At 33.1% G+C, this 72,089-nt stretch overlaps 2 protein-coding genes across 2 annotated transcripts; both read left to right on the top strand.

Moving 5' to 3' along the window:
* Positions 1-23,475: 23,475 nt before the first annotated feature.
* On the top strand, positions 23,476-24,093 carry LOC139870243 (uncharacterized). Its single transcript, XM_071858076.1, has one exon. The coding sequence runs from the start codon at positions 23,476-23,478 to the stop codon at positions 24,091-24,093; it is 618 nt and encodes a 205-aa protein (XP_071714177.1).
* Positions 24,094-26,106: 2,013 nt separating this feature from the next.
* Positions 26,107-27,275, top strand: LOC139870244 (uncharacterized mitochondrial protein AtMg00810-like). The gene is made up of 2 exons (XM_071858077.1): positions 26,107-26,471; positions 26,573-27,275. Exons 1-2 carry the CDS (start codon positions 26,107-26,109, stop codon positions 27,273-27,275), a joined length of 1,068 nt encoding a protein of 355 aa, XP_071714178.1.
* Positions 27,276-72,089: the final 44,814 nt, after the last annotated feature.

A 72,089-nucleotide genomic window follows, 5' to 3' on the forward strand; every position in this document is an offset into this window, starting at 1 on the left:
TTAATTTTGGTGGAGACCAAATATTTTCCATCTTAGAACATTTGGTTGTGCAGTGTATTTTTAATTGAACAACCACAACAAATGGTTCCTCAAAGAAGGATTGAAATATATGTTAGATATGAAACATCTTCAATCATAAGATATATTGAACCCATGACGGGTGATGTTTTTACAGCAAGTTTTGTCGATTGTCACTTTAATGAAACATTGTTCCCTATATTAGGGGGAGAAATGAAATATAAATAAAATGATGTTTCATGGTGTGAACATCAATTAAGGAATATTGATCATCGCACAAAAGAATGCGAAAAGAAAGTTCAAATATAATGCATATGCAAGAACTTGCAAATTAATTACTTTATGCATTTAAAGATACAAAAAATAAGTGACTAAATCATATATACCAGCAGTAAATGCTTCAGCTAGAATTGAAATTACAAAAGCTGGCAATAATGTCACTCATGAGTCTTTGCTACGGCAGAAACGTGGGAGACCAATTGGTTCCAAAGATAAAAATCCTCGAAAAAGAAAATCAGCTGATAATGAGGTAAAAGAAAGTGTTCAACAAGAACCACAAATCAATACTCCTTCTGCAGAGGATATTGATAAATGTAAATGCATAAATTGCAATAAATTATGCAATATTATGAAACTGAAATGAAATGAAAAATCTTGATGAGATATTTTCATATAATGTTACAATGACATCATGAATAAAGATGATGATCTGGAACCAAAATCTGTCATTGAATATCAAAATAGACGTGATTGAACTCAACAGAAAGGAGCAATACGAGCTGAATTAGAATTGCTCAATAAAAGAAAAGTTTTTGGATCAATCGTTATCACTTTTAAAGATGTGAAACAATGGGATACAAATGAATTTTTATCCGAAAAGAAATGTGCAAATGAAGTTACAAGGCAAAACTATACTTGTAACTCAAGATTTCCCACAAAGATCAGAAATGAATTAGGAGAAAAACTTATCCTCCTATAATGAATATAATTACTTATTAGATACTTAATCAACCTGGTAGTTATTTAAATGCATCTCATGGATGTTGTTACTACTTATCTGTATGGATCACTTAATAGTGATATATATATATATATATGAATATACCTGAAGGGTTAATGTATCATAAGCATCTAATGCAAAACCCAAGGGAACATATTCCATTAAATCACAAAGATTTCTAAATGGGTTTATACAATCGGGATGTATGTAGTATAATCGATTAAATTACTACTTGATAAAAAAAGGGTATACATATAAACTTATTTGCACGTGTGTTTTATAAAAACAATGTTCGGATATGTGATCATAGCTGTTTATATCAATTATCTTAAATAAAGAAATCTATGAAGCCATTCAACTTCTAAAGAAAGATTTTAAAATAAAAAAAAAATCAAGTATTACGTTGATTTACAAATTGAACATATGCCTAATGGTTTACTTGTACATCAAACAACATATACTGAAAAGATTTTAAAACGTTTTAATATGGACAATGCAAAACCATTAAGTACTCCTATGGTTATTAGATCACTTAATGTTGACACTGATCCATTTCGTCCGTGTGAAGATCATGAAGATATCCTAGGACCAGAAGTACCATATCTTAGTGCAATTGGAGCTCTTATGTATCTTACAAATTGTACAAGACCTGACATTTCTTTTGCAGTTAATTTGTTGGCAAGGTTCAGCTCAGCTCCTACCAAAAGACACTGGAATGGGATCAAACACATATTTCGATACCTTCGAGGAACTACTGATTTAGGATTATTTTATTCTAACGAATCGAAACAAGATTTGGTTGGTTATGCAGATGCAAGTTATTTATCTGATCCACATAAAGCTAAATCTCAAAATGGATATGTATTCCTAAATGGAGGTACTGCAATATCATGGCGTTCTCAAAAACAAACACTTGTTGCAACATCATCAAATCATGCCGAAGTGATTGCATTACATGAAGCTACTCGGGAATGTTTTTGGTTGAGATCAATGACACAACTCATTACTGATTCTTGTGGACTATAACGCGATAAAAGTCCAACAACTATCTATCAAGATAATGTAGCTTGCATAACACAGATGAAAGAAGGGTATATCAAAAGTGACCGAACAAAACACATACCTCCTAGATTCTTCTCATACACTCAAAATCTCATTAAGGACAACCAGATTGAAATGAGATATGTTCAGTCCAGCAAAAACTCTGCTGACCTTTTTTCACCAAAGCACTTCCAACTGCTATTTTCAGAACACACATTCATAATATTGGCATGAGGCATGTTCAGAAGATGTAACAAATCAGGCGTTGCCTACTTGAGGGGGAGTCAACTCTATGCTGCACTCTTTTTCCCTTAGCTAAAGTTTTATCCCAATGAGTTTTCTTTAGCAAGGTTTTTAACGAGGCAATATTAGTTATTCTCTAATAAAATTGTCATCCAAGGGGGAGTGTTATAAAAGTTAAATTGGATGTTAATTTAATTATTATTATAGATATTGTATAGTAGATTTTTTGAGTATAAATATGTGTGTTATGAGTTTATAAAAGACACACTAAAATATATATTCTCTCATATTCTCTCATATTCTCTCTATATACTTATTAGTCTACAGTCAAGAACTAGGCCACTAAAGGTAGTTATAAGCCTACTGAAATATAACAATATATATATATATATATATATATATATATATATATATATATATATATATATATATATATAGTGAAAGGATCCCTAGAGAACTAGAGTATGTAGAGAACCTATAGAACTCATAGATTGAACTTCAATCTATGTGAAGATTGAGCTTCAATCTATGAAAAAAAATACAATCTGCAAAAAAAAAAAAAAAATTCTGCAAAAAAAAATAGTAAATCTGCACAGAAAAAAAAGTGAATCTGCAAAAAAAAAAAAAAAACTGCAAAAAAAGGTCAATCTGCACAAAAAAAGTCAAATCTACACAGAAAAAAGTCGATCTGCAAAAAAAAAAAACTTAAAAAAAAAAACGCAGATTGACTCAATCTGCATAAAAAAACTAAAAAAAATCGATCTGTAAAAAAAAAAAGCTAGAAAAAATCGTCAATCTGCACGCAGATTGACTGAATCTGCAAAAAAAAAAAAACTGAACAGAAAAAAAAAATCTGCAGAAAAAAATAATATGTGAATCTGCACGCAGATTTAGTAAATCTGTACGAGTTCCATGAGTTCTCTACTACCTTTGGTTCTCCATGGATCCCCACCCTATATATATATATATATATATATATATATATATATATATATATATATATATATATATATATATATATATATAATCAAAAAGTTTTTATGAATTGTGGTTGAAAATTATTTTAGAATGTTTGTATATATATGTATCTATATATATATATATATATATAAATATAAATTTATTAATTAAAATAGCAAAATAAACCCACGTTGCCCTTACCCCCATAAAGCAATATTTGGTTACTTAAAATATTACGCACAATCGTGTAACACTTTCAGTTTCATTTATCATTTAATTATTAAATATTAATATTAATATTATTATTATTTATTTAAATTAATAATTAATATTTATGATACTAAAAAAAATATTCATGGTAAGAACAAACAAAGCATTTTTTAGTGATAAATATGAAAGTAATTTGAATTTACAATTTAAGTCATTAAAATATTTATGAACACGCAAATATAACTATTATAATATTAATTATACATGACGACTCCTCCGAGTACCATTATTTTGCTGAAATTACTAACAACTTTTCTAAAATTAAATTTGTGAGTTACATTTTAATACAAAAAGTATTTATATATAATAATTATAAAATAATATAACTTATACTTTACTAATGTTATGTTCCATAACAAATTTTTATTGTACTCTAAATATTACGTAGTATATAAAAAAATTAATGGTGAGAAAAAAAGTGTAGACATTAAGTTACTAATACCACTCAAAACCACTTTTAAAATTTGTCAACATCACGGGCTCTTAAACTCATAAGAATTTTTAAAATTCGTCAATACCACGGGCTCTTAAACTCAAAAAAAAAAAAAAAAAAATTAAAATTTGTCAACACCACATGCTTTTAAACTCAAAAGAATTTTTTAAAATTTGTCAACAGCACGGGCTCTTAAATACTTATTTTTTTTCTAATATGAATTGCAAATTACATTTTTGCACGGTTTTTTACACACCCGTGCAACGCATGGGCTCAAAAACCTAGTATGTATGTGTGTATATATATATATATATATATATATATATATATATATATATATATATATATATGTATGTATATATATATATATATATATATATATATACAGATATATATAGTGGTAGGATCAAGAGGGAAGTAACCAGTCGGGGGGAAGCAAAAACTTTTTTTTATTCGTTTTTTGAAAAAACCTTGTTCACGAACATTATAGATGGGATGAAAATATGAACATTTAGTAGAGACACTTTGTGATAAATGTTTTTATTTTGGCGGGAAAACGCTCGAAGAAGTAATATATAACAATTATCGTGTTTTTCGAGCGTATGTTGAGGTTTTAGCTATTGGGGTTTAGATATTAGGGTTTAGATATTAGGGTTTATAGGGTTTAGATATTAAGGTTTAGAAATTTAGGGTTTAGGGTTTAGATTTAGGGTTTAGATTTAGGATTTAAATTGAATTTTTAACACGAACGGTTTAGAGTTTAGGGTTTAGGGTTTAGGGTTTGGTGCTTTGGGTTTATGGAATAAACCCAAAACACCAAACCCTAAACCCTAAACTCTAAATCGGGCTAAGTTTTACTTCACAAAACATGAAGAAAAAAAACGTTCATATTCTTCACGAACAATATTATCTTGAATGTTATTTTTGTCGATCGTTTTCCCGCCTAAATAATAACATTCATCACGAAGTGTCTCTTCTAAATGTTCATTTTTCGTGTGATCTTGAAGCCGGAAAAAAAATTCCAAAAAAAACGAAAAAAAAAAATTTGCTTCCCCCCCATTGGTTACTTCCCCATTGATCATGCCCACACACACACACACACACACACACACACACATACACACACACACACACACACACACATATATATATATATATATATATATATATATATATATATATATATATATATATATATATATATATATATATATATATATATATATATATATATATATATATATATATATATATATATATATATATATAGGGGAGGGATCCCCTGAGAACTTTAGTACTGTGAGAACCTGAGAACTCATAGTCGAACAATAAATTGACGCCGCCGAACAAAAAGTAGGGTTAGTCGAACAAAAAAAAACAAGGGCGAACCATTTTGTTGTATTAGAACAAATTTGAGCTACATCTTTATTTTGTAGAACAAATAATTGTAGAACAACAAATTGTAGAACATGTTCGAATTAGCCAAAAATTGCTCGAATTCATCTATTTTTGTTCTGATGCTAGTATTTTTGTTCGAATATCACCATGTTCTACAAGCACAAAATAAAAATTGGTGCTACATTTCTGTTCTACACATCATGTTCTACAAAAATGTAGAACGTAAGTGTTCGATTTTCACCTGTTTTTTTCAAAAATCAACATTTTTTTTTTTGATTTAGCCCGATTTAGAGTTTAGGGTTTAGGGTTTAGAATTTAGGGTAACTGTTCGTGTAAAAAACTCATTCTAAACCCTAAATCTAAACCCTAAACCCTAAAATCTAAACACTAAACCCTGAAATCTAAACCCTAAATCTAAACCCTAACTTAATTTGATGAAAATTGATGTAGAACAAGTTTAGAACAGCATGTTCTACATGCTGTTCTTCATCATGTTCTACATAAAATGTAGAACCAAGCAAACAAATGCATCTAAAGACAAAAAAAAAAAAAAAATTGTTCGACTATGGTAGTTTTTTGTTCGGTCGCGTCCCACTTTTTGCTCGAATAGGAAAGTTCTCAGGGTGCTCATTCTAAAAATGGTTCTCATTTGGTCCCTCTACTATATATATATATATATAGGGCAGTTTTAAACGAGAACCACAAAAAGGGCGAGAACTGCAAGAACTTTTTAATTTCATAGTTTTTATGCATTTAAATGCAACAAATTACATGCATATGTTAATTATTGCTCATATTATTTACAAACATATGTTCATTACCGCAAATTACATGTTAAATTATTAATTATTTGAATTGTTCACATGTTACACAAACAAATATGAACTTATGAACGAGAAACTATATACTTGATTATATAGGTATAACATAAGTTTTTCCAGACTATTTTATTATAATTCTTATTCTTCATTAACATTTATGGGTGATTTAATCTACTCAAATATGAAAATCTTAGTATATTAAAAGTTCTCGCAGTTCTCGCCTTTTTTGAGGTTCTAATTTGAACTTTTGACTATATATATATATATATATATATATATATATATATATATATATATATATATATATATATATATATATATATATATATATATATATATTGTAACATCCTCGATCGGGCCTAGCTGTAAGATTACTAGTTGCCCTTAAGTTAGTATTGTGTTATTATATATGCTTTTATTTTTATTTAATATTTACTATTTAATAATGTTGTGGTTAGGACCAGTTTGTGACAAGGGTCACATAACAAGTTTGTTTATCTAATTTGGACCTCGTTTGGGTTGCCAAATGATGTACGAAAGATATCAGATAACTGATAAATACCTGCGTGTTGCACAATGTAGGATTTAACCCACTTTAGATGAACTAGTGCTTCTAATTTCTTCTTTTGGCTTCCAGATTATTCACACACACAAACTCACACCGTACCTTCATCTTCTCCACCTACACCAAACCCTAATCTCAAATCCTTGTTCTTGAGCTCAAATCTTTCTTACTATCTTGTTCTTTGTAATTTACTGAGTCTATCAAGGTAAGAATCAAAACATTTCATGCTTTAATCTTTGAAAAAATTGGGTTTTTGTGTAGAGGTTTTACAAAGTGAGTAATTTGGGTCAAAGTGGTTAGATTTGATGTTGTTTGAGTCCAAATCTTGTGAGTTTATGTTTCTACATGCTTAGTGTCTTTGATTTGGTCAGTTTTGAGGTCGTAATCGAGCTCTAGAGCAAGAATTGGTCGATTTTGGGTAAAATCTGTCACTTTGTCTTCAGCTTCTCCAGATAAACACAGTCGGCCGAGTGTCTCGAGACACTCGACCGACCGACTAGACCATCGACTGAGTGTGTAAGACCCACGGCCGAGTGTGTATGTGAGAGACCATCGACCGAGTGACTAGACACTCGGCCGAGTGAGTGTAGACAGTCGGCCGACTGTCTCTGACAGTCGACCGAGTGTCTTTGGCAGTGAAATATTTTTATCAAGTGTTGATTTTTAGCCGTTATGCTGCCCGTTTGTATTTTGATGTCCAGGATGTAAACTTTGAAAGTGTGTTAAGCAAAAATTTTTAGCGGACACTTTTTCTGACAAAAATTTATGTATTGTGTTATTTGATGATAATGGACAGTAACTAACTTGATTTGCCTTATGCTCAGGTGATAAAGATAAGGAAGCCGCTCAGTAGTAGATTATCTGAGCTGGTTGCTGATAATTGGTGAGTGGGACTAACTGGAGAATATAGTATAAAGAAGCATGTTATATTATGATTGCCATGCTTGTTAGATATACTTATTATTGTGGTTAGTTAGTACTTTGTGGTGACTGCATGTTAGTTGATGCTTGTCTGCTGGAGCCCAGTGCGTCCCTATTATGTGGTAGCCTCGGTAGGAGAGATCAACCTGCGGGTTGGGTTCCTCTGTGGTAGCCTAGACAATCGTGGTGTATATATATGTGAATGACGCGTCCGTCGCGTGTGGATTATATATATACACACGGTGGTGGAGGAACTTCTGGTAAGCCCCAGTCCAATCAGCTGGTGGTTAATGGTTTGGCCGAGCCGCAGGAGTCTCTTTAGACGGCACTTGGGTGATGTTTGTGTGTTAGACTATATGACATGATTAGTATAACACTTATGTATGTTATGGCCTGTAGTTAGTCGTGCTCACTTAGCTTTGTGCTAATTCCCCTCCATATCCTCCCTTGCATGTTATTAGCTTTTGTAGATAGTGCTTTTTGGGAGAAGACGGGCATGGCGATGTTATGTTTGACTATGAAGAAACTCTGATGTGTCTTTTCCGTTAAAACTGAATTTTGTTATAATGTCACATGACACCAGATGTATTAGTTTAATGCTAACTGTCAGATCATTTGGATATGTAATTATTATACATTTATGTCATTATAATGGTTTAATTAATGTTAATGCTTCCGCCACGTATAAAAAAAAAATAGCGGTGTCACAAGTTGGTATCAGAGCTTGGTTTGGCAGCATGTGCATTGTGATATAAATGTCATGTTCCCAAACTTAGTAAAGTCATGTCAAACATAACATGCTGGGGATGGGTTAAGTGAGTATTAGGACAGGTTATGTGTTAGTTGTTAGTACTAACAGAGTTTATACTAAGCCTTGGTGTGAGTGTTGTGGTAGTGCAGTAATGGCAGATAATGAAGCAAACGCTACTGGCCCTACTGTCCCTGGAACTGGTATCTTCAGAGCTCCTGAGGAAGATGGACATGTGTCATCAGAAGAGGAAACCTCACAAGAAGTAATAAACCTTCAAAGCCGATTATTAGAAGCTCAGGAGAAAATCAAAGAATTAGAACAAGAACGGGCGCAATGGAACCCTAATACCACTGCGTTAAACACAACTTTTCCTTCAAACCTTTATAATCAAGCCGGTGACAGTTCCCAATCACAGTTTCCACAAAATACCTATCAAAACTATCAAATGACATTTCCGTTTAACCAGAATTTTCCTAATCAAATGATGTACCCATTTCAAGTCCCTGAGACAAGAAGGAAGTGTACCTATAAATAGTTTATGGACTGCAAACCTCCTGAGTACATTGGACACACAAACCCTACGATGACTCTCAATTGGCTAAGAGAAGTGGAGAGAGCATTAGAAGCGTGTTTTTGTGAGCCTGAATCCATGGTGCTATTTGCTAGTAGGCTTCTCAAGGGTGAAGCAATGGAATGGTGGGATTCTATTACTGCATATTTACCCAAAGAACAGATCAGCCAGATTACCTGGGAACAATATGCTGCTAAGGTTCGTGAGCAGTATTGTTCTGAGTATGAAATGGAGAGATTGAAAACTGAGTTTCTGAGCATGAAGATGACAGAAAGTATGACGATTAATGAAGTTTTCAGAGATTTTACATCGAAGTTAAGGTTTGTTCAACAATGGGTACCGACTGAAAAGGATAAAATTCAGCATTTCATGCGGGTGACTAAGCCGGAGTACATAACAGTTACGAGATTTGCAACAACCTTGGCACAGGCTCATGAGATAGCTAAGGATACTGAAGGTGATATAATGGCATCGAAAAGAGAAAGTTCAATGGGTGGATCTTTTGGGGGAAAATCAGAAAGTCAATCAGGTGGATAGTCGACTCAGCAGTCGAGTAAGCAATCCGGTTTTCGTGGTAAAAAGTCAGGCGGGTTTAAACAGAAAAGTAAGTCTGGTATTAGTGGATCAGGTTCAAGTCAGTCTGGGTGGTGTAATGTTTGTAAGTCAACCCATACCGGCCCATGTTCTCCAATGACCAGAAGGTGTTTGAAATGTGGAGTGTTAGGTCATGAATCAACAGCTTGTTCTTTTAAGTCTAATGTTTGTTAGAGTTGCCATCAAGAGGGGCATAGATTAGCAAATTGTCCATCTGGTTCAAGATCCGGTTCTGGGGCAGGGTCAGGGGCGAGGTCTGTAACTTCTGGGGGATCTTCTGCTTCTACTGCCGGACAGAAGAGAAAGAATCCTCTAACAGCAGAGGCAGGGGATTTTTAGATGACGGTAGACGCTGCAACTACTACCGATGACTTCATTACCGGTATGTTTTTAGTTAATTCCTTGCCAGCTCGTGTGTTGTTTGATTCTGGAGCGAATCGTTCTTTTATGTCCTTAGGCTTCTGTGATAAGTAGAAGTTGCCTGTTAGGATGTTAGATGAGCCTTTGGGAATAGAAGTAGCTGATGGTAAAATGGTTCCATGCACATCATCTGTGTCTGGAATTACCATCGAAATCGAGGGCCATTCTTTCCCTTTAACCTGTTTGCTGATGCCTATACTTAGCTTTGATGTAGTCATATGCATGAATTGGTTAAGAACTAATAGGGCTAATATTAAGTGTGATAAGAAGATGATTTCTTTCCGTTTGGCCGACGGATCCCGAGTGATAGCTAGGGGAGAGCGCAGTGGATTTAACTTTCCTATGGTTTCCCTAATGAAAGCTCAGAAGGAGATATCGAAAGGGTGTGATTCGTTCTTAGCCTACGTGATCGATGTTAAGAAAGAAAAGAAGCAGGTGACCGATATTCCTGTTGTGTCAGAATTTCCCCAAGTGTTTCCAGATGATTTACCAGGGTTACCTCCAGTACGTGAAGTAGAGTATAAAATTAATTTGGTTCCAGGTGCTACACCAGTTGCAAAAGCTCCTTACAGATTAGCTCCATCAGAAATCTGAGAAATGATGTCTCAGATTCAGGAATTATTAGATAAGGGGTTTATTCGACCAAGTTCTTCACCGTGGGGTGCTCCTGTTTTGTTTGTGAAAAAGAAATATGGGTCGCTTAGAATGTGTATAGATTATCGCGACTTAAATAAGAGAACAATCAAGAATAAGTATCCGTTACCAAGAATAGACGATTTATTCGATCAGTTACAGGGTGCTTCCTACTTTTCAAAGATTGATTTACGTTCAGGGTATCATCAGGTACGTGTTGCAGAGAACGATATACCGAAAACAACATTCAGAACTAGATATGGTCATTATGAATTTTTAGTTATGCCATTCGGGTTAACAAACGCGCCAGCAGTGTTTATGGATTTAATGAACAGAGTGTGTCGTCAGTATCTTGACAAGTTTGTGATTGTCTTTATAGATGATATCTTGATATATTCGAAAACCGAGAAAGATCATGCTAAGCATATGAGGTTGGTGTTAGAACTTCTAAAACAAGAACAGTTGTACGCTAAGTTCTCCAAATGTGAATTTTGGCTGCGGGAGGTACAGTTTCTGGGTCATGTGATTTGTGAACAGGGTATCAAGTGGATCAGTCTAAGATAGAAGCTGTAATGAATTGGAACTCGCTGAAAATGCCGACATAAATTAAAAGTTTTCTGGGTTTAGCAGGTTATTACCGCCGGTTTATCAAAGACTTTTCCAAAATAGCAGGCCCATTAAATAAGCTAACCAGAAAAGATGTAGCCTTTCGATGGAGTGATGAACAAGAAAAGGCTTTTTAGACTCTCAAACAGTTGTTATGTCAAGCGCTGATTTTAGCTTTACCAGAGGGAACAGAATATTTTGTGGTTTACTGAGATGCATCACGCGCAGGTCTTGGTTGTGTTTTGATGAAGAGAAATAAAGTCATAGCGTATGCTTCACGACAGTTGAAGAATCATGAACGAAATTACCCTACTCATGACTTAGAGTTAACTGCAGTTGTGTTTGCTTTGAAGCTTTGGAGACACTATTTGTATGGTACGCATTGCGAAATCTATACAGATCATCAGAGTCTTCAATATATCTTTTCGCAGAAAGAATTAAATATGCGTCAACGTCGATGTTTAGAATTGATTAAAGACTATGATTGTGAGATTAAGTACCATCCGGGTAAAGCAAATGTGGTCGCAGATGCTCTGAGTCGCAAGAAAACAGTTGAAAACGTTAGATTTATGAGAATTGAGATAGTTTCCGACTTGATTCATCGATTGAAAACTGTTCAGTTAGTAGCTTTGAATGATGAGAACCTAAAGACTGAACAAATGACCAAAAGAAAAATTAACCTATGCAATGATTCTAGAGGATTAAAGACCTATAATGACCGTATTTGGGTGCCTATGCTTGGAGATTTGAGGGATTTAATCCTTACAGAAGCGCATAAAGCTAGATTGTCAGTGCATCCGGGTAGTACAAAGATGTATAGAGACTTGAAAACACTGTATTGGTGGCCGACAATGAAAACTGATGTTGCAAGTTTCGTCGAAAAGTGTTATATAGGTGCGCAAGTTAAGGCAAAACATCAGAAACCATATGGATCTCTATGACAGTTAGAAATTGCTCAGTGGAAATGGGATCTTATAACGATGGATTTTGTAACAAAGTTACCCCGAACCCAGAAAGGTCACCGCATGATCTGGGTGATAGTGGATCGTCTGACAAAGAGTGCTCATTTTTTAGCTACTCGTGAAACAGCTTCGTTGAGTGATTTGGCAGAGTTGTACTTGAAAGAAATCGTTAGTCGACATGGTGTACCGTTGTCTATAGTTTCCGACAGAGATACTAGGTTTGTATCGAACTTCTGGAATAGTTTACAACAGAATCTGGGTACACGTGTGAATCTAAGTACATTATATCATCCACAAACAGACGGTCAGAGTGAATGAACGATTCGAACGTTAGAAGACATGTTGAGAGCGTGTGTCTTAGAATATGGTGGTTCTTGGGATACACATCTTCCATTAATAGAGTTTGCTTACAACAATTCATATCATTCGAGTATCGGAATGCCGCCGTATGAAATGTTATATGGTCGCAAGTGCATAACTCCTACGTGTTGGTTAGAAGTAGGTGAGAAACAATTTGCAGGTCCCGAAATTGTTCAGATAACCGCAGAAAAGGTCGAAATTGCACGTGAGAAGTTAAAAGCAGCTAGAGATAGACAAAAGATGTATGCTGATCCGCGCAGACGTCCGGTAACATTTAATGTAGGTGATCGTGTATACTTGAATGTTTTGCCGTGGAAAGGGGTGATCAGGTTTGGTAAACGTGGTAAACTAGCGCCGAGATTTATTGGACCATTTCCGATCAAAGAAATTTTGAATGATCAGACGGCGGTCTTAGATCTTCCTTCAGAGTTAGCAGGAATTCACAACACATTCAATGTGTGTTATTTAAGAAAGTGTAAAGTAGACGATGAAAGTCAAATTCTTCCATTGAAGGATTTAAACGTTGATTTGACTAAGAAACTAGTAGAAGAGCCGATTAGAATAGTAGGCAAGAAAGTCACAAAGCTAAGATAGAAACAGATTCCTATGGTGTTAGTGGAGTGGCGACACAGTTTAGGTTCTAACTTGACGTGGGAAACCGAGGAGTTAATGAGGGCGCAATATCCCCAGTTGTTTGACCTTGACCAGATTCCGAGGACGGAATCTTCTTAAGGGGGTAGATTTGTAACATCCTCGATTGGGCCTAGCTGTAAGATTACTAGTTGCCCTTAAGTTAGTATTGTGTTATTATATATGCTTTTATTTTTATTTAATATTTACTATTAAATAATGATGTGGTTAGGACCAGTTTGTGACAAGGGTCACAGAACATGTTTGTTTATCTAATTTGGACCTCGTTTGGGTTGCCAAATGATGTACGAAAGATATCAGATAACTGATAAATACCCGTGTGTTGCACAGTGTAGGATTTAACCCACTTTAGATGAACTAGTGCTTCTAATTTCTTCTTTTGGCTTCCAGATTATTCACACACACAAACTCACACCGTACCTTCATCTTCTCCACCTACACCAAACCCTAATCTCAAATCCTTGTTCTTGAGCTCAAATCTTTCTTACTATCTTGTTCTTTGTGATTTACTGAGTCTATCAAGGTAAGAATCAAAACATTTCATGCTTTAATCTTTGAGAAAATTGGGTTTTTGTGTAGAGTTTTACAAAGTGAGTAATTTGGGTCAAAGTGGTTAGATTTGATGTTGTTTGAGTCCAAATCTTGTGGGTTTATGTTTCTACATGCTTAGTGTCTTTGATTTGGTCAGTTTTGAGGTCTTAATCGAGCTCTAGAGCAAGAATTGGTCGATTTTGGGTGAAACCCGTCACTTTGTCTTCAGCTTCTGCAGATAAACACAGTCGGCCGAGTGTCTCGAGACACTCGACCGACCGACTAGACCATCGACCGAGTGTGTAAGACCCACAGCCGAGTATGTCTGTGAGAGACCATCGACCGAGTGACTAGACACTCGGCCGAGTGAGTGTAGACAGTCGACCGAGTGTCTTTGGCAGTGAAATATTTTTACCAAGTGTCGATTTTTAGCCGTTATGCTGCCCATTTGTATTTTGATGTTCAGGATGTAAATTTTGAAAGTGCATAAGTGTTAAGCAAATACTTTTAGCGGACACTTTTTCTGACAAAAATTTCTGTATTGTGTTATTTGATGATAATGGAGAGTAACTAACTTGATTTGCCTTATGCTCAGGTGATAAAGATAAGGAAGCCGCTCAGTAGTAGATTATCTGAACTGGTTGCTGGTAATTGGTGAGTGGGACTAACTGGAGAATATAGTATATAGAAGCATGTTATATTATGATTGCCATTCTTGTTAGATATACTTATTATTGTGGTTAGTTAGTACTTTGTGATGACTGCATGTTAGTTGATGCTTATCTGCTGGAGCCCAGTGCGTCCTTATTGTGTGGTAGCCTCGGTAGGAGAGATCAACCTGCGGGTTGGGTTCCTCTGTGGTAGCCTAGACAATCGTGGTGTATATATATGTGAATGACGCGTCCGTCACGTGTGGATTATATATATATACACACGGTGGTGGAGGAACTTCTGGTAAGCCCCAGTCCGATCAGCTGGTGGTTAATGGTTTGGCCAAGCCGCCAGTCTCTGTAGATGACACTTGGGTGATGTTTGTGTGTTAGACTATATGACATGATTAGTATAACACTTATGTATGTTATGGCCTGTAGTTAGTCGTACTCACTTAGCTTTGTGCTAATTCCCCTCCATATCCTCCCTTGCAGGTTATTAACTTTTGTAGATAGTGCTTTTTGGGAGAAGACGGGCATGGCGATGTTATGTTTGACTATGAAGAAACTCTGATGTGTCTTTTCCATTAAAACTGAATTTTGTTATAATGTCATGTGACACCAGATGTATTAGTTTAATGCTAACTTTCAGATCATTTGGATATGTAATTATTATACATTTATGTCATTATAATGGTTTAATTAATGTTAATGCTTCCGCCACGTATAAAAAAAAATAGCGGTGTCACACACACACACACACACACACACACATATATATATATATATACATATATATATACATATATATACATATATATATAGTGGTAGGATCAAGGGGGAAGTAACCAATCGGGGGGAAGCAATTTTTTTTTTGTTTTTTGTTTTTTTGTTTTTTGAAAAAACTTTGTTCACAAACATTATAGATTGGATGAAAATATGAACATTTAATAAAGACACTTTGTGATAAATGTTTTTATTTTGGCGGAAAAACGCTCGAAGAAGTAATATATAACAATTATCGTGTTTTTCGAGTGTATGTTGAGGTTTTAGATATTAGGGTTTAGATATTAGGGTTTATAGGGTTTAGATATCAGAGTTTAGAAATTTAGGGTTTAGGGTTTAGATTTAGAGTTTAGATTTTGGATTTAGATTGAGTTTTTAACACGAACGACATCAAGATCACACGAAAATATGAACATTTAGAAAAGACACTTCGTGATGAATGTTATTATTCAAGCGGGAAAACGATCGACAAAAATAACATTCAAGATAGTATTGTTCGTGAAGAATGTGAACGTTTTTTTTCTTCATGTTTTGTGAAGTAAAATTTTGCCCGATTTAGAGTTTAGGGTTTGGTGTTTTGGGTTTATAGACTCTAAACCGTTCGTGTTAAAAATTTAATCTAAATCCTAAATCTAAACCCTAAATCTAAACCCTAAACCCTAAATTTCTAAACCCTAATATCTAAACCCTAATATCTAACCTAATATCTAAAACCTCAACATACGCTCGAAAAACACAATAATTGTTATATATTACTTCTTCGAGCATTTTGCCGCCAAAATAAAAACATTTATCACAAAGTGTCTTTATTAAATGTTCATATTTTCATCCAATCTATAATGTTCGTGAACAAAGTTTTTTCAAAAAACGAAAAAAAAAACAATTTGCTTCCCCCCCGCTTGGTTACTTCCTCCTTGATCCTACCACTATATATATATATATATATATATATATATATATATATATATATATATATATATATATATATATATATATATATATATTAATTGCACGCAAATTCCTGTTACTAAAGCATGACTACATATTTATTTTTACGAATATTTGCAGCTAAACCAGATGTTAATATATTTTAGGGGAGGTCATGAGTTCGACCCCTGTTGGCTACATATTAAAAACACAATTTCATCACTGCCATTAAGTATTCACCCATGGCACCTTTCCCATATCGTTTGTGTGGGGGGGGGGAGGGGGGGGGGGGGTAAAGGGGAGGGAGTTTTACTTGGCCGTGCCCTGAGATCGGTTTCAAGGTTTCCTCCCGGGCAGCGATGGGGGCGGGGTTATTATCGCTGCATCGACATATTCGAAACGGGTGATGATCGCAACGGGTGGTTTAGTCCCCCTCGGGTGATCCCAATCGCTGTTAAAAAAAAGAATATTTTAGGACCTCAAATTCTTTTCTGGTATGTTTTATAATGACGTACGTCACATATCGAACTATCACGTGTGGCACATGACGTCCCAAACTTGCTAAGGGGTTTAATTTTCTATTCCTAACTCGTAAAACTTGGAGAAGTCATGGGCTCCCCTTTGACCAGTCAACATAACGCCACGCTACCGGAAGTGTGGCGTCCATTCATCATTGACCAAGTTGTGCTGAGCTAGTGCATGTCCGAAATTATAGGAGGACGTGGAGACCATGTAGTAGGTTGTGGGCGATCAGAAGATTCTAGAGTTGGTTATTGAATGGGCAGTTACGAACATGGCGGTTATTGGCAAAACCGCCGATTGTGCGTCTATAAATACTAGCCTTAAGCGTCTTTGCCCAGAGTACCAATATCATTACGTGGATTTTTTATTTTTATTTTTTTTACACATATATTGCTTGAACTTCCGGTTTATCTGTAACATTATATCTCTCCTAGCTGATTAGCATACGATGTTCGAAATTTTACTGCCTTTCGACGACCACTTTCAGTTGGAATTTTTCATTTTGGGGTTTGGTGCAACTTTGAGAGGAAGAAGATGTCATTTTCATGTTCTTCTCTGCTTGTGACGTGTTTAAGAAACCCAAGTTTTAAAATGAAGCCTAAACTTATATACCTTAAAACATGATACATAATCATAAATAAATAAGTAAGAAGTCGTAAAGTCACTTACCCGTAGTCCGTAGATATTACTTGAAGTGTGATATTGAAAAGGTGGATCATCATTTCAACAGTGCGTCTTGTTAGAAATTGGGTATGAATTGACTGCCTGGATTCGTTCTTGAATCGTGTGTTCACTTTCATTGGCGCATTTAGACATTGTAGTCACTGGTGTCACTAGTTAAAATTCAAAAATATTTCTACTAGATGACTTCTTTCAGAAGCGAAGCTAGAAATTAGAGTTGAGGGAGCTTAGTTAATTGTAAAACAAAGAATTCAACATTAGAAAAAGTTAATAGGACAGTATTTATTTTACGGTCAGTTTATATTTCTGGCCTAGTATATAATAGGTAAATATGTTTTTTTTACATTGTTTCAAATTAATAGATAAGTTTCATAAATAGATAAAATTAATGAGGTAAAATTCTTTTATATCGTTGATTAAAGTAGGTAAAATGTAAAGAGTAACTGTAAAATGAATAAAAAGTATAATTTAGTTTTTTTGTCAGTTAATTATTGAATTAAAGACAATATATGTTAGGCTTGTACAAAGTTACAAGATATTGATATACAATTTACATGTTCAATTTTAAATTTCTTTTTTTTTTATATCATTTCCATTGATTTTATGAAACATTTTTACATTGTTTTCGACAATTATATATTTAGTGCCTAAGGGTCAAATGCAAAATTCATTAAGCGTCATGATATATTGATAATTTAAGTCGATAGATTTCATCTTTAATTTTAATTAGTTGGTAAACACAACTATAGAGTTGTCCTCAATATATATATTTAAAAACACTTGTATTATTAGGTAACCAACACCATAAAGTTAAAAACACTTGAATATTTGGCGCCTTTGTAATAGTCATATCTTCAACGATGCAAAGTTCAAGAAATCACACGTTTTTGATAGCATAGTTGTTAACGCTTTTGAATGGATGTATTCTAGATTTCATACGAGCCAAGTTAATTGGACGGCGTGGTAACAAAACCCGTTAAACGCTTTGTAATTTTCTTTCGCTAGCGCCTTGCTAGTCGTTTTATAATAATTTTCCTCTGTTGTTTCAAAAAATAAAGTTAATAATCAACGACTTACGACTATATATAAATGTTTTAAACGTGATAACAACAGCTTTTAAATCAGGTTAGTTTCAAAATTAAGTTAAAATTTTTAGAACATAAATACTTAACTTTAATAAAACAAATGATGCTTTGATAAAAAAAATGAAAAAAAAAACTATTTTTGAAAACTCGACCAATTTACATACATATATGTAAGGCACAAAATGGAATTTCATTCAATAGTAAGGGTTATAATAGAATATTTTGTAAGGAGGAATTGTAAAGTAACGTGCATCTTTTTCAACTACCCCTTTCTCTCACCAGTCACCAGTGTTGTAAAAAACCCGATTACTCGCCGATTAATCCTCGATTAATCATTTTTAGGAGCAATCCGTTTCGATTTTCAAAAATCCGTGTATTTAAACGGTCAACGTCATTTGGTGGATCAAAATCGAATTTGATAATCAAAGTCAGCCAAAGTAAAAAATGGTTAACATTTTAGCATGAATTTAAACTAGAATTTTATAGTTTTGAAGCAAAATGAACAATTTTAGACAATTATGTTGAAATTTATCTTTATATTTATGGTTTTTTCTATAGTTACACATATAATTTTTAAAATTTAATATTTGCCGATTAATCGTTCCAAAGTCCCGACCGATTAATCCCCGAATAGTGAATTTTGCAACCTTGCCAGTCACCTCTTTCAACCCCAGTTTTTCCACCATTAAAATACAAGCAAGATTTTTTCCTTATACACAACATGAACTAAAATTTGGTGCCCTCTGTATATTGATGCTCTGAGCCGTCACCCATGTGGCTCGATACCAAGGCTGGCCTTATTCACTTGTGTCACTAGTTAAAATTCTTAATTTTTTTTTTCACTAGACCGCATATTTGAGTGGTGGCATGTGCTACCGGTCGGCACCATGTAGGTCCGCCCCTGTTCACTTTCTCTATAAAGTATTTCAACCCAACGATTGCCTCAGTTGCACGAAATCTTTACAGGGATAAGACAACAACGCAATCAGTGTTTTTGGCAACGAAATCACTGATCGAATTATCTGAGAGATGTGTGTGTTTTCTGTTGGTTAGAATGAATGTAGAAAATGAGAACTAAAAATGATATAACTTCTCATTTGGCAAAGGATACAACCTTCCAAATCAGGCGGGAAAAACTGTTAAATGACACCTTTTCATTAAAACGTATAGTAACAGATAGTGTCATTTCGGTCAGGGGCGTTGCCCCTCGGACCCCACCAGGGGGCGCAGCCCCTTGACCCCCGCATTTTGCGCGACAGTTAGTAGCCAACTCTTACGGGCGTGTACTCCACACTCTCCGAACCCGTTTTTAAGTATAGCTGTATAGCTTTTTAACACCTGCATTCAATTAAATCGCAATTAACTAAAACGTATGTTGGATGACACTAAAATCACCAACACGCCTAAAACTATCTGTGTGTGCTTACACATATGTATGATGTGTGGATGTGATCACGCATATGTTTGTATGTATGCTATTGCATTCGTACATGCATTCTTCTCATTATATCTGATTATGTCAGCTATGCATCATCATTATAATGTCTTAATTGCTATTCCGTGTTCTCTGTGTTCTTTCTCGTTATCTCTTTATCTTGTTTTCAAATGTTAAAATAACTATGAGCGGTCTGAGTCGGTCAAAGTCAAGGTTGGTCAAAGTTAGTTGAATTTTCTTAATAATTGTTTATACTCAGTGGCGGATCTAGATATTGTAGTCACTGGTGATACTAGTTAAAATTCAAAAATATTTCTACTAGATGACTTCTTTCAGAAGCGAAACTAGAACTTAGAGTTGAGAGGGCTTAGTTTATTGTAAAACAAAGAATTCAACATTAGAAAAAGTTAATAGGCCAATATTTATTTTACGGTCAGTTTATATATCTGACCTAGTATATAATTGGTAAATATTTATTTTTACATTGTTTCAAATTAATAGATAAGTTTCATAAATAGATAAAATTAGTGAGGTAAAATTCTTTTATGTCGTTGATTAAAGTAGGTAAAATGTAATGAGTAAACTATAAAATGAATAAAAAGAATAATGTAGTTTTTTTGTCACTTAATTATTGAATTAAAGACAATATATGTTAGGCTTGTACAAAGTTACAAGATATTGATATACAATTTACATGTTCAATTTTAAATTTCTATTTTCTACTTTTTTTTATTATCATTTCCATTGATTTTATGAAACATTTTTACAATCATTGTTTTAGACAATTATATATTTAGTGCCTAAGGGTCAAATGAAAAATTCATTAAGCGTCATGATATTTTGATAATTTAAGTCTATAGATTTCATCTTTAATTTTAATTAGTTGGTAAACACAACTATAGAGTTGTCCTTAATATATATATATATATATATATATATATATATATATATATATATATATATATATATATATATATATATATATATATATATATATATATATATATATATATATATAAACACTTGTATTATTAGGTAACCAACACCATAAAGTTAATAATCAACGGCTTACGACTATATATAAATGTTTTAAACGTGATAACAACAGCTTTTAAATCAGGTTAGTTTCAAAATTAAGTTAAAAATTTTAGAACATAAATACTTAACTTCAATAAAACAAATGATGCTTTGATAAAAAAAATGAAAAAAAAACTATTTTTGAAAACTCGACCAATTTACATACATATATGTAAGGTACAAAATGGAATTTCAATTAATAGTAAGGGTTATAATAGAATATTTAGTACGAAGGAATTGTAAAGTAACGTGCATCTTTTTCAATTACCTCTTTCTCTCATCAGTCACCTCCTTCAACCCCAATTTTTCCACCACTAAAATACAAGCAAGCTTTTTTCCATATACACAACATGAACTAAAATTTGGTGCCCTCTGTATATTGATGCTCTGAGTCGTCACCTATGTGGCTCGGTACCAAGGTCGGCCTTATTCACTGGTGTCACTAGTTAAAACCCTTAATTTTTTTTCACTAGACCGCATATTTGGGTGGTGGCACGTGTTACCGGTCGGTACCATGTAGGTCCGCCCCTGTTTATACTAAGATTATGCCCTATACATATGTTTGAAATATATACGTTTGAAATATTTATATATGATATATTTATGTGTGACATATATATGCTAAATATATATTACTAAAAGTCAATGTTAGTTAAAGTCCAACTCGACCCTGTCTCCACTAACTAGTCGTCTCAAAGTCCCAACCAACTCGTTTCCGTCTTGCAACTTTTCCAACCTTGTTTTTAGCACATGCTTATTAGTTTGATTTAATGATAATTGATCTTTTTTGCAGGTCGCGCAAAAGGCTGCAATTCTGCAAAGAAAGTCTACATTAAGGGCTCGGGAAAACTTGAACAATTCCAACCAGTCAAGTACACTTTAAACGTTAAACAAGTTTTATGGAATCAGAACCAATCCGAAATCAACAAAATGAACGAAAAATGGAAAAACAAGACGACTACGAGTATTTACCGTGTGCGTTACAAGCTTCTGGAGTCGAACTACCTGCATTTTGGGATATGGAAGACGATCTCGATGTTAACCATGTTTATTCCAACAATATTTATACAATGCAAGAACAAGTATTATTTTGGAGATGAAAAATGTTTTTGGGAGCTACGGTGTTGAAATTAATTACAGGTGTTAAATTGAATAACAATCTAACTATGATTTATTTTTACATGTTCTAATTTCCGAGTTAAGTTGTACAGGGACCTTGGAGTCATTTTGTCAAAGTTAAAGTTGTGGCTAAAGTTTAAGAGATGATTCTTTGGTGCTGCTAGTGAAATGAAGAAAAGAGAACATGAGAGGCTTGGATGCAATTTATAATTTATAAATTAAGTTATTTTCTGTTTAATTTATTGATTCATTCATCTGTATCGATCGATCTCTCTCTGGTTCTAGGGTTTTAAGTTTTTGATTGTTTTGTGAGTAATAACAAGATCAAATTGTATTGATCTTGTTTAAGAGTGAATCATTGTTTACTGTGTGAATTGAATCATATGTTTTCTTTGTTTTTTGGTTTGTTTAACCTCTTGTGATTAGAGGTTTTACCTTCTGTGATTGAAGGATTATATCTTGTGATTCTTCTTTTGATTCTTTTATGGTATCAGAACGGCAATATTGATTTATTAGATCGTGTTTGTTGCTGGTTTTTCAATTGAATTGAAAAATTAGGGTTTAGGTATCTCTTATTCTTCTTCTTTCAGTCGATTGGAAGAAGAGTGTATTCTCTGTGTTTGGGTTTGATTGTTGATCCTGTTGGTGTTGAGGTTCATTGATCTGAAAAATTAGGGTTTCACTTCAAAACCCTAATTGTGTTCTTCCGCTACTACTGTTGTTTCATCTGCTTCTTGGATTCTTCTTTGTTCTATTCTACAAAGGGGAGTCTCGTGTTTATTCGTGCTTTATTTTCTCACCCTTTCGACCAGATCACTACGCCCAACTCTTGATCTAGAGCCCTTGAGATCTATGAATACCTGATCAAGCGTAGTGTGATCTTGACCATTTATAATGTAAATCATCTCTACAGGTTGCCTGGTTAGTAACCAGTCGATTGGGGTTTGTTTCTCTTTCCTTACAGTCTGAACTGTGGAATTATTGCAGTTATTGTGTGCTATTTGTTTATGTTTACTGTTCTAATTACTTAATCTGTTTATTTGAATCTTTACATGATTATCTTTTACTGTGTGTCTAATTTTGTTTGATATTGTGTGTTTACTGTTTTTCTTTAAAATAGACTATTTGATCTTTTCTTGTTACTGTAGCCATGTCTGATGATAGTTCTGTTAGTTCTGCTAGTATCACTAAGATTCATAATCTTGAATTTAATGATCCTTTATATCTTCATCCTAGTGACACATCTGGTGCTTCATTAATCACACAAAAACTAGAAGGAACAGAAAATTATAATGTATGGTCATGTGCTATGAAACTTGCTCTGTAGACTAAAAATAAACTAGGTTTCATTAATGGTACATGTGTTAGGTATGAGTATGAAGATGATGAAGTGTTATTAGGCCAATGGGATAGATGCAATTATGTGGTTTTAACTTGAATTCTAATGTCATTATCTGAAGATGTGTACAATGGTCAAATATTCTCAAAAACTGCTGAATCTGTTTGGAATGAGTTAAAAGGAACTTATGATAAAGTTGATGCTTCTGTAACTTTTAATCTATATCAAAAAATTAACTCATGTAGTCAAGTTGGTCAGTCTTTATCTGATTATTATCATAAACTAAATGCTATGTGGAGACAATTTGATGATATGGTAAAAATTGATGATATTGTGTCAGCTAATCAGTCATTTCAAGAGCATTGTCAATTTTTAAAACTTATGCAGTTTTTAATGGGATTAGATGATGTGTATACACCTATTAAAAGTCAAATTCTCACTAGTGACCCTGTGCCATCTGTCAAAGTTGCTTTTTCAATAAGTTCTAGGGATGAATCACATAGAATGCATTCTAATCAGACTCAAAATGCTAAAATTCAATCCACTGCTTTTGTTAGTAAAACTGGTTTCAATAATTCTAATAACAGTGGTAATAACAGAAGAAAATATAGAAATCCACCATTAAAATGCACAAAATGTAATATGTTAGGGCATACTGTTGATAGATGTTCTGAGTTGATTGGATATCCACCTGGTTATATTAAGAAGCCTTTTAATCAATGATCACCAAGATTTAATAGTAATAATTCTGGTATTGACAAGTGTGCTAGTGTAGAGTCTTCTATGCAGTTAACTAATGAGCAAATTATGAAGCTATTAAGTTTGGTGAATGATAAGGAAAATGTAAAATCTGTTGATTCTAATATGGCAAATATTTCCTGAATAATAATGTGTTTCTTAATAACAACTTTAGTGAATTTTATTCTTCAAACTATTTTCAATCATCTCAAAACACATCTAAAGGTTGGATAATTAATTCTGGAGCTAATCAACACATGGTTTCAACTTCTCAAAAATTTAATAATGTTGTTGATATAACTGATTTAAATCTTTGTGTTAATCATCCTAATGGTACTGTGGCAAATATTTACAAATGGGGAACTTAAAAATTTCTAATGATATTGAACTGTTTGATGTCTTAGTTATTCCACAATACTGTGTTAGTTTACTGTCTGTTAATAAACTGATTAAAGATAATAATTGTATGGTAAGTTTTGACATGAAGAAATGTTATATACAGGATTTAACTCATAAAACATTGATGGGGACTGGTAGTGAGTCTGATGGATTATATTTTTTTGATGAGGTTAATAGTGGTAAGCAATTTGTGTCTAACTTTACTTCTGCTAAGTCTAAACATAATATATGGAACTGCAGACTTGGTTATCCTGCAGATCAAGTCTTGCAGATTCTTGATAATAGTCTTGGTATAGAAAATGTAAAAATAAATGAACCTTGTGATGTATGTCATAAAGCAAAACAAACAAGGGACCATTTTCCTCTTAGTGAAGATAAATCAAAACATGTAGGTGAATTAATACACTTAGATACCTGAGGTCCTTATAAGGTTCAAAGCAAAGAAGGTTTTAAATATTTTTTAACTATTGTGGATGACTATTCTAGAGCTGTTTGGACTTATTTACTTAAATCCAAAATTGGTGTTGCTGACTATTTTGAAATTTTTTATAATCTAATGTTAAATCAGTTTGATAAAAGGATTAAAGTAATAAGAAGTGATAATGGAACTGAGTTTATTAGTAATAAAATGAATTGTTTTATCACTAATAAAGGAATTATTCATCAAACATCTTGTAGAATGGCATTGCTGAAAGGAAACATAGACATCTTTTAAATGTTGCTAGATCTCTTATGTTTCAGGGGGGAATCCCTCTGTATTTGTGGTCTGAGTGTATTTTAACTGCTACTTATCTTATTAACAGGCTTCCATCTTCTGTGCTTTCTGGAAAATGTCCTTATGAGTTGGTGTATGGTTCATGTCCAAAAGTCTCCCATTTAAAAACTTTTGGATGTCTCTGTTTTGCTACAATTTTAAATAATTCTGATAAGTTTTCTAATAGGTCTTTAAAATGTGTTTTTATGGGTTATTCTAATGTTCAAAAGGGTTACAAACTGTTTTGTTTGGAAGATAAAACTTTTATTTTTTCTAGAGATGTAAAATTTTATGAACATATTTTTCCTTTCAAGCTTGATAATGTTTATAAAGTTGATTTCAAAGAAAAAGGTTTAAACAATCTAAACTTTTTTGATTATTTTGAAAGTGATAATGTTTCTACTGTTTCCAAAAATGTTTTCAATATTGATACATAGACTGAATCTAAAACCATTTTTTCTGAAAATCCCATTGATGAAGGGAGAGACAGTCCAAAAGATGATGGTAGTGGACCTTCACTAGTTGTTGACTCATTTGAGTTACCTAGTGAAGATGTTCCTGCAAGTTCTAATGAAGAAATCACTGTGATAAATACTGTCCCTGAGGGAAATACTAATACTGATAATGTTTTTAATGATCAACTTAGAAAATCAAGTAGAAGAACTGTTTTACCTTCAAAATACAGAGATTTTGTCATGAATAGTAAAATAAAATACAATTTAGATTGATACTTGAATTATTCTAAGTTAGGGTCAGAAAACTACTGTTTTATTTCCAACCTAAGCAAAGGGCATGAACCAAAATCATTCATAGAGGCATCTCAAGATCCACATTGGGTTGAAGCAATGAATGAAGAGATGGAAGCTCTTAATAGGAACTGTACTTGGGAATTAACTGAACTTCCCTCAGGAAGAAAACCTATTGGTTGTAAATGGGTTTATAGAATCAAATATAAGTCTACTGGTGATATAGATAGATATAAAGATAGGCTTGTTGCAAAAGGATATAATCAGAGAGAAGAAATTGACTTTGATGAAACTTTTTCACCTGTTGTTAAGATGGTTACTGCTAGAATGATTATATCTATTGCATATCAAAAGAATTGGTCTTTATGTCAAATAGATATTAACAATGCTTTTCTGTATGGTGATTTAACTAAAGATGTTTATATGTCCTTACCTGAAGTTATTTTGATAAAACTGATACAAGAGTGTGTAAATTAACCAAGTCTTTGTATGGTTTAAAACAAGCTCCTAGAAAATGGAATGAAAATTTTTGTAATGCTCTATATGAATTTGGATTTATACAAAGCATTAATGATTATTCTTTATTTGTTAAAGTTTCTGAAATTGATTGCTTGTATCTTCTTGTTTATGTTAATGATATCATTTTAACTGGAAGTAACACCAAAATTATTGATGAATGTAAATTGTTTCTTAAAATCAAGTGTAGAATCAAAGATTTAGGATATCTCAAATACTTTCTTGGTATTGAATTACTTGATAATAATGATTGTTTGGTGCTGTCACAAAGAACGTATTGTCTTGAAGTTATTTCTGAATTTGGTTTGTTAGGCTGTAAACCTGCTATTACTCCTTTAGAAAATGGTGTTATTTTTTCTAATTTAGATGATCATGACTCATCTGACCAACCACTTGAAAATATAAGTGAATATCAAAAGCTTATTGGAAAATTGATTTATATTACTCTTACCAGACCTGATATTGCTTATGCTATGCATTGTTTAAGTCAGTTTATGCACGCACCACTTAAATCTCACTTAAAAGCTACTTTTAGGGTGCTAAGATATCTAAAAGGTTGTCCTGGTAAAGGTATAACTGTAAGAAGAAATAATAATTTTGTTGTCACTGCTTTTGTTGATTCTGATTTTGCAAAAGGAAGTATGCTTAGAAAATCTGTTACTGGATTCTGTGTTTTTATGGGAAATAATTTGATTTCATGGAAAAGTAAGAAACAATCCACTGTTTCCAGGTCATCTGCAGAAGCAGAATAAAGAGCCCCTGCTTCTGTTACTTGTGAAGTTATTTGGATTTTAAAAGTTTTAACAGATTTGAAAGTTAATACTATTCTTCCTATAAATTTTTTTTTGTGATAACAAGTCTGCTTTACAAATTGCAAAAAAAAAAAACCCTATTTTTTATGAAAGAACAAAGCATTTTGAGATAGATTTACATTTTATAAGAGATAAAATTAGTAATGGTATTATTGAAACTTCTCTTATAACATCAAGTGAAAATCTTTCTGATATTTTTACCAAAGGGTTAAGTGGAACACAACATAATTTGTTGTGTGAAAGATTAACTTTGTTTAATCTTTTTTCATAGTTAAATTGAGGGGGGATGTTAAATTGAATAACAATCTAACTATGATTCATTTTTACATGTTCTAATTTCTGGGTTAAGTTGTGCAGGAACCTTGGAGTCATTTTGTCAAAGTTAAAGTTGTGGCTAAAGTTTAAGAGATGATTCTTTGGTGCTGCTAGTGAAATGAAGAAAAGAGAACATGAGGGGCTTGGATGCAATTTATAATTTATATATTAAGTTATTTTCTGTTTAATTTATTGATTCATTCATCTGTATCGATCTCTCTCTCTCCGGTTCTAGGGTTTTAAATTTTTGATTGTTTTGTGAGTAATAACAAGATCAAACTGTATTGATCTTATTTAAGAGTGAATCAGTGTTTACTGTGTGAACTAAATCATAAGTTTTCTTTAGGTTTTCTTTATTTTTTGCTTTGTTTAACCTCTCGTGATTAGAGGTTTCACCTTCTGTGATTGAAGGATTATATCTTGTGATTCTTCTTTTGATTCTTTTAACAGGCATTTGAGTCTTATTGCTGACCATATGACCCATTCGGGTGGTATAGATCCATGAGTAGATTTGGGAGCATATCTGAATCTGTGTCTCCGTTTCTTAAAATTTCATTTGAGACTGTGTCTAAGTTTATAGTGGAAGCTGCTTCTCATGGTTTCAAGGATGATTTGGAGACGTCAACGACTAGTAGTTGTCTTGGTTTACCTATTAAAGTTGGTACGGGGTCCTTTGATTTGTTGCAGAATTTGGATATTTAAGTTTTGCTGGCCGGTTGATGTTAAGTTGGTTTGCTTTTGTAACTGATATCTATCTTTAGTATGCGTTTGTTATAGAATAAAATATTCATAAGAAACTGTAATGCAGGGCTCAATTTTGTAGTAAAATGTTAGCTTATTAATAGCAGGGTTATATGGATTGATTAAAATTGCTCAGTAACTAATATTTTGTTGAAATATGTGCTACATGATATTGTTTTGTCATGACACAGTGTTAAGTTGGTAGATTAAGGTCCCGTTCACGAAATCCGATGGAATTTCGGCGAAATTGGAATTGAATTTAGACACGCGTAGTGTCTAAATTCAATTTCAATTCCGCCGGAAGCCCATTGGATTCTGTGATCCAAACGGGAGATTATTTACTGTTATTATATGGTCAGACTCTTGATTAAACAAGAGTTTATTGACATCCTACGAAGTTCATTTATATTTTTCTTGTTTATAATTACTTCATGAAAAGTTGATTATAAATTGAGCAAAAATTTATAGATAGGATCTGGATCTTTATCCTACAATTTTACAATCTCTTACTACAAAATGTTGTCAATTATGATGTGACGACTCGAAAATTTCTGACCAAATTTATACTTAATCTTTATATGATTCGACACGATAAGCAGAGTCTTTAATATTAAGTCTAACAATTTTGAACTGTTTACATAGATCTATTTCTACCTTTGACTATTTTCGACGATTTACGAACCATTGCTTTAAATAAAAATAATTATATATATAAAAAATATATATATATAATTAAATAAATATAATTATATAAATAAAAAATTGAAGTCATATAATATAATTAAAACAAATAGGTAGAATATGATACAAAGTAATTCAGTGAAATTTAAAGTGAATCTATATATACATGATTTCATGTATAATTATTATATATATATATATATATATATATAAAATTTATAAATAATAATTAATCAATAAAAGTTATCATATAATATTATATGATTATTAAATAGTACATAATTAATAATGGGTTATTAACAAGTTAAAATATAGTTGTTATAATAATTACTTTCATTAATATCCGTATTAATTATATTATTATAGATAATATATAAATATGAGGTTTAGTGCATCTAAATTGTTATCTTTACTAATAATATTATTACTCTCATTACTATTATTAGAATAGATATTTAATATAAATATAAGTGTATTTATTATTATGTAAAATACATAAATAAGAAATTTGATACAATTGTTTTGCTATATTGTTATTATTATTGTTAATATTATTGTTATCATTATTCATATCATAATTAGTAGTGAAATTATAATTTTAATTATTAATATGATTATTAAAAGTATTATTATTAATTTGATTAATAAATGTATCATATTTTTTTATTTTTATCATTATTCTTATTAGTCTCATTTTGAGATTAATATCAATAACATTATTATGTCCATTTATATGTATGCAGATACAGATATAGTAAGATATACAGATACGGAGTATACAATTACAGCTATAATCTAACACATTGCAATATATATCACTATCAATCTTATTTTATTTATATTATTTTTTTCTCTTCTGTACAACCTGTGACTCCTTCGATGCTTTATCCCTACAAAATTGATTCAATCATTCCTTAATATCTGCTACAATCATTCAAACATCATTTATGTTCCTACTATTTCTGATTTCTATTACTTTGATCGAAACCCTCATAAACCATCACCTACGACTACTATTCTGATCAGCAAGCTACTCAAACATCATCATTGTTTTTGTTTTTACTATTATACTTGGACAACCTATTACTACTACTTGCTGTTTTGTTTCCTGTTCGAACGACGGGGAAAAGGACTCGATGATGATTAGAAATGGTAACTGGTTACATCCGCTATCTATTTTTGTTTTAAACCTATCACTACCTTCATCACTTAGATCACAACACCACCATCAAACCCACTTCAATCCACCACCTCTTTATTTATTGTTCGAACCATGACCCAACCCATTTACCATCATCACCATCTTCTAACTCCCCAACGAACCACCATCCGTCACCCTGCAGTTCACAACCATTGTACGAAACCACCATCACCCTTGTTAATTATTGCAAACCGTTTCACAAATTTGTTTTTCTTTTGAACTACCACTACAGCTCGTTTGTTACTGTTTCAGTTTACGTTCGAAGAAACCCACCATATGACACCTATAACCCACCAAAACACCACTTTTCATCTTAATAGAACACCCGTTTTTGTGCTATTTTAATCGTGGTAAAACACACCCAACAACCGCGAAACCACCACCACCATTATCGTTATTTATTTATTTACTTATTTTTTTTCCCTATAACCTTGCTTCTTTCGTTCAGTTTACTGGGCATGAACACCCGAAGTACCACCATCTTAAAGTCACCCATACAATCACCCTTCTTACTACTGCCTCGTTCGTTCCTATATATATTTTTAGTAACTTTGCTGCAAACCGTGCTACCGTTATCATTCATGTTCCTTTACAGCAAAAATTGTGATGATTATGATATTGGCAAGGATGAGAGCTATCGAGATAAAAGGATACATGAAATCATGATATAGATGATAAAGTTTTAGTGGGATAATTTTATAAAAAACCACTTGGATGTGTTTGGGTTACAGTAGTGTTGACAGCCCCTAAATCTTTCACTTGGTGGCTGGTTTTATAAAAAAAGAAAAGAAACGATGGCTGCTTATTTTACTATGCTATACGTTTTCCTTTATGTTCCACTAAACCATATTTAAATGTGTAGTGGATTTTTAGGCTAGTTATTTATGTTGTTAGTGGGCCGTGAACCAACACGTCTTTGACTACTATGATAATTGAACGAATCAAGTAAACAATGGTAGTTTATAGTTAGTATAAGAATAATGATGATAATGAGATTAGGATGAGGTAATGAACAAGCTTGATGACGAAATGATATTAGTGGTGATTAGACTATAATGATGATTAAGTTGATGATTATGATAGTATTATACGAATGGGTTGATGGGATGATAATGATGTGAACGATTAGGATATCGAAGACGATGATGATGCTAAAAAAAGGGTATGAGATGATACATAGATGAAAGTAGTTAGATGATTAGGATTATGATATTGATAATGATAATTGGTATGATGATGATGCGTTATCATGAAGATGGATATAGTTTAAAACGATGTGATGATAAATTAAGCTATGATATGGATGATGATGAATCGTATTGATGATGGTTTGGTGAAAGAGTGATGATCGTGTATGTTGCTGTTAGGTTGTTCGAGAATCAAACGCAGAACCTCTACAATTGTTGTTAATGGTCTCCTTGTTTGGTTGTAAAAAGAAGGCAGCCTACATATATAGGTTTAAGAGATTTAATGTGCTAATTAAAGATAGAAAACAATAAACAGTTCGATGGGTTGGAGTGTTAGGTGTTAAACTAGAGGTCTCGAGTTAGAGCCCGGGCAGTGGCGTTTTATTTTTAAAGCTCCTTCTTCAAAGGTTGTACTCTTTTATTATTTTTATCATTAATATTATTATTATTATCATAGGTATTAGTATTATTATTAGTAGTATTATTATCATTATAGCTATTAATATAAATGTTAGTATTATTATTAGTAAAATTTTATTTTTATAGTTATTATTATTATTAGTATTCATTATTCTTAGAAGTATCATTTTTATAAAAATTATCAATTTTATTATTATTATTATTATTATTATTATTATTATTATTATTATTATTATTATTATTATTATTATTATTATTATTATTATTATTATTATTATTATTATTATTATTATTATTATTATTATTATTATTATTATTATTATTATTATCATTATTATTATTATTATTATTATCAGTATTATTATTATTATTATTATTATTATTATTATTATTATTATTATTATTATTATTATTATTATTATTATTATTATTATTATTATTATTATTATTATTATAAGATGAAACAACTTTTTATTATTATCAATATTATTTTACCAAATAACTATTAGTTAAATAAAACCATATTTACTACATACAACATAACTATATTAATATTTTTTTAATAAGTATTAATAAATGTAATTAATTAGGCTATTAATGAAACACATAATTAAAATAACAATTAATTCACTAATAATACATAAATTTGTTCTATTACCATTATATATGTTAATATATATAACTGATATAGGTTCGTGAATCCAAGGCCAACCCTGCATTGTTCAGTTTTATAATATGTATTTTTACTACAAAATACAGTATGGTGAGTTTCATTACTCCCTTTTTAAATGCTTTTGCAATATATATTTTTGGAACTGAGAATACATGCGATGCTTTTATAAATGTTTTACGAAATAGATACAAGTAATCGAAACTACATTCTATGGCTGGATTATTAAACCGAATATGCCCCTTTTTAGTCTGGTAATCTAAGAATTAGGGAACAGACACCCTAATTGACGCGAATCCTAAAGATAGATCTATTGGGCCCAACGAGCCCCATCCAAAGTACCGGATGCTTTAGTACTTCGAATTTATCATGTCCGAAGGGAGTCCCGGAATGATGGGGATATTCTATATGCATCTTGTTAAGGTCGGTTACCAGGTGTTCAATCCATATAAATGATTTTTGTCTCTATGCATGGGACGTATATTTATGAGTATCTTGTGGTCTATTATATTATTGAAAATGAATGATTATGTTAAACTATTGAACTCACCAACCTTTTGTTTGACACTTGAAAGCATGTTTATTCTCAGGTACAAAAGAAATCTTCCACTGTGCATTTGCTTATATTAGAGATATTACTCGGAGTCATTCATGACATATTTCAAAAGACGTTGCATTCGAGTCGTTAAGTTCAACAAGATTATTATTAAGTCAATTATAGTTGGATATATTATGAAATGGTATGCATGCCATCAACTTTCGATGTAATGAAAGTTTGTCTTTTAAAAATGAATGCAATGTTTGTAAAATGTATCATATAGAGGTCAAGTACCTCGCGATGTAACCAAATGTAATGTATTCGTCCAGATGGATTAGGACGGGTCGTTATAGTTGGTATCAGAGCGGTGGTCTTAGCGAACCAGGTCTTGCATTAGTGTGTCTAACTGATAGTTGTTTAGATGCATTAGTGAGTCTGGACTTCGACCGTGTCTGCATGTCAAAAGTTTTGCTTATCATTTCGTGTCGAAAATCATCTACTTATCATCCTTAGGAAATTACCTGATTATCATTCCTTGTCTAGACACATCTTACTGCATTGATTGCATGAATACTGTATAGACAAAATTTATATCTTAGCGTATCTGATAATTCATATCCTAGCGTATCTGTTACTGTAGATTTGCCTGACATATGCCGTAAATTCCTTCGTAATCTACGAAATCTTTTGTTCTATATATATATATATATATATATATATATATATATATATATATATATATATATATATATATATATATATATATATATATATATATATATATATATATATATATATATATATATATATATTCTATGTAGTTAGAGTATCACCCAATATTCGAAAATCATTTCATATCGAAAAATCCTTTACTCTATCGTACGAGATGGAACTCGCAATTAGTTCAAACCCTCGGATTCCGATAGCTATTCCGACATGGATATTCACCTAAGCTCCGAAAGCAGTGTAAATGAAATGGATCAACCAAACTAGTCATCTTCAATTCATCTGATGAGTTCGTTGCCGACTTAACCAATGGAAACGAGAAGAAGGCGATACTTTCCATCAACCAAATTTCCTTCTTGGCCATGAATCTGAAGCACTTACCGACGAACTAGTCCGAAACACCATTTTCACCCTCATTTCCTGAATATCTCGCCACAATTATATTCTATCTAAGATTCTAAACCTTATTCATCTGTTCGTTCCGACTGACAATCATCCTGGAGTAATAGAAGAACTCAACGAACTTCGTGCTCGAGTAATCAATTTGGAGAATATGGTGCAAAATTTACCAGCTTCAGCAACATCATCGGCATCAACAGTACGATCAATAAATAGCACCAGTACCATCAACAATCCATGCCTCAACATCTCATTCTGTACCTTGAGTATAATCATCGTTCTACGTATCGTTCTACATCAATTATCTTCGTTCTTCATGGCGATTATGTAATCTCTAATGTTTTAGAGATTATGTATTCTAGTTCTAACGATAAATCAAATGAGATTAATATTATATTAACTCATTAAATCCATGATTACATCTGAAGAGAATATATATGAAAGTATATTTTCATAAAGATTGTAATTAAAAATTCTTTTGTACAAACTGTTAATGGTGAAAACATTTTAACGGGTAGGTAATACCCGAGGAATATTTAGATTTCACATTAATAAGTTATACTGTACATTCTTCGAATCTAATTCAACAGTCATTTACTATCCTACTTACATCCACAGATATACGTATCCGTTCACTGCAGAATAACCATTTTCATTCAATTTCATATTTGGATTTTAATCTATCAGAATCCAACAAGTGGCATAATGAAGAAAACATTGGACAAAATAAAATTTGTTAGAAACAAACAAATTAACTATGAGAAATTTTGTTAAATCTTCGCTAACTGTTCCTAGCTAACTGATTACATTTTATTATCGTAGTTTAATTATAGCAATTTTATTTATCGTCATTTAATTTCTGTTATTTACTTTACGCACTTTATTTATCGTCATTTAATTTCTGTTATTTATTTTACGCACTTTAAATATCGGGACACGTATACAAAGTTTTGACATATCATATCGATGCATCTATATATATTATTTGGAATAACCATAGACACTCTATATGCAGTAATGCTTGAGTTAGCTATAAAGTGTTGAGGTTGATTCTAAATAATATATATACTTTGAGTTGTGATCGAGTCTGAGACATGTACACGGGTCACGATACGTATTAATTAATTCGAATATTATATATTAAACTATATATGAATTATTGGACTGTTAACTGTGGACTATCGACTGTGGACTAATAACATTGGACAATTAAAATGAATTAAAATATTGATTATAACATATGAAACTAAATATTTCTTCAAGTTTGCCACTTGAATTCATCTTAAACCTCATTTGTATCTTGATGATTACAATCTGCGTTCAAACCTTTCATGATTTTTGAAAACACCTCAATCGAGAGGATGAACCAACCGCACTTCATCTACGGAAGAAGAGATTGATGCATATAGTTATGCACCTAAAAACACTCAGAACCTGTGTAAACGTTTAACACGTGTCTGTGTTAGCTCCTTTGGTGTTGTTATTACCGAAAATAACTTTACAATCTCTCATCAAATTAGCCAATTTTGTCACAGCTCCAGCAAATTAACTTCAACCTTTCATTCGAATAAGCCTTATTATAACTTTGATATATAAGTTTACCTTTTCATCATCATTACCGGAGAATCGTTTATATTCCAATATATTAGCAGTAAACTTACCAACAACCTTGTTGACCTTTGATTTCCGAAGAATCATTACATTTATCGAAACCCTACCATATACTCATCCACGTCTTATAACAAGAATTGCCATACCAATTACCGAGAATCAGCAAACAGTATTTTGAATCTCGCAGCATTTCTACATCAACAGTTATATGTATACATATAACATTTACCTCTTAGAATTCTAATCTTCCATTTTGAATTTCTGAAAAGCACTCAATCTACGAATCAATACTCCAAATTTTGAAAATTTTTGATGAAGCAGCAAAAACTGTAAACGACCATAACAGTCGAAAGTTTGATGATAAAGAATGGAGTGTTGGAAACGCTCAATAGAAAATTTAGTACCAAAAAGCGGCTTATGCAAAATTATGAAGGAGACTGTGGACAAATCACAAGGACTAAAATTGTACATAAAGAATCCTGATGATTCTGATTCTGATGAAATTCTTAGCGAATACCTTACTCCTTAATCACTCTAAATCATCGTGAATGAATTTCTTCATCACAAATTGATCCTAAAATTCTAAGATATTATCGTATTCTCTATTATAAGAATACTTGATATTTCTGAAGATAATTTCATAACTATTCTTATCCGAAATCATTTATCTTCTCGCGTTATCAGTGTTACATCAAAAAGGAAACTGTTTTCGTTTCTAAATTCTGAAAAATTCGAATCAAAATATGAATGTTTATGAAGTAGTGTTGGGAATTGATGCATGAGTTAGTATAATATAATGACACTTGATCAACATGATTATATTACAGTAAGTCATGTTGAGTTTCTAATGAAACGTGATGATTCACAGACCATAACGTCATCATGTGCCATGTTACACGACTCGTACATTCTACCTAATCTCCAAACGTATCAAGAACATATTTTCTTGACAGTTCTATCTTTTATCTTGAATTCCGATAATTTAACCAACCAAGATCGTGCTATTATAATTTCACTCTTAGAACATTAGTCATGTTCATTCGAAACTCCATACTTACAAAATTCTGGACAATTATTCGCTTGACTTAAAGTCGGAAAGAGAAAACAAAAGTATGGAACTCCAAAATATAAAGGAAACGAAGAGGGTGGATTTATAGAGAAACATCCGATCGAGCAATCGAAATAGATTATTGCATTTAATCAAAGGAGATCTTGATTTCCTTATTCGCCGAAGAATCAAATCTTTTAGATTTCGAAGATTTTCTTTAAATCTCTTGAATTCTGAAATTTAACCAAGACAACGTCAAAAGTTAAAACGAAATTTTATATATTCATTTCACTCTTTTGTGATAGCTTCACTCGTGCTCGTCAAATAATCAAATTTATCCATATTACTCAATGATTATAAAACTCTACTTATCAACTCATATTCGTCATGAAAACATTTTTATTGTTAGTCATGACCACCTTACTCAAATTTCGGGACGAAATTTCTTTAACGGGTAGGTACTGTGACGACCCGGAAATTTCCGACCAAATTTAAACTTAATCTTTATATGATTCGACACGATAAGCAGAGTCTGTAATATTAAGTCTAAATTTTTTGAAATGTTTACATAGATCTATTTATACCTTTGACTATTTCCGACGATTCACGAACCATTGCTGTAAATAAAAGTAATTATATATATATAAAATATATATAATTAAATAAATATAATTATATAAATAAAAAATTGAAGTAATATAATATAATAAAATCAAATAGGTAGAATATGATACAAAGTAATTAAGTGAAATTTAAAGTGAATCTATATATACATGATTTCATTTATAATTATATATATATATATATATATATATATATATATATATATATATATATATATATATATATATATATAAATTTATAAATAATAATTAATCAATAAAAGTTATCATATAATATTATATGATTATTAAATAGTACATAATTAATAATAGGTTATTAACAAGTTAAAATATAGTTGTTATAATAATTACTTTCATTAATATCCGTATTAATTATATTATTATAGATAATATATAAATATGAGGTTTAGTGCATCTAAATTGTTATCTTTACTAATAATAATATTACTCTCATTACTATTATTAGAATAGATATTTAATATAAATATAAGTGTATTTATTATTATGTAAAATACATAAATAAGAAATTTGATACAATTGTGTTGTTATATTGTTATTATTATTGTTAATATTATTGTTATCATTATTCATATCATAATTAGTAGTGAAATTATAATTTTAATTATTAATATGATTATTAAAAGTATTATTATTAATTTGATTAATAAATGTATCATATTTTTTTATATCATTATTCTTATTAGTATCATTTTGAGATTAATATCAATAACATTATTATGTCCATTTATATGTATGCAGATACAGATATAGTAAGATATACAGATACGGAGTATACAATTACAGCTATAATCTAACACATTGCAATATATATCACTATCAATCTTATTTTATTTATATTATTTTTTTTCTCTTCTGTACAACCTGTGACTCCTTCGATGCTTTATCCCTACAAAATTGATTCAATCATTCCTTAATATCCGCTACAATCATTCAAACACCATTTATGTTCCTACTATTTCTATTTTCTATTACTTTGATCGAAACCCTCATAAACCATCACCTACGGCTACTATTCCGATCAGCAAGCTACTCAAACATCATCATTGTTTTTGTTTTTACTATTATACTTGGACAGCCTATTACTACTACTTGTTGTTTTGTTTCCTATTCGAACGACGGGGAAAAGGACTCGATGATGATTAGAAATGGTAACTGGTTACATCCGCTATCTATTTCTGTTTTAAACCTATAACTACCTTCATCACTTAGATCACAACACCACCATCAAACCCACTTCAATCCACCACCTCTTTATTTATTGTTCGAACCATGACCCAACCCGTTTACCATCATCACCATCTTCTAACTCCCCAACGAATCACCATTCGTCACCCTGCAGTCCACAACCATTGTACGAAACCACCATCACCCTTGTTAATTATTGCAAACCGTTTCACAAATTTGTTTTTCTTTTGAACTACCACTGCAGCTCGTCTGTTGCTGTTTCAGTTTACGTTCGAAGAAACCCACCATATGACACCCATAACCCACCAAACTGCCACTTTTCATCTTAATAGAACACCCGTTTTTGTGCTGTTTCAATCGTGGTAAAACACACCCAACAACCGCGAAACCTGTAGTGACCCGAACTTTTCCATGTTTTTATATATTAAATGAAATTGATATTTACATGATTAAATGTTTCCAACATGTTAAGCAATCAAACTTGTTAAGACTTGATTAATTGAAATAGGTTTCATATAGACAATTGACCACCCAAGTTGACCGGCGATTCATGAACGTTAAAACTTGTAAAAACTATATGATGACATATATATGGATATATATATAGTTAACATGATATTATGATAAGTAAACATATCATTAAGTATGTTAACAATGAACTACATATGTAAAAACAAGACTACTAACTTAATGATTTTGAAACGAGACATATATGTAACGATTATCGTTGTAACGATTATCGTTGTAACGACATTTAATGTATATATATATATATATATATATATATATATATATATATATATATATATATATATATCATATTAAGATATATTATTACATCATGATATCATGATAATGTAATAATTTAACATCTCATTTGATTTAATAAACAATGGGTTAACAACATTTAACAAGATCGTTAACCTAAAGGTTTCAAAACAACACTTACATGTAACGACTAACGATGACTTAATGACTCAGTTAAAATGTATATACATGTAGTGTTTTAATATGTATTCATACACTTTTGAAAGACTTCAAGACACTTATCAAAATACTTCTACTTAACAAAAATGCTTACAATTACATCCTCGTTCAGTTTCATCAACAATTCTACTCGTATGCAGCCGTATTCGTACTCGTACGTACAATACACAGCTTTTAGATGTATGTACTCTTGGTATATACACTCCAATGATCAGCTCTTAGCAGCCCATGTGAGTTACCTAACACATGTGGGAACCATCATTTGGAAACTAGCATGAAATATCTCATAAAATTACAAAAATATGAGTAATCATTCATGACTTATTTACATGTAAACAAAATTACACATCCTTTATATCTAACCCATATACCAACGACCAAAAATACCTACAAACACTTTCATTCTTCAATTTTCTTCATCTAATTAATCTCTCTGAAGTTCTATCTTCAAGTTCTAAGTGTTCTTCATAAATTCTACAAGTTCTAGTTTCATAAAATCAAGAATACTTCCAAGTTTGCTAGCTTACTTCCAATCTTGTAGAGTGATCATCCAACCTCAAGAAATCTTTATTATTTACAGTAAGATATCTTTCTAATACAAGGTAATACTCATATTCAAACTTTGATTCAATTTCTATAACTATAACAATCTTATTTCGAGTGGAAATCTTACTTGAACTTGTTTTCGTGTCATGATTCTGCTTCAAGAACTTTCAAGCCATCCAAGGATCCTTTGAAGATAGATTCATTTTTCTCATTTCCAGTAGCTTTATCCAGAAAACTTGAGGGAGTAATGATGTTCATAACATCATTCGATTCATACATATAAAGCTATCTTATTCGAAGGGTTAAACTTGTAATCACTAGAACATAGTTTAGTTAATTCTAAACTTGTTCGCAAACAAAAGTTAATCCTTCTAACTTGACTTTTAAAATCAACTAAACACATGTTCTATATCTATATGATATGCTAACTTAATGATTTAAAACCTGGAAACACGAAGAACACTGTAAAACCGGACATACGCCATCGTAGTAACACCGCGGGCTGTTTTGGGTTAGTTAATTAAAAACTATGATAAACTTTGATTTAAAAGTTGTTCTTCTGGGAAAATTATTTTTCTTATGAACATGAAACTATATCCAAAAATCATGGTTAAACTCAAAGTGGAAGTATGTTTTCTAAAATGGTCATCTAGACGTCGTTCTTTCGACTGAAATGACTACCTTTAAAAAAATGACTTGTAACTTATATTTCCGACTATAAACCTATACTTTTTCTATTTAGATTCATAAAATAGAGTTCAATATGAAACCATAGCAATTTGATTCACTCAAAACGAATTTAAAATGAAGAAGTTATGGGTAAAACAAGATTGGATAATTTTTCTTGTTGTAGCAACGTGAAAATTGGTAACAAATCTATATTAATCATATCCTACCTAACTTATATTGTATTATACATGTATTCTAATATATTATGTAATCTTGGGATACCATAGACACGCATGCAAATGTTTTGACATATCATATCGACCCATGTGTATATATTATTTGGAACAACCATAGACACTCTATATGCAGTAATGTGGGAGTTAGCTATACAGGGTTGAGGTTGATTCCAAAAATATATATACTTTGAGTTGTGATCTAGCCTGAGACGTGTATATACTGGGTCGTGGATTGATTCAAGATAATATATATCAATTTTTTTCTGTACATCTAACGTTGGACAACTAGTTGTAGGTTACTAAAGAGGACAGCTGACTTAATAAACTTAAAACATCAAAATGTATTAAAAGTGTTGTAAATATATTTTGAATATACTTTGATATATATGTACATATTTGTTATAGGTTCGTGAATCGACCAGTGGCCAAGTCTTACTTCCCGACGAAGTAAAAATCTGTGAAAGTGAGTTATAGTCACACTTTTAAAATCTAATATTTTTGGGATGAGAATACATGCAAGTTTTATAAATGATTTACAAAATAGACATAAGTACGTGAAACTACATTCTATGGTTGAATTATCGAAATCGAATATGCCCCTTTTTATTAAGTCTGTTAATCTAAGAATTAGGGAACAGACACCCTAATTGACGTGAATCCTAAAGATAGATCTATTGGGCCTAACAAACCCCATCCAAAGTACCGGATGCTTTAGTACTTCGAAATTTATATCATATCTGAAGGGTGTCCCGGAATGATGGGGATATTCTTATATATGCATCTTGTTAATGTCGGTTACCAGGTGTTCACCATATGAATAAATTTTTATCTCTATGTATGGGATGTGTATTGAAATATGAAATCTTGTGGTCTATTGTTACGATTTGATATAGATAGGTTAAACCTATAACTCACCAACATTTTTGTTGACGTTTAAAGCATGTTTATTCTCAGGTGAATACTAAGAGCTTCCGCTGTTGCATACTAAAATAAGGACAAGATTTGGAGTCTATGTTTGTATGATATTGTGTAAAAACTGCATTCAATAAACATATGTCGATGTAATATATTTCTATTGTAAACCATTATGTAATTGTCGTGTGTAAACAGTATATTTTAGATTATCATTATTTGATAATCTACGTAATATTTTTAAAACCTTTATTGATAAAATAAAGGTTATGGTTGTTTTAAAAATGAATGCAGTCTTTGAAAAACGTCTCATATAGAGGTCAAAACCTCGCAACGAAATCAATTAATATGGAACGTTTATAATCAATATGAATGGGACATTTCAGTTGGTATCCGAGCGTTGATCTTAGAGAACCAGAATTTTGCATTAGTGTGTCTTATCGAGTTTGTTAGGATGTATTAGTGAGTCTGGACTTCGACCGTGTTTACTTGAAAAATGATTGCTTAACAAATTTTGTTGGAAACTATATATTTTTAACATGTGAATATTATGTGATATATTAATCTCTTAACGTGTTTGATATTATGTGATAGATGTCTACCTATAGAAAAAGTTCCATTGACTCACCTAATAATAATGAAGAGTCAAATGTAAATTGGAATGATTCGTGGACTGATTCACAAGTTCCCGAAGAGGAACCGGAAGAAGAGTCGGAACCGGAAGAAGAATCAGAACCGGAAGAAGAATCGGAACCAGAAGAAGAAATAGAACCAGTGGTGGAAATAATAAAACGGTTAAGTAGAAGAAAATCCTCAACCAACCGACCAAAGTTAATTATGGTCAATGGTGTTTCCGCCAAGGAAGCAAAGTATTGGGAGGATTACCAATTCTCCGATGAATCGGATCCCGACAAGGATTCCGATGATGTTATAGAAATTACCCCAACACAATTTAATAAGACAAAAGAGAACAATAAGAGAAATGGCATAAAAATAGAGAAATTTGATTCCAAACCCGATGAACTTTATATGTATCATCAACACCCGTATTTCTTAAGTTGTGACAATAACCCGGGAACCTCTAAACCACCAGGTTTTTCTAAACCAATGTGGAAAACGACGGCTCGTATTAGGGGAACATCATATATCCCTAGAAACTTGGCAAAACGAACCAAAACCGAAGAAGAAGAAACGAGCGAGTCGGAATCGAGAAATTAAACTGGTTAGCGAAACATTTAAGATTGACTTGATACCAGTAGAGTTAGGGAGTTTTGATGTGATAATCGGTATGGACTGGTTGAAAGAATTGAAAGCAGAGATCGTTTGTTACAAAAATGCAATTCGCATTATACGAGAAAAAGGAAAACCCTTAATGGTGTACGGATAAAAGGGCAACACGAAGCTACATCTTATTAGTAATTTGAAGGCACAAAAACTAATAAGAAAAGGTTGCTATGCTATTCTAGCACACGTCGAGAAAGTACAAACGGAAGAAAAGAGCATCAATGATGTTCCCGTCGCAAAAGAATTTCCCGATGTATTTCCGAAAGAATTACCGGGATTACCCCCACATCGATCCGTTGAATTTCAAATAGATCTTGTACCAGGAGCTGCACCAATAGCTCGTGCTCCTTACAGACTCGCACCCAGCGAGATGAAAGAACTGCAAAGCCAATTACAAGAACTTTTAGAGCGTGGTTTCATTCGACCAAGCACATCACCGTGGGGAGCTCCTATTTTGTTTGTCAAGAAGAAAGATGGTACATTCAGGTTGTGTATCGACTACCGAGAGTTGAACAAACTTACCATCAAGAACCGCTACCCACTACCGAGAATCGACGACTTATTTGATCAACTACAAGGCTCGTCTGTTTATTCAAAGATTGACTTACGTTCCGGGTATCATCAAATGCGGGTAAAAGAACATGATATTCCAAAGACTGCTTTTAGAACACGTTACAGTCATTACGAGTTTATGGTCATGCCGTTTAGTTTAACTAATGCACCAGCTGCGTTCATGGACCTTATGAACCGAGTGTGTGGACCATACCTTGACAAGTTTGTCATTGTTTTCATTGATGACATACTTATTTACTCAAAGAATGACCAAGAACACGGTGAACATTTGAGAAAGGTGTTAGAAGTATTGAGGAAGGAAGAATTGTACGCTAAGTTTTCAAAGTGTGCATTTTAGTTGGAAGAAGTTCAATTCCTCGGTCACATAGTGAACAAAGAAGGTATTAAGGTGGATCCGGCAAACATAGAAACTGTTAAAAAGTGGGAAACCCCGAAAACTCCGAAACACATACGCCTATTTTTAGGACTAGCTGGTTACTACAGAAGGTTCATCCAAGACTTTTCCAGAATAGCAAAACCCTTGACTGCATTAACGCATAAAGGGAAGAAATTTGAATGGAAGGATGAACAAGAGAAAGCGTTCCAGTTATTGAAAAAAAAGCTAACTACGGCACCTATATTGTCATTGCCTGAAGGGAATGATGATTTTGTGATTTATTGTGACGCATCAAAGCAAGGTCTTGGTTGTGTATTAATGCAACGAATGAAGGTGATTGCTTATGCGTCTAGACAATTGAAGATTCACGAACAAAATTATACGACGCATGATTTGGAATTAGGCGCGGTTGTTTTTGCATTAAAGACTTGGAGGCACTACTTATATGGGGTCAAAAGTATTATATATACCGACCACAAAAGTCTTCAACACATATTTAATCAGAAACAACTGAATATGAGGCAGTGTAGATGGATTGAATTGTTGAATGATTACAACTTTGAGATTCGTTACCACCTGGGGAAGGCAAATGTGGTAGCCGATGCCTTGAGCAGGAAGGACAGAGAACCCATTCGAGTAAAATCTATGAATATAATGATTCACAATAACCTTACTACTCAAATAAAGGAGGCGCAACAAGGAGTTTTAAAAGAGGGAAATTTAAAGGATGAAATACCCAAAGGATCGGAGAAGCATCTTAATATTCAGGAAGACGGAACCCGGTATAGGGCTGAAAGGATTTGGGTACCAAAATTTGGAGATATGAGAGAAATGGTACTTCGAGAAGCTCATAAAACCAGATACTCAATACATCCTAGAACGGGGAAGATGTACAAGGATCTCAAGAAACATTTTTGGTGGCCAGGTATGAAAGCCGATGTTGCTAAATACGTAGGGGAATGTTTGAAGTATTCTAAGGTTAAAGCGGAGAATCAGAAACCATCAGGTCTACTTCAACAACCCGAAATCCCGGAATGGAAATGGGAAAACATTACCATGGATTTCATCACTAAATTGCCAAGGACTGCAAGTGGTTTTGATACTATTTGGGTAATAGTTGATCGTCCCACCAAATCAGCACACTTCCTGCCAATAAGAGAAGATGACAAGATGGAGAAGTTAGCACGACTGTATTTGAAGGAAGTCGTCTCCAGACATGGAATACCAATCTCTATTATCTCTGATAGGGATGGCAGATTTATTTCAAGATTCTGGCAGACATTACAGCAAGCATTAGGAACTCGTCTAGACATGAGTACTGCCTATCATACACAAACTGATGGGCAGAGTGAAAGGACGATACAAACACTTGAAGACATGCTACGAGCATGTGTTATTGATTTCAGAAACAGTTGGGATCGACATCTACCGTTAGCAGAATTTTCCTACAACAATAGCTACCATTCAAGCATTGAGATGGCTCCGTTTGAAGCACTTTATGGTAGAAAGTGCAGGTCTCCGATTTATTGGAGTGAAGTGGGGGATATATAGATTACGGGTCCAGAGATAATACAAGAAACTACCGAGAAGATCATCCAAATTCAACAACGGTTGAAAACCGCCCAAAGTCGACAAAAGAGCTACGCCGACATTAAAAGAAAAGACATAGAATTTGAAATTGGAGAAATGGTCATGCTTAAGGTTGCACCTTTGAAAGGTGTTGTTCGATTTGGTAAACGGGGGAAATTAAATCCAAGGTATATTGGACCATTCAAGATTATTGATCGTGTCGGACCAGTAGCTTACCGACTTGAGTTACCTCAACTACTTGCGAATGTACATAAAACTTTCCACGTCTCGAATTTGAAGAAATGTTTTGCTAAAGAAGATCTCACTATTCCATTGGACGAAATCCAAATCAATGAAAAACTTCAATTCATTGAAGAACCCGTCGAAATAATGGATCGTAAGGTTAAGAGACTTAAACAAAACAAGATACCAATTGTTAAAGTTCGATGGAATGCTCATAGAGGACCCGATTTCACCTGGGAGCGTAAAGATCAAATGAAGAAGAAATACCCGCATCTATTTCCAGAAGATTCGTCAACACTTTCAGCAGCTTAAAATTTCGGGACGAAATTTATTTAACGGGTAGGTACTGTAGTGACCCGAACTTTTCCATGTTTTTATATATTAAATGAAATTGATATTTACATGATTAAATGTTTCCAACATGTTAAGCAATCAAACTTGTTAAGACTTTATTAATTGAAATAGGTTTCATATAGACAATTGACCACCCAAGTTGACCGGCGATTCACGAACGTTCAAACTTGTAAAAACTATATGATGACATATATATGGATATATATATATAGTTAACATGATATTATTATAAGTAAACATAACATTAAGTATGTTAACAATGAACTACATATGTAAAAACAAGACTACTAACTTAATGATTTTGAAACGAGACATATAAGTAACGATTATCGTTGTAACGACATTTAATGTATATATATATATATATATATATATATCATATTAAGATATATTAATACATCATGATATCATGATAATGTAATAATTTAACATCTCATTTGATTTAATAAACAATGGGTTAACAACATTTAACAAGATCGTTAACCTAAAGGTTTCAAAACAACACTTACATGTAACGACTAACGATGACTTAACGACTCAGTTAAAATGTATATACATGCAGTGTTTTAATATGTATTCATAGACTTCTGAAAGACTTCAAGACACTTATCAAAATACTTCTACTTAACAAAAATGCTTACAATTACATCCTCGTTCAGTTTCATCAACAATTCTACTCGTATGCAGCCGTATTCGTACTCGTACGTACAATACACAGCTTTTAGATGTATGTACTCTTGGTATATACACTCCAATGATCAGCTCTTAGCAGACCATGTGAGTCACCTAACACATGTGGGAACCATCATTTGGAAACTAGCATGAAATATCTCATAAAATTACAAAAATATGAGTAATCATTCATGACTTATTTACATGTAAACAAAATTACACATCCTTTATATCTAATCCATATACCAACGACCAAAAACACCTACAAACACTTTCATTCTTCAATTTTCTTCATCTAATTAATCTCTCTCAAGTTCTATCTTCAAGTTCTAAGTGTTCTTCATAAATTCTACAAGTTCTAGTTTCATAAAATCAAGAATACTTCCAAGTTTGCTAGCTTACTTCCAATCTTGTAGAGTGATCATCCAACCTCAAGAAATCTTTATTATTTACAGTAAGATATCTTTCTAATACAAGGTAATACTCATATTCAGACTTTGATTCAATTTCTATAACTATAACAATCTTATTTCGAGTGGAAATCTTACTTGAACTTGTTTTCGTGTCATGATCATGTTTCAAGAACTTTCAAGCCATCCAAGGATCCTTTGAAGATAGATCCATTTTTTTCATTTCCAGTAGCTTTATCCAGAAAACTTGAGGTAGTAATGATGTTCATAACATCATTCGATTCATACATATAAAGCTATCTTATTCGAAGGTTTAAACTTGTAATCACTAGAACATAGTTTAGTTAATTCTAAACTTGTTCGCAAAAAAAAGTTAATCCTTCTAACTTGACTTTTAAAATCAACTAAACACATGTTCTATATCTATATGATATGCTAACTTAATGATTTAAAACCTGGAAACACGAAGAACACTGTAAAATCGAACATACGCCGTCGTAGTAACACCGCGGGCTGTTTTGGGTTAGTTAATTAAAAACTATGATAAACTTTGATTTAAAAGTTATTCTTCTGGGAAAATTATTTTTCTTATGAACATGAAACTATATCCAAAAATCATGGTTAAACTCAAAGTGGAAGTATGTTTTCTAAAATGGTCATCTAGACGTCGTTCTTTCGACTGAAATGACTACCTTTAAAAAAATGACTTGTAACTTATATTTCCTACTATAAACCTATACTTTTTATGTTTAGATTCATAAAATAGAGTTCAATATGAAACCATAGCAATTTGATTCACTCAAAACGGATTTAAAATTAAGAAGTTATGGGTAAAACAAGATTGGATAATTTTTCTTGTTGTAGCAACGTGAAAATTGGTAACAAATCTATATTAATCATATCCTAGCTAACTTATATTGTATTATACATGTATTCTAATATATTATGTAATCTTGGGATACCATAGACACGTATGCAAATGTTTTGACATATCATATATTTACCCATGTGTATATATTATTTGGAACAACCATAGACACTCTATATGCAGTAATGTGGGAGTTAGCTATACAGGGTTGAGGTTGATTCCAAAAATATATATACTTTGAGTTGTGATCTAGCCTGAGATGTGTATACACTGGGTCGTGGATTGATTCAAGATAATATATATCAATTTTTTTCTGTACATCTAACGTTGGACAACTAGTTGTAGGTTACTAAAGAGGACAGCTGACTTAATAAACTTAAAACATCAAAATGTATTAAAAGTGTTGTAAATATATTTTGAATATACTTTGATATATATGTACATATTTTTTATAGGTTCGTGAATCGACCAGTGGCCAAGTCTTACTTCCCGACGAAGTAAAAATCTGTGAAAGTGAGTTATAGTCACACTTTTAAAATCTAATATTTTTGGGATGAGAATACATGCAAGTTTTATAAATGATTTACAAAATAGACACAAGTACGTGAAACTACATTCTATGGTTGAATTATCGAAATCGAATATGCCCCTTTTTATTAAGTCTGTTAATCTAAGAATTAGGGAACATACACCCTAATTGACGAGAATCCTAAAGATAGATCTATTGGGCCTAACAAACCCCATTCAAAGTACCGGATGCTTTACTACTTCGAAATTTATATCATATCCGAAGGGTGTCCCGGAATGATGGGGATATTCTTATATATGCATCTTGTTAATGTCGGTTACCAGGTGTTCACCATATGAATGAATTTTTATCTCTATGTATGGGATGTGTATTGAAATATGAAATCTTGTGGTCTATTGTTACGATTTGATATATATAGGTTAAACCTATAACTCACCAACATTTTTGTTGACGTTTAAAGCATGTTTATTCTCAGGTGAATACTAAGAGCTTCCGCTGTTGCATACTAAAATAAGGACAAGATTTGGAGTCCATGTTTGTATGATATTGTGTAAAAACTGCATTCAAGAAACATATGTCGATGTAATATATTTCTATTGTAAACCATTATGTAATGGTCGTGTGTAAACAGTATATTTTAGATTATCATTATTTGATAATCTACGTAATGTTTTTAAAACCTTTATTGATAAAATAAAGGTTATGGTTGTTTTAAAAATGAATGTAGTCTTTGAAAAACGTCTCATATAGAGGTCAAAACCTCGCAACGAAATCAATTAATATGGAACGTTTATAATCAATATGAACGGGACATTTCAATTGGTATCCGAGCATTGGTCTTAGAGAACCAGAATTTTGCGTTAGTGTGTCTTATCGAGTTTGTTAGGATGGATTAGTGAGTCTGGACTTCGACCGTGTTTACTTGAAAAATGATTGCTTAACAAATTTTGTTGGAAACTATATATTTTTAACATGTGAATATTATGTGATATATTAATCTCTTAACGTGTTTGATATTATGTGATAGATGTCTACCTATAGAACAAGTCCCATTGACTCACCTAATAATAATGAAGAGTCAAACGTAAATTAGAATGATTCGTGGACTGATTCACAAGTTCCCGAAGAGGAACCGGAAGAAGAGTCGGAACCGGAAGAAGAATCAGAACCGGAAGAAGAATCGGAACCAGAAGAAGAAATAGAACCAGTGGTGGAAATAATAAAACGGTTAAGTAGAAGAAAATCCTCAACCAACCGACCAAAGTTAATTATGGTCAATGGTGTTTCCGCCAAGGAAGCAAAGTATTGGGAGGATTACCAATTCTCCGATGAATCGGATCCCGACAAGGATTCCGATGATGTTATAGAAATTACCCCAACACAATTTAATAAGGCAAAAGAGAACAATAAGAGAAAGGGCATAAAAATAGAGAAATTTGATTCCAAACCCGATGAACTTTATATGTATCGTCAACACCCGTATTTCTTAAGTTATGATAATAACCCGGGAACCTCTAAACCACCAGGTTTTTCTAAACCAATGTGGAAAACGACGGCTCGTATTAGGGGAACATCATATATCCCTAGAAACTTGGCAAAACGAACCAAAACCGAAGAAGAAGAAACGAGCGAGTCGGAATCGAGAAATTAAACTGGTTAGCAAAACATTTAAGATTGACTTGATACCAGTAGAGTTAGGGAGTTTTGATGTGATAATCGGTATGGACTGGTTGAAAGAAGTGAAAGCAGAGATCGTTTGTTATAAAAATGCAATTCGCATTATACGAGAAAAAGGAAAACCCTTAATGGTGTACGGAGAAAAGGGCAACACGAAGCTACATCTTATTAGTAATTTGAAGGCACAAAAACTAATAAGAAAAGGTTGCTATGCTATTCTAGCACACGTCGAGAAAGTACAAACTGAAGAAAAGAGCATCAATGATGTTTTTGTCGCAAAAGAATTTCCCGATGTATTTCTGAAAGAATTACCGGGACTACCTCCACATCGATCTGTTGAATTTTAAATAGATCTTGTACCAGGAGCTGCACCAATAGCTCGTGCTCCTTACAGACTCGCACCCAGCGAGATGAAAGAACTGCAAAGCCAACTGCATGAACTATTAGAACGTGGTTTCATTCGACCAAGCACATCACCATGGGGAGCTCCTGTTTTGTTTGTCAAGAAGAAAGATGGTACATTGAGGTTGTGTATTGACTATAGAGAGTTGAACAAAGTTACCATCAAAAACCGTTATCCACTGCCGAGAATTGACGACTTATTTGATCAACTACAAGGCTCGTCTGTTTATTCAAAGATTGACTTACGTTCCGGGCATCATCAAATGCGGGTGAAAGAAGTTGATATTCCAAAGACTGCTTTCAGAACACGTTACGGTCATTATGAGTTTATGGTCATGCCGTTTGGTTTAACTAATGCACCAGCTGTGTTCATGGATCTTATGAACCGAGTGTGTGGACCATACCTTGACAAGTTTGTCATTGTTTTCATTGATGATATACTTATTTACTCAAAGAATGACCAAGAACACGGTGAACATTTGAGAAAGGTGTTAGAAGTATTGAGGAAGGAAGAATTGTACGCTAAGTTTTCAAAGTGTGCATTTTGGTTGGAAGAAGTTCAATTCCTCTATCACATAGTGAACAAAGAAGGTATTAAGGTGGATCCGGCAAACATAGAAACTGTTGAAAAGTGGGAAACCCCGAAAACTCCGAAACACATACGCCAGTTTTTAGGACTAGCTGGTTACTACAGAAGGTTCATCCAAGACTTCTCCAAAATAGCAAAACCCTTGACTGCATTAACGCATAAAGGGAAGAAATTTGAATGGAAGGATGAACAAGAGAAAGCGTTCCAGTTATTGAAGAAAAAGCTAACTACGGCACCTATATTGTCATTGCCTGAAGGGAATGATGATTTTGTGATTTATTGTGACGCATCAAAGCAAGGTCTTGGTTGTGTATTAATGCAACGAACGAAGGTGATTGCTTATGTGTCTAGACAATTGAAGATTCACGAACAAAATTATATGACGCATGATTTGGAATTAGGCGTGGTTGTTTTTGCATTAAAGACTTGGAGACACTACTTATATGGGGTCAAAAGTATTATATATACCGACCACAACAGTCTTCAACACATATTTAATCAAAAACAACTGAATATGAGGCAGCGTAGATGGATTGAATTGTTGAATGATTACAACTTTGAGATTCGTTACCACTTGGGGAAGGCAAATGTGGTAGCCGACGCCTTGAGCAGGAAGGACAGAGAACCCATTCGAGTAAAATCTATGAATATAATGATTCACAATAACCTTACTACTCAAATAAATGAGGCGCAACAAGGAGTTTTAATAGAGGGAAATTTAAAGGATGAAATACCCAAAGGATCGGAGAAGCATCTTAATATTCGGGAAGACGGAACCCGGTATAGGGCTGAAAGGATTTGGGTATCAAATTTTGGAGATATGAGAGAAATGGTACTTAGAGAAGCTCATAAAACCAGATACTCAATACATCCTGGAACGGGGAAGATGTACAAGGATCTCAAGAAACATTTTTGGTGGCCAGGTATGAAAGCCGATGTTGCTAAATATGTAGGGGAATGTTTGACGTGTTCTAAGGTTAAAGCGGAGCATCAGAAACCATCAGGTCTACTTCAACAACCCGAAATCTCGGAATGGAAATGGGAAAACATTACCATGGATTTCATCACTAAATTTCCAAGGACTGCAAGTGGTTTTGATACTATTTGGGTAATAGTTGATCGTCTCACCAAATCAGCACACTTCCTGCCAATAAGAGAAGATGACAAGATGGAGAAGTTAGCATGACTGTATTTGAAGGAAGTCGTCTCCAGACATGGAATACCAATCTCTATTATCTCTGATAGGGATGGCAGATTTATTTCAAGATTCTGGCAGACATTACAGCAAGCATTAGGAACTCGTCTAGACATGAGTACTGCCTATCATCCACAAACTGATGGGCAGAGTGAAAGGACGATACAAACGCTTGAAGACATGCTACGAGCATGTGTTATTGATTTCGGAAACAGTTGGGATCGACATCTACCGTTAGCAGAATTTTCCTACAACAATAGCTACCATTCAAGCATTGAGATGGCTCCGTTTGAAGCACTTTATGGTAGAAAGTGCAGGTCTCCGATTTGTTGGAGTGAAGTGGGGGATAGATAGATTATGGTTCCGGAGATAATACAAGAAACTACCGAGAAGATCATCCAAATTCAACAACGGTTGAAAACCGCCCAAAGTCGACAAAAGAGCTACGCAGACATTAAAAGAAAAGACATAGAATTTGAAATTGGAGAAATGGTCATGCTTAAGGTTGCACCTTGGAAAGGTGTTGTTCGATTTGGTAAACGGGGGAAATTAAATCCAAGGTATATTGGACCATTCAAGATTATTGATCGTGTCGGACCAGTAGCTTACCGACTTGAGTTACCTCAACAACTTACGAATGTACATAACACTTTCCACGTCTCGAATTTGAAGAAATGTTTTGCTAAAGAAGATCTCACAATTCTGTTGGACGAAATCCAAATCAATGAAAAACTTCAATTCATTGAAGAACCCGTCGAAATAATGGATCATAAGGTTAAGAGACTTGAACAAAACAAGATACCAATTGTTAAGGTTCGATGGAATGCTCGTAGAGGACCCGAGTTCACCTGGGAGCGTGAAGATCAAATGAAGAAGAAATACCCACATCTATTTCTAGAAGATTCGTCAACACTTTCAGCAGCTTAAAATTTCGGGACGAAATTTATTTAACGGGTAGGTACTGTAGTGACCCGGACTTTTCCATGTTTTTATATATTAAATGAAATTGATATTTACAAGATTAAATATTTCCAACATGTTAAGCAATCAAACTTGTTAAGACTTGATTAATTGAAATAGGTTTCATATAGACAATTGACCACCCAAGTTGACCGGCGATTCACGAATGTTAAAACTTGTAAAAACTATATGATGACATATATATGGATATATATATAGTTAACATGATATTATGATAAGTAAACATATCATTAAGTATGTTAACAATGAACTACATATGTAAAAACAAGACTACTAACTTAATGATTTTGAAACGAGACATATATGTAACGATTATCGTTGTAACGACATTTAATGTATATATATATATATATATATATATATATATATATATATATATATATATATATCATATTAAGATATATTAATACATCATGATATCATGATAATGTAATAATTTAACATCTCATTTGATTTAATAAACAATGGGTTAACAACATTTAACAAGATCGTTAACCTAAAGGTTTCAAAACAACACTTACATGTAACGACTAACGATGACTTAACGACTCAGTTAAAATGTATATACATGTAGTGTTTTAATATTTATTCATACACTTTTGAAAGACTTCAAGACACTTATCAAAATACTTCTACTTAACAAAAATGCTTACAATTACATCCTCGTTCAGTTTCATCAACAATTCTACTCGTATGCACCCGTATTCGTACTCGTACGTACAATACACAGCTTTTAGATGTATGTACTATTGGTATATACACTCCAATGATCAGCTCTTAGTAGCCCATGTGAGTCACCTAACACATGTGGGAACCATCATTTGGCAACTAGCATGAAATATCTCATAAAATTACAAAAATATGAGTAATCATTCATGACTTATTTACATGTAAACAAAATTACACATCATTTATATCTAATCCATATACCAACGACCAAAAACACCTACAAACACTTTCATTCTTCAATTTTCTTCATCTAATTAATCTCTCTCAAGTTCTATCTTCAAGTTCTAAGTGTTCTTCATAAATTCTACAAGTTCTAGTTTCATAAAATCAAGAATACTTCCAAGTTTGCTAGCTTACTTCCAATCTTGTAGAGTGATCATACAACCTCAAGAAATCTTTATTATTTACAGTAAGATATCTTTCTAATACAAGGTAATACTCATATTCAGACTTTGATTCAATTTCTATAACTATAACAATCTTATTTCGAGTGGAAATCTTACTTGAACTTGTTTTCGTGTCATGATTCTGCTTCAAGAACTTTCAAGCCATCCAAGGATCCTTTGAAGATAGATCCATTTTTTTCATTTCCAGTAGCTTTATCCAGAAAACTTGAGGTAGTAATGATGTTCATAACATCATTCGATTCATACATATAAAGCTATCTTATTCGAAGGTTTAAACTTGTAATCACTAGAACATAGTTTAGTTAATTCTAAACTTGTTCGCAAACAAAAGTTAATCCTTCTAACTTGACTTTTAAAATCAACTAAACACATGTTCTATATCTATATGATATGCTAACTTAATGATTTAAAACCTGGAAACACGAAGAACACTGTAAAACCGGACATACGCCGTCGTAGTAACACCGCGGGCTGTTTTGGGTTAGTTAATTAAAAACTATGATAAACTTTAATTTAAAAGTTGTTCTTCTGGGAAAATTATTTTTCTTATGAACATGAAACTATATCCAAAAATCATGGTTAAACTCAAAGTGGAAGTATGTTTTCTAAAATGGTCATCTAGACGTCGTTCTTTCGACTGAAATGACTACCTTTAAAAAAAACAACTTGTAATTTATATTTCCGACTATAACCCTATACTTTTTCTGTTTAGATTCATAAAATAGAGTTCAATATGAAACCATAGCAATTTGATTCACTCAAAACGGATTTAAAATGAAGAAGTTATGGGTAAAACAAGATTGAATAATTTTTCTTGTTGTAGCAACGTGAAAATTGGTAACAAATCTATATTAATCATATCCTAGCTAACTTATATTGTATTATACATGTAATCTAATATATTATGTAATCTTGGGATACCATAGACACGTATGCAAATATTTTGACATATCATATCGACCCATGTGTATATATTATTTGAAACAACCATAGACACTCTATATGCAGTAATGTGGGAGTTAGCTATACAGGGTTGAGGTTGATTCCAAAAATATATATACTTTGAGTTGTTGTAACATCCCGCGTTTTTTCGTTAAATTTATTTTAACGCTGTTTTTTTTAATAATATCTTTCGTTATTTAAATTCGTAGTTTCCGTTGACTAACGTTCATAATATCCCCGTTATTTAATTATAACATCACTCGTTTACTCGAGCGTTTTTAAAATATTCGTTTGGTTAATTCCCGCACCCGCTTGAAACTTGAGGGACTAAACTTGCCAAGTGGGCAAAAATTTGACTAGGTCAAATAGTCAAAGTGGCCTCCTCCTCCATCCATTCCACCTCCCTCATTCTTACTACTTCCATAATTTCTCTCAAACCCCAACATCAAAGATTTATCATCTAAATTCAATCAAGGAAGTTCATCACAAAACAAATTACATATTCGTGATCCGTTCTTCATCCTCTACATTTTGGTACCAACTTCATCTCGTTTGGGTAACGTTTCTAAAACACTAAATTTCTCTAAATTCATTTTATATACTTGAAATGGTGTTAGTTAGTGTCTATGGCTCGTGTATAACATGAAAATATGATTTATTTGCTCGATTTGTTGTTTTGAAGTAACTAGCATGAACTTGAAAATGGGTGTGCTTAATCTTTAATTTTAGATGAGTTAATGTTGTTAAATTGTTAAAGTTCATGTTTTAATTGTGTTACTAGTATCACTAGCTTCGTTTTGATGCATAGGTTGACTAAGAAAACTTCAAAAACATGAATATTGATTTTTATGGATATTGGTTAGGGTTTGATAGACTTAAAACAAACTTTTTGATGCTTGAATGCCATGAAATGTTATTTGTAAGTGTTTAGTTGTAATGCACATTTCATTACCTTCAAAACGGCATATCATATGTGTGAATTGGATTCCCGAAACTTAAAATGCATTTGATGAACTTGAACTTTGAAAATAAACCTTTATTGATCAATTGACGAGTTTTCGGTTATTGTAATTGATGTTTTTGCTTGGTGAAAAGTAGTTAGTTGTATTCCTTGTCAAAATACCTTTCCAACGATATAAGATACTTGTTTTGGATGTTTACGGTTTAGGATTTATGGGTATTTGAAGTTGGATTCGTGCTTGAGTGTGAAAATTGCCAGAATTCTCTGCACAAGTAATGGCGCGGCGCGCCATATACCCGCGCGGCGCGCCAAAGTGGTCTGTCCAACTTTGTCAATTTTTGAATAATGTTTGCTATGCTACACACCCCCGATCAACATGAAACTTGGACAACATGCTCATATATGATTTCTAAGCTCATGAAAATAGTTCGGGACCCGACCCGACCCCATTGACTTTTTCGTTGACTTTGACCAAGTTTGACTTTTAGTCAAACTTAAGAAAACACTTGTGCAATCGTTCTAATCTTATTTTATACTTGATTCTTGCATGAAACTTGACAACGTGATTCACATGCTACATAATCGAGTCGTAACGAGCCATAGGACTAATTGAACACATTTCACCCGACCTTGTGTCGTAACTGTAGTGACCCGAACTTTTCCATGTTTATATATATTAATTGAGATTGATATTTACATGATTAAATGTTTCCAACATGTTAAGCAATCAAACTTGTTAAGACTTGATTAATTGAAATAGGTTTCATATAGACAATTGACCACCCAAGTTGACCGGTGATTCACGAACGTTAAAACTTGTAAAAAACTATATGATGACATATATATGGTTATATGTATAGTTAACATGATATTATGATAAGTAAACATATCATTAATTATATTAACAATGAACTACATATGTAAAAACAAGACTACTAACTTAATGATTTTGAAACGAGACATATATGTAACGTTTATCGTTGTAACGACATTTAATGTATATATATCATATTAAGAGATATTCGTACATCATAATATCATGATAATATAATAATTTAAAATCTCTTTTGATATTATAAACATTGGGTTAACAACATTTAACAAGATCGTTAACCTAAAGGTTTCAAAACAACACTTACATGTAACGACTAACGATGACTTAACGACTCAGTTAAAATGTATATACATGTAGTGTTTTAATATGTATTTATACACTTTTGAAAGACTTCAATACACTTATCAAAATACTTCTACTTAACAAAAATGCTTACAATTACATTCTCGTTCAGTTTCATCAACAATTCTACTCGTATGCACCCGTATTCGTACTCGTACAATACACAGCTTTTAGATGTATGTACTATTGGTATATACACTCCAATGATCAGCTCTTAGCAGCCCATGTGAGTCACCTAACACATGTGGGAACCATCATTTGGCAACTAGCATGAAATATCTCATAAGATTACAAAAATATGAGTAATCATTCATGACTTATTTACATGAAAACAAAATTACATATCCTTTATATCTAATCCATACACCAACGACCAAAAACACCTACAAACACTTTCATTCTTCAATTTTCTTCATCTAATTAAACTCTCTCAAGTTCTATCTTCAAGTTCTAAGTGTTCTTCATAAATTCCAAAAGTTCTAGTTTCATAAAATCAAGAATACTTTCAAGTTTGCTAGCTCACTTCCAATCTTGTAAGGTGATCATCCAACCTCAAGAAATCTTTGTTTCTTACAGTAGGTTATCATTCTAATACAAGGTAATAATCATATTCAAACTTTGGTTCAATTTCTATAACTTTAACAATCTTATTTCAAGTGATGATCTTACTTGAACTTGTTTTCGTGTCATGATTTTGCTTCAAGAACTTTGAGCCATCCAAGGATCCATTGAAGCTAGATCCATTTTTCTCTTTTCCAGTAGGTTCATCCAAGGAACTTAAGGTAGTAATGATGTTCATAACATCATTCGATTCATACATATAAAGCTATCTTATTCGAAGGTTTAAACTTGTAATCACTAGAACATAGTTTAGTTAATTCTAAACTTGTTCGCAAACAAAAGTTAATCCTTCTAACTTGACTTTTAAAATCAACTAAACACATGTTCTATATCTATATGATATGCTAACTTAATGATTTAAAACCTGGAAACACGAAAAACACCGTAAAACCGGATTTACGCCGTCGTAGTAACACCGCGGGCTGTTTTGGGTTAGTTAATTAAAAACTATGATAAACTTTGATTTAAAAGTTGTTATTCTGAGAAAATGATTTTTATTATGAACATGAAACTATATCCAAAAATTATGGTTAAACTCAAAGTGGAAGTATGTTTTCTAAAATGGTCATCTAGACGTCGTTCTTTCGACTAAAATGACTACCTTTACAAAAACGACTTGTAACTTATTTTTCCGACTAGAAACCTATACTTTTTTTGTTTAGATTCATAAAATAGAGTTCAATATGAAACCATAGCAATTTGATTCACTCAAAACGGATTTAAAATGAAGAAGTTATGGGTAAAACAAGATTGGATAATTTTTCTCATTTTAGCTACGTGAAAATTGGTAACAAATCTATTCCAACCATAACTTAATCAACTTGTATTATATATTATGTAATCTTGAGATACCATAGACACGTATACAATGTTTCGACCTATCATGTCGACACATCTATATATATTTCGGAACAACCATAGACACTCTATATGTGAATGTTGGAGTTAGCTATACAGGGTTGAGGTTGATTCCAAAATATATATAGTTTGAGTTGTGATCAATACTGAGATACGTATACACTGGGTCGTGGATTGATTCAAGATAATATTTATCGATTTATTTCTGTACATCTAACTGTGGACAACTAGTTGTAGGTTACTAACGAGGACAGCTGACTTAATAAACTTAAAACATCAAAATATATTAAAAGTGTTGTAAATATATTTTGAACATACTTTGATATATATGTATATATTGTTATAGGTTCGTGAATCAACCAGTGGCCAAGTCTTACTTCCCGACGAAGTAAAAATCTGTGAAAGTGAGTTATAGTCCCACTTTTAAAATCTAATATTTTTGGGATGAGAATACATGCAGGTTTTATAAATGATTTACAAAATAGACACAAGTACGTGAAACTACATTCTATGGTTGAATTATCGAAATCGAATATGCCCCTTTTTATTAAGTCTGGTAATCTAAGAATTAGGGAACAGACACCCTAATTGACGCGAATCCTAAAGATAGATCTATTGGGCCTAACAAACCCCATCCAAAGTACCGGATGCTTTAGTACTTCGAAATTTATATCATATCCGAAGGGTGTCCCGGAATGATGGGGATATTCTTATATATGCATCTTGTTATTGTCGGTTACCAGGTGTTCACCATATGAATGATTTTTATCTCTATGTATGGGATGTGTATTGAAATATGAAATCTTGTGGTCTATTGTTACGATTTGATATATATAGGTTAAACCTATAACTCACCAACATTTTTGTTGACGTTTTAAGCATGTTTATTCTCAGGTGATTATTAAGAGCTTCCGCTGTCGCATACTTAAATAAGGACAAGATTTGGAGTCCATGCTTGTATGATATTGTGTAAAAACTGCATTCAAGGAACTTATTTTGTTGTAACATATTTGTATTGTAAACCATCATGTAATGGTCGTGTGTAAACATGATATTTTAGATTATCATTATTTGATAATCTACGTAAAGCTTTTTAAACCTTTATTGATGAAATAAAGGTTATGGTTTGTTTAAAAATGAATGCAGTCTTTGAAAAACGTCTCATATAGAGGTCAAAACCTCGCAACGAAATCAATTAATATGGAACGTTTTTAATCAATAAGAACGGGACATTTCAGTTGGTATCAGAGCGTTGGTCTTAGAGAACCAGAAAATTTGCATTAGTGTGTCTTATCGAGTTTGTTAGGATGCATTAGTGAGTCTGGACTTCGACCGTGTTTTCTTTAAAAATGATTGCTTAACATTTTTGTTGGAAACTATATATTTTTAACATATGAATATTATGTGATATATTAATCTCTTAACGTGTTTGATATTATGTGATAGATGTCTACCTCTAGAACAAGTCCCATTGACTCACCTAATAATAATGAAGAGTCAAATGTAAATTGGAATGATTTGTGGACTGATTCACAAGTTCCCGAAGAGGAACCGGAAGAAGAGTCGGAACCGGAAGAAGAATCGGAACCAGAAGAAGAATCGGAACCGGATGAAGAAATAGAACCGGTGGGGGAAATAATAAAACGGTTAAGTAAAAGAAAATCCTCAACCAACCGACCAAAGTTAATTATGGTCAATGGTGTTTCCGCCAAGGAAGCAAAATATTGGGAGGATTACCAATTCTCCGATGAATCGGATTCCGACGAGAATTCCGATGATGTTATAGAAATTACCCCAACTGAATTTAAAAAGGCAAAAGAAAATAATAAGGGAAAGGGCATAAAAATAGAGAAATCTAATTCCAACCCCGATGAACTTTATATGTATCGTCAACCCCCGAAGTCCTTAAGTTGTAACAATGACCCGGGAACCTCTAAACCACCAGGTTTTTCTAAACCAATGTGGACAACGACGGCTCGTATTAGGGGAACATCATATATCCCTAGAAACTTGGCAAAACGAACCAAAACCGAAGAAGAAGAAACGAGCGAGTCGGAATAAGATAGTTGTATTCGTGTGGTGTAATATATGGAATATAGTGTTCTTATGCTTTATGATATATGTAAAAATTGCTTGTATTAATAAGTATTTTTTTATGAATCTAACTCTTGTCTATTTTACAGTTTAAAAACACAAAATGGATAGACAACCCAATATTTTAAGAGACCTACCCGGAGACATGATTGATGAAATCTTGTCTAGAGTCGGCCAGAATTCTTCGGCACAACTATTTAAGGCGAGATCAGTTTGTAAGACATTCGAAGAACGTTCCAAGAATGTCTTGGTTTATAAGAGACTTTCGTTTGAAAGATGGGGGATATCACATTGGGAAACCCATAAGTTACTATGTGTTTACTTTGACGCATATATTGCGGGGAACCCAAATGCTATTTTACGCAACGGGTTAAGAAATTATTTTGACTCAATATATCCGAATACTGGACTTCGTGATTTAGAAAAAGCGGCTAACATGCAACATAAAGAAGCATGTTATGCTTACGGATTAGTAATGTTCGCTTCTCACCAAAGTGAGAACAAGAACATCGGGCTACAACTATTAAACAAAACGTTTCCACAAGTGACGGAGTCGGTAATTGGGGTAAGAAATGAGGTTTTTAGATTATTACGGGACTGTTGGACATTACGTAACCCTCGTCCCTTTGATGACGTTACAACACGCTGTCTTATCAACGGCCATAACGGTTATGTTGCACAAGACCAAGGATGGGAAGTAGTCCTAGTAAAACCAGAATGCATGACTTGTTTCTGGACGTATGAATTACGTGTCTTTATTGCCTTTGCTGAACGACTTGTGTACTAGCTAGAATTGTCTTCACAACTATCTTGTATCAAAGTTATTGTGTGCTATATTTCATGCTTTATGTAAAATAAGCGGTATTGTAAGTTTGTAAAATATTGTATAAAAGTTTGAACGCGAAATATTATTATAATCAGTTTTTCATATAGAATTGTAGTAGTTGAATTGTATATTAGCTACTAAGTATGAACTTAACGGGTAGGTACTACCCGAATTTAAACTTATAAAACGCTAATATGAAGAAAAAGCTTTTATAAATGAGTTCATATTATGCTACGAAATACTATTAACTACTCTTAATATTCTGTATGATTAACTTGTTCCATTTAACTATTTTGAAGGAAATGGCACCGACTACTCGACACACCGTGAATATGAATGAAGAGGAATTCCGTACTTTTCTAGCTTCAAACATAGCCGCAGTACAGGCTGCGCTACATACCAACAATAACCTTGGATCTAGCAGTACAGGAAATCGTGTAGGATGCACTTACAAAGAATTCACTGCCTGCAAACCTTTGGAATTTGATGGAACCGAAGGACCGATCGGATTGAAACGGTGGACCGAGAAGGTTGAATTGGTGTTTGCCATAAGTAAGTGTACTGAAGAGGACAAAGTGAAGTACGCTACGCATACCTTCACAGGTTCTGCGTTAACATGGTGGAATACCTATCTAGAGCAAGTGGGACAAGATGATGCGTACGCACTACCGTGGTCAGCATTCAAGCACTTGATGAACGAGAAGTACCATCCCAGAACCGAGGTCAATAAGCTCAAGACAGAACTTAGAGGGTTACGAACCCAAGGATTTGATACTACCACGTACGAAAGACGATTCACAGAATTGTGCCTATTGTGTCCGGGAGCATTCGAAGATGAGGAAGAGAAGATCGACGCGTTTGTGAAAGGATTACCGGAAAGAATCCAAGAAGATATAAGTTCACACGAGCCCGCCTCCATACAACAGGCATGTAGAATGGCTCACAAACTAGTGAACCAGATTGAAGAAAGAATTAAAGAACAGACTGCTGAAGAGGCCAATGTGAAACAAGTCAAAAGAAAGTGGGAGGAAAACGGTGATAAGAATCACCAATACAACAACAACAGCAATTACAACAATAATCGCAACAATTATCCCAACAATCGCAACATCAATCGCAACTACAACAAACGGCCCAACAACAACAACAACAACAACAACAACAGCAACTACAACAATCATCCCAACAACAACAATAACCGCAACAACAACAACAATCAGAAGCAACTATGCCAAAGGTGTGAAAAGAATCACTCGGGGTTCTGCACCAAATTTTGCAACAAGTGTAAAAGAAATGGTCATAGCGCGGCGAAGTGTGAGGTCTACGGACCAGGGGTTAATAGAACGAAAGGAACAAATGGTGTCGGAACGAGTAATGGCGGAGCAAGTAGTGTCGGAGCAAGTTATGCCAATGTAGTTTGTTATAAATGTGGAAAACCAGGCCACATTATTAGAAATTGCCCGAACCAGGAGAACACGAATGGACAAGGCCGTGGAAGAGTTTTCAATATTAATGCGGTAGAGGCACAGGAAGACCCGGAGCTTGTTACGGGTACGTTTCTTATTGACAATAAATCTGCTTACGTTTTATTTGATTCGGGTGCGGATAGAAGCTATATGAGTAGAGATTTTTGTGCTAAATTAAGTTGTCCATTGACGCCTTTGGATAGTAAATTTTTACTCGAATTAGCAAATGGTAAATTAATTTCAGCAGATAATATATGCCGGAATCGAGAAATTAAACTGGTTAGCGAAACATTTAAGATTGATTTGATACCAGTAGAGTTAGGGAGTTTTGATGTGATAATCGGTATGGACTGGTTGAAAGAAGTGAAAGCGGAGATCGTTTATTACAAAAATGCAATTCGCATTATACGAGAAAAAGGAAAACCCTTAATGGTGTACGGAGAAAAGGGCAACACGAAGCTACATCTTATTAGTAATTTGAAGGCACAAAAACTAATAAGAAAAGGTTGCTATGCTGTTCTAGCACACGTCGAGAAAGTACAAACTGAAGAAAAGAGCATCAATGATGTTCCCATTGCAAAAGAATTTCCCGATGTATTTCCGAAAGAATTACCGGGATTACCCCCACATCGATCCGTTGAATTTCAAATAGATCTTGTACCAGGAGCTGCACCAATAGCTCGTGCTCCTTACAGACTCGCACCCAGCGAGATGAAAGAACTGCAAAGCCAATTACAAGAACTTTTAGAGCGTGGTTTCATTCGACCAAGCACATCACCGTGGGGAGCTCCTGTTTTGTTTGTCAAGAAGAAAGATGGTACATTCAGGTTGTGTATCGACTACCGAGAGTTGAACAAACTTACCATCAAGAACCGCTACCCACTACCGAGAATCGACGACTTATTTGATCAACTACAAGGCTCGTCTGTTTATTCAAAGATTGACTTACGTTCCGGGTATCATCAAATGCGGGTGAAAGAAGATGATATTCCAAAGACTGCTTTCAGAACACGTTACGGTCATTACGAGTTTATGGTCATGCCGTTTGGTTTAACTAATGCACCAGCTGTGTTCATGGACCTTATGAACCAAGTGTGTGGACCATACCTTGACAAGTTTGTCATTGTTTTCATTGATGACATACTTATTTACTCAAAGAATGACCAAGAACACGGTGAACATTTGAGAAAGGTGTTAGAAGTATTGAGGAAGGAAGAATTGTACGCTAAGTTTTCAAAGTGTGCATTTTGGTTGGAAGAAGTTCAATTCCTCAGTCACATAGTGAACAAAGAAGGTATTAAGGTGGATCCGGCAAAGATAGAAACTGTTGAAAAGTGGGAAACCCCGAAAACTCCGAAACACATACGCCAGTTTTTAGGACTAGCTGGTTACTACAGAAGGTTCATCCAAGACTTTTCCAGAATAGCAAAACCCTTGACTGCATTAACGCATAAAGGGAAGAAATTTGAATGGAATGATGAACAAGAGAAAGCGTTTCAGTTATTGAAGAAAAAGCTAACTACGGCACCTATATTGTCATTGCCTGAAGGGAATGATGATTTTGTGATTTATTGTGACGCATCAAAGCAAGGTCTCGGTTGTGTATTAATGCAACGAACGAAGGTGATTGCTTATGCGTCTAGACAATTGAAGATTCACGAACAAAATTATACGACGCATGATTTGGAATTAGGCGCGGTTGTTTTTGCATTAAAGACTTGGAGGCACTACTTATATGGGGTCAAAAGTATTATATATACCGACCACAAAAGTCTTCAACACATATTTAATCAGAAACAACTGAATATGAGGCAGCGTAGGTGGATTGAATTATTGAATGATTACGATTTTGAGATTCGTTACCACCCGGGGAAGGCAAATGTGGTAGCCGATGCCTTGAGCAGGAAGGATAGAGAACCCATTCGAGTAAAATCTATGAATATAATGATTCATAATAACATTACTACTCAAATAAAGGAGGCGCAACAAGGAGTTTTAAAAGAGGGAAATTTAAAGGATGAAATACCCAAAGGATCGGAGAAGCATCTTAATATTTGGGAAGACGGAACCCGGTATAGGGCTGAAAGGATTTGGGTACCAAAATTTGGAGATATGAGAGAAATGGTACTTAGAGAAGCTCATAAAACCAGATACTCAATACATCCTGGAACGGGGAAGATGTACAAGGATCTCAAGAAACATTTTTGGTGGCCGGGTATGAAAGCCGATGTTGCTAAATACGTAGGAGAATGTTTGACGTGTTCTAAGGTCAAAGCTGAGCATCAGAAACCATCAGGTCTACTTCAACAACCCGAAATCCCGGAATGGAAATGGGAAAACATTACCATGGATTTCATCACTAAATTGCCAAGGACTGCAAGTGGTTTTGATACTATTTGGGTAATAGTTGATCGTCTCACCAAATCAGCACACTTCCTACCAATAAGAGAAGATGACAAGATGGAGAAGTTAGCACGACTGTATTTGAAGGAAGTCGTCTCCAGACATGGAATACCAATCTCTATTATCTCTGATAGGGATGGCAGATTTATTTCAAGATTCTGGCAGACATTACAGCAAGCATTAGGAACTCGTCTAGACATGAGTACTGCCTATCATCCACAAACTGATGGGCAGAGCGAAAGGACGATACAAACGCTTGAAGACATGCTACGAGCATGTGTTATTGATTTCGGAAACAGTTGGGATCGACATCTACCGTTAGCAGAATTTTCCTACAACAACAGCTACCATTCAAGCATTGAGATGGCGCCGTTTGAAGTACTTTATGGTAGAAAGTGCAGGTCTCCGATTTGTTGGAGTGAGGTGGGGGATAGACAGATTACGGGTCCGGAGATTATACAAGAAACTACCGAGAAGATCATCCAAATTCAACAACGGTTGAAAACCGCCCAAAGTCGACAAAAGAGCTACGCTGACATTAAAAGAAAAGATATAGAATTTGAAATTGGAGAGATGGTCATGCTTAAAGTTTCACCTTGGAAAGGCGTTGTTCGATATGGTAAACGAGGGAAATTAAATCCAAGGTATATTGGACCATTCAAGATTATTGATCGTGTCGGACCAGTAGCTTACCGACTTGAGTTACCTCAACAACTCGCGGCTGTACATAACACTTTCCACGTCTCGAATTTGAAGAAATGTTTTGCTAAAGAAGATCTCACTATTGCGTTAGATGAAATCCAAATCAACGAAAAACTCCAATTCATCGAAGAACCCGTCGAAATAATGGATCGTGAGGTTAAAAGACTTAAGCAAAACAAGATACCAATTGTTAAGGTTCGATGGAATGCTCGTAGAGGACCCGAGTTCACCTGGGAGCGTGAAGATCAGATGAAGAAGAAATACCCGCATCTATTTCCAGAAGATTCGTCAACACCTTCAACAGCTTAAAATTTCGGGACGAAATTTATTTAACGGGTAGGTACTGTAGTGACCCGAACTTTTCCATGTTTATATATATTAATTGAGATTGATATTTACATGATTAAATGTTTCCAACATGTTAAGCAATCAAACTTGTTAAGACTTGATTAATTGAAATAGGTTTCATATAGACAATTGACCACCCAAGTTGACCGGTGATTCACGAACGTTAAAACTTGTAAAAAACTATATGATGACATATATATGGTTATATGTATAGTTAACATGATATTATGATAAGTAAACATATCATTAATTATATTAACAATGAACTACATATGTAAAAACAAGACTACTAACTTAATGATTTTGAAACGAGACATATATGTAACGTTTATCGTTGTAACGACATTTAATGTATATATATCATATTAAGAGATATTCGTACATCATAATATCATGATAATATAATAATTTAAAATCTCTTTTGATATTATAAACATTGGGTTAACAACATTTAACAAGATCGTTAACCTAAAGGTTTCAAAACAACACTTACATGTAACGACTAACGATGACTTAACGACTCAGTTAAAATGTATATACATGTAGTGTTTTAATATGTATTTATACACTTTTGAAAGACTTCAATACACTTATCAAAATACTTCTACTTAACAAAAATGCTTACAATTACATTCTCGTTCAGTTTCATCAACAATTCTACTCGTATGCACCCGTATTCGTACTCGTACAATACACAGCTTTTAGATGTATGTACTATTGGTATATACACTCCAATGATCAGCTCTTAGCAGCCCATGTGAGTCACCTAACACATGTGGGAACCATCATTTGGCAACTAGCATGAAATATCTCATAAGATTACAAAAATATGAGTAATCATTCATGACTTATTTACATGAAAACAAAATTACATATCCTTTATATCTAATCCATACACCAACGACCAAAAACACCTACAAACACTTTCATTCTTCAATTTTCTTCATCTAATTGAACTCTCTCAAGTTCTATCTTCAAGTTCTAAGTGTTCTTCATAAATTCCAAAAGTTCTAGTTTCATAAAATCAAGAATACTTTCAAGTTTGCTAGCTCACTTCCAATCTTGTAAGGTGATCATCCAACCTCAAGAAATCTTTGTTTCTTACAGTAGGTTATCATTCTAATACAAGGTAATAATCATATTCAAACTTTGGTTCAATTTCTATAACTTTAACAATCTTATTTCAAGTGATGATCTTACTTGAACTTGTTTTCGTGTCATGATTTTGCTTCAAGAACTTTGAGCCATCCAAGGATCCATTGAAGCTAGATCCATTTTTATCTTTTCCAGTAGGTTCATCCAAGGAACTTAAGGTAGTAATGATGTTCATAACATCATTCGATTCATACATATAAAGCTATCTTATTCGAAGGTTTAAACTTGTAATCACTAGAACATAGTTTAGTTAATTCTAAACTTGTTCGCAAACAAAAGTTAATCCTTCTAACTTGACTTTTAAAATCAACTAAACACATGTTCTATATCTATATGATATGCTAACTTAATGATTTAAAACCTGGAAACACGAAAAACACCGTAAAACCGGATTTACGCCGTCGTAGTAACACCGCGGGCTGTTTTGGGTTAGTTAATTAAAAACTATGATAAACTTTGATTTAAAAGTTGTTATTCTGAGAAAATGATTTTTATTATGAACATGAAACTATATCCAAAAATTATGGTTAAACTCAAAGTGGAAGTATGTTTTCTAAAATGGTCATCTAGACGTCGTTCTTTCGACTAAAATGACTACCTTTACAAAAACGACTTGTAACTTATTTTTCCGACTAGAAACCTATACTTTTTTTGTTTAGATTCATAAAATAGAGTTCAATATGAAACCATAGCAATTTGATTCACTCAAAACGGATTTAAAATGAAGAAGTTATGGGTAAAACAAGATTGGATAATTTTTCTCATTTTAGCTACGTGAAAATTGGTAACAAATCTATTCCAACCATAACTTAATCAACTTGTATTATATATTATGTAATCTTGAGATACCATAGACACGTATACAATGTTTTGACCTATCATGTCGACACATCTATATATATTTCGGAACAACCATAGACACTCTATATGTGAATGTTGGAGTTAGCTATACAGGGTTGAGGTTGATTCCAAAATATATATAGTTTGAGTTGTGATCAATACTGAGATACGTATACAATGGGTCGTGGATTGATTCAAGATAATATTTATCGATTTATTTCTGTACATCTAACTGTGGACAACTAGTTGTAGGTTACTAACGAGGACATCTGACTTAATAAACTTAAAACATCAAAATATATTAAAAGTGTTGTAAATATATTTTGAACATACTTTGATATATATGTATATATTGTTATAGGTTCGTGAATCAACCAGTGGCCAAGTCTTACTTCCCGACGAAGTAAAAATCTGTGAAAGTGAGTTATAGTCCCACTTTTAAAATCTAATATTTTTGGGATGAGAATACATGCAGGTTTTATAAATGATTTACAAAATAGACACAAGTACGTGAAACTACATTCTATGGTTGAATTATCGAAATCGAATATGCCCCTTTTTATTAAGTCTGGTAATCTAAGAATTAGGGAACAGACACCCTAATTGACGCGAATCCTAAAGATAGATCTATTGGGCCTAACAAACCCCATCCAAAGTACCGGATGCTTTAGTACTTCGAAATTTATATCATATCCGAAGGGTGTCCCGGAATGATGGGGATATTCTTATATATGCATCTTGTTATTGTCGGTTACCAGGTGTTCACCATATGAATGATTTTTATCTCTATGTATGGGATGTGTATTGAAATATGAAATCTTGTGGTCTATTGTTACGATTTGATATATATAGGTTAAACCTATAACTCACCAACATTTTTGTTGACGTTTTAAGCATGTTTATTCTCAGGTGATTATTAAGAGCTTCCGCTGTCGCATACTTAAATAAGGACAAGATTTGGAGTCCATGCTTGTATGATATTGTGTAAAAACTGCATTCAAGGAACTTATTTTGTTGTAACATATTTGTATTGTAAACCATTATGTAATGGTCGTGTGTAAACAGGATATTTTAGATTATCATTATTTGATAATCTACGTAAAGCTTTTTAAACCTTTATTGATGAAATAAAGGTTATGGTTTGTTTAAAAATGAATGCAGTCTTTGAAAAACGTCTCATATAGAGGTCAAAACCTCGCAACGAAATCAATTAATATGGAACGTTTTTAATCAATAAGAACGGGACATTTCAGTAACCGGTTAATTGATACAACTTATTTGTTTAGGTCAAGGCTAAGCAACTTTCATGCACACGTTTACTTTGTGAAGTACTTTATACTCGTGCACTCGAGGTGAGATCATAGTCCCACCTTTTCAATAACTTTTTATACTTTCAAATTGTGGGCTGAGAAATATATACTTTGTTACATTTTGTACTACTTACTTTTATACTTTGAACACAAGTACGATGAAACAAACATTCCACAGCGAGTTAGAACAAAAATCCTCAATTCGATTATCATTAGTTATACTTGCAGGGTGTAAGCGAGAACTTATATTGTGTGACCATACGGGTTTGACAAACCCTCATTCAAACGGTTCGCTACCGTTTACGAATGGAATATATTTTCGAGAAACAGTGTATGTTCTAACACTATTATGATGGGGTTCTATGGAAGGAATGTTAAGCATTGATAATTGGGGGCTCGCGAACAAACTTTTGGAATGCAAACGATTTAGATAATCAACGTTATGGAAATACTAAATCTTGTGGTTCAAAATATAACTTTTATTAATACACCTATGATTTCACCAACGTTTTTTTCGTTGACAGTTTTCTATATGTTTCTCAGGTTCATACTTGGCTATTTGATACATGCTTCCGCGTACTTTCATACTTGCTTGGGGTCAAGCATACATACATACTTACGCTATTTATAGTAACTGTGATTTTCAATTAATTATGTCGCAAGTTATTTCATTTATACATTACTATTTTTGTAATCTTAAACTTGTTGTCGATCCTTTTGGTAAACTGAACTTTTCAAGTCTTGTACTTTTCAAATGAATGCGACGTAATTTTGGTCAAACGAGTCTCATATAGGGACTACGACCACGTTACGGGACCTAAGTTAGCGGCGCCGTCAATGATGATTTTGTCGGGTCGCTACAGATGGTATCAGAGCGTTGGTTGTAGGGAACTAGGATATGCATTAGTGTGTCTGACAGAGTCGTTAGGACGCATTAGTGAATCTAGACTACAATCGGATAGTTAACCATTGCATTCTGACATACATTTGCTATAGATAGCACTTACTTGACTACTTGTGCATTATACTTGAATGATTCTTAGGCAAACTTCTTAATGGTACCAAGTTTTCATCTTACGAACTCGTATTCCGCCACTTTTTGGTAACACACGTAAATTCATGATTCATACACGTATGGATGACGACGACTTCATTAGTCATACTTGTTCGGGAACTCTGTCTCCCGAATTGTTATTTGCCACCGTTTCAACTTACTATCGGTTTCCCACTGGTGTTTCTTACTATCTACTTTTTGGTGTTACTACCATCACTACTCTAGGTGAGTATCGTCATCAACATTTATCACTACGGTTGCGTGCTACTCGTTATCATGACTCGTTACTCTTTTCATACCTGAATACCTTATTGTCTGACTCGAACCACATTGACGTGAACAATCATTTATACACTTCCCTCGGGGAACGCTTCTTTAGAGTTGCAAAAATTCTTTCGATTCAATACGAATCACGTTAGAGAC

The sequence above is a fragment of the Rutidosis leptorrhynchoides genome, chromosome 10, assembly GCF_046630445.1.
Source record: "Rutidosis leptorrhynchoides isolate AG116_Rl617_1_P2 chromosome 10, CSIRO_AGI_Rlap_v1, whole genome shotgun sequence".
NCBI classification, from domain to species: Eukaryota; Viridiplantae; Streptophyta; class Magnoliopsida; order Asterales; family Asteraceae; genus Rutidosis; species Rutidosis leptorrhynchoides.

Coding starts and splice junctions, on each gene's coding strand:
- LOC139870243 (XM_071858076.1), top strand. CDS start 23,476: ATGTCATTATCTGAAGATGTGTACAATGGTCAAATATTCTCAAAAACT.
- LOC139870244 (XM_071858077.1), top strand. CDS start 26,107: ATGAATGAAGAGATGGAAGCTCTTAATAGGAACTGTACTTGGGAATTA. Junction 26,472..26,572: donor TTGATAAAACTGATACAAGA/GTGTGTAAATTA, acceptor ATTTATACAAAG/CATTAATGATTATTCTTTAT.